The sequence below is a fragment of the Vigna angularis genome, chromosome 7 (genome assembly GCF_016808095.1).
Source record: "Vigna angularis cultivar LongXiaoDou No.4 chromosome 7, ASM1680809v1, whole genome shotgun sequence".
NCBI classification, from domain to species: Eukaryota; Viridiplantae; Streptophyta; class Magnoliopsida; order Fabales; family Fabaceae; genus Vigna; species Vigna angularis.
Window position 1 is genome coordinate 1,548,715 of NC_068976.1, and position 72,089 is coordinate 1,620,803.

Here is a 72,089-nt window from a genome sequence, read left to right on the forward strand (position 1 = left end):
CAAAACCCTCGATAAAAAACCCTTCTAAAATACATAATTTTTGTAATGTTATATGTAATTTTCAATTTTTTTATAGCAGACAAAATAAATTTAATTTTGAAAGTAATTAATATTAATAACCATTACTCAAATTTATCATACATTAAATCCTATTTAAATCATTATTACAAGAACAAATGTTTTCTAAAAATTACATTTAACAGCATTTATTATTAATTTATATTTAAATATTTATGTTAAAATTTATTACAACATTTAAGATTAATGTATTATCGACGATAAATTTATCTCAATTATTTAATTAATATCTTCTAATTTATTTTAATAGTTTCCCTTCAAAGTATACGTATTAGTTTTTTAATTACAAACTTTCAATATACATGCATATATATATATATATATATATATATATATATATATATATATATATATATATATATATATATATATATATATATATATATATATATATATATAATTATTCATCAGAACCCAATTTATAACTGGTGTTTGCAAAGGTCTATATTTTTTGTTACCTGTAATTTAAAAAATGGTACGGGAATAAAATTATATATAATTTTATTTTGAAAAATGATACTTTAACAACTTTTATTTTCCTTTTGTTTTCTATAAAATTTGTATAAAATGAATATAAATATAGTTTATTAATTTTGAAATGTGATGCAAGCTTCGAATTTGAAACCGGTGGGTACACCGTAACACAGCCATCCACGCTAGTCACCATGGGAGTGCGTGAGTCACACCTTTCCGCCAAACTAAATAATCAAACCCGTGCTTGCCAGCTATTCGCCGTCTCTGTCTCAAAGCATTGAAAACAATATTCTTATATTCTTATTAATAAAAATATAGAGGAAGAAAAATTCGCAGAAAAATAAATAAAAAAAATTGATAAAATGAAGAGGTTAAAAATAGAAAAGAGAGAGAGAGAGAGAGGGAGTGAGGGCTATTTTTGTCATGGGAATGAATGAATGGGATCCAAAAGTAAAAATAAGTCCCTCGAAAACGCAATCATGGGTGGCAGAAACGGAAGCACAGCAAGAACCAATCCCAACCTTTCGGTTCTCCCACAAATAAAATAGTTAACAAAACCCACTATTTGTTGCTCCCAATCCCTCTCACGCACTTTCCCTGCCTCTCTTTCTCTCTCCAACATCTCTCTCTTTCTCTCACATCCCTAATCAGATCCCGCAATGGCCAGCGCTCCTTCTCCACGCGAAGAGTTCGTGTACATGGCCAAGCTGGCGGAGCAAGCCGAGCGCTACGAGGAGATGGTGGAGTTCATGGAGAAGGTCTCTGCCGCCGCCGAGAACGAGGAACTCTCTGTCGAGGAGCGCAACCTCCTCTCCGTCGCTTACAAGAACGTCATCGGCGCCAGACGTGCCTCCTGGCGCATCATCTCCTCCATCGAGCAGAAGGAGGAGAGCCGAGGCAACGAGGACCACGTCGCCGTTATCCGCGACTACCGATCCAAGATCGAGAGCGAACTCTCCAACATCTGCGACGGAATCCTCAAGCTCCTTGACTCGCGCCTCGTTCCCTCCGCTGCCTCTGGTGACTCCAAGGTCTTTTACCTCAAAATGAAGGGCGACTACCACAGGTACCTCGCCGAGTTCAAGACCGGTGGCGACCGCAAAGAGGCCGCAGAGAGCACGCTCTCCGCCTACAAATCTGCACAGGTTTTCGATATTTTTTCATATTCTAATTTTCGTGTTATAGATCTGTTTGCTTTACTCGCCAGATTCGTGATTTGATTGATTGTGAGTAAATTATTCGTATGCGCGCGTGGACGCTCACGCGCGCACCATTTGGTCAATTTTTTTGGTTAGAATAGGGGAATCTAATACGGTTAAAGTGACTTTTTGTAGCTAAGCAGGTTTAAATTTGGAAATCACTTGTTTAGAATCTTAAATATTAAATTGTTAAATGATGTTTGGTCTGTGTTTGATCTACGATTCAAAATATGTTATTATGTTTCAAATTTTATCTTGGAATTGTGGAATCGTTACAGAAAGCGATGATGAAATTTGGAATATACTTTTCTGAAATAGAAAGGGCTAAGAGGTTGAGTAGTGTGACAGTGGGTAGAATAATATCGCTGGGACAGATTTTAATATAACTCTGATTTAAGTCAAACTTAATTTTGCAAAACTTTACAAATAGTTTTCTAAAGAGAAGATTTATATGTATTTATATTGATCTTTATTATATAAAAAACTTTCAACAGAAAGTATTAAATCATTGAATCGTTTTTCCTGGCGAATTTGATCTACGGTTCAAAACTTTTGGTTGTCTGTTGCAAATTTTAGGTCTAGAAGACTCTGGGTTCTCTGTGGTAACGGTGGTTTTGGAAACGAAGTAATTGAAATTCAGAAGTTATTTGTCCGCAATTGTTAATCTTAAGTAATTGAACAATTTTTGCGTGCGTGTTTGATTTACAGTGACTTCCATATTGTAACGTGAAATAGATTTATAGCATTGTAAGAAGATTTTCTTTTGTTTGAACGGTTTGTTTGATTATATTTCGAACTGTATATTCCGCTTTTTTGTTTTTTCTGATGTTTTGGTTTAACTGTATTGTGTGTATAGGACATTGCAAACTCTGAGCTGCCTCCAACTCACCCTATTAGGCTTGGTCTTGCTCTGAACTTCTCTGTGTTTTACTATGAGATTCTTAATTCTCCTGATCGGGCTTGCAGCCTTGCAAAACAGGTTAGTGTTAAGAAAAACTTGTCTTTTTATTTTAATAAATGACTATTCGATTACATAAGATATTTTTGCGGTAAAAACAAAACAATGGCTGGACGTGGTGAAATATTCGAAGTTAGCGGTTAATGAATTGGAATAATATATTCATTTCATTGCAACAACAGCATACTATAGTTTCAGTAATGTCTAAGTAACCTTGATGTTCGATTCTGATGACTAATTAAAATCATAAAATGTTAAATGATCGTAACTCGTGATCTTTGGTTGGCCTTCTTATGTAAAAGGTGTATGTAATCGTGAACATTTCTGTTGATTTTGAAATTCACTAGGCTTTTGACGAGGCAATTGCTGAATTGGATACACTGGGCGAGGAGTCATACAAGGATAGCACTTTGATCATGCAACTTCTTCGTGATAACCTTACCCTCTGGACCTCTGACATGCAGGTATGACTTTTGGGATTTCCAACATTTGTAGAGTAATATCACTTTATTCTCTTCAGAGAATCTATACATTGATTTCGCTGTTTATTTTGTTGGGTTTTCAGGATGACGGTGCAGATGAAATTAAAGAAGCCGCGCCTAAAGGTGACGGGGAACAAAATTAAACAAATCATACCGCTAATTAGTCGTTGAACTTCCCTTCTATAATGCTTTCAAAGGGAGAAAGTGCCGATTGCTAATCTCGATGTTACTGAGATTTTAGGCATTCCATGGTCTTTGTTATGAATTGTGGATGCAGTGGGCTATTTTAGTTTGTCCTTCCATTTGTACGCGTTTCTGAATTGCCTACTTTCTTAATGACACTGAAATTTCCATTATATGCTCGTAGAATATCAAGATAATATTCTCTTTGGCAAACATGATGTTGCTCATTAATTTAGGATATGAAATTGTGACACCTTTATTTGTTTTATTCGAAAGCCTCGGAATCATAAATTTGACAGATTTTAACGTGCTTTTGTTTCGTGTGAGGATTGCCAACTTCAGTCTGTTTGGGTCTGTTTTAATTGTTCTTGAGATGAGAGCTATTTTTTCGCAATGCACATGGGTTGATCTCACGGATGTGTTTTTTATATGCAGAATATTTTGTAACTTTCTATTGCCTGTTTGATTCCTTGTTTTTAGTGGCTGAATAAATTAGATGTAGTGAAGATACGTTAATTATAGGAACTTCGGAATTTTCATAAATAATGATCCAGCTGTCAATGGTTAATGCGGAACCAAGGTGAGGGTTTGATTATTTCTCAGCTTTTTATATGGTTATGGAAATGCAATCCGTAGCAATTGATCTGATTATTATTGATGATGGCACTATGATTAAGGTTCATAAAATTGAAAATATGTTAGAATCATTTGAGGCTTACAAAATTATAAATCGTATAATCATAATATATTTATTTGAAATTCTTCATTTTATATTTATTTAGATTTGGATAAAGAGATGAATATCTATGTTACCAAATGCTAACTTATAATTGTCTTAATTGTGTTTTATTTAATTGAATGATGTAATAGAAAGCACTTTTATTTTGTAATTGAGTATAAATTTTGCTTTTTTTTTTTAAAAAAAACATTTATTAGCTAGTTGGATTTTATTTTAATTTAGACGGTTACAAGTAAAGGGTGTACTGACCCTAAAATATAAAACAAGTCTATATATAACATTATCACATATGCAACTCTTGGTCAGACTTAACCAAATATATATATATGAGTTTGTTAACGCCTGTTTTTCAGTTGGTACATTTTAGCAATGTGTACTGGATTTTAATAGACAAAAATATCCTTATATATCATGGATTCTAAGTTTTAAGTAAGGGTATTTTAATAATTTTCATTCTCAAAATTAAAAAAAAAAAAGAAACCCCCAAACCCTTATTCACCTCTCTCATTCCTCTCAACTCTTCCTCTTTCATCTTTCTCACTCCAATCTTTTCTCTGTCATCCTACTGCAGCCCCAATTGAAAAAATCAAAAATTTCTCTCAACCCTTTCTCTTTCATCTTTCTCACTCCAATCTTTTCTCTGTCATCCCTACTGTAGTCCCAATTGAAAAAATCAAAAACACTTGCCGTTAAACAATCTTACAAAAAAATGATTTCATAATGAGTTTTTATCTTATAATTTTTGTCTTATGTAATTTTATCCAATTTTTACAAACATAAAGGAATTGGTAATTGACTTGGAAAAAATCAGAAATACTCGTTGTTAAACAATTTCTTACAAAAAATGATTTTATAATGAGTTTTTATTTTATAATTTTTGTCTTATCTAATTTTATCTAATTTTCACAAGCATAATGACATCAAAGGAATTAGTAATTGGCTTGGAAAAAATCAGAAACACCCATTGCTAAACAATTTCTTACAAAAAATGACTTTATAATGAGTTTTCATTTTATAATTTTTGTCGTATATAATTTTATCTAATTTTCACAAGCATAATGACATCCAAAAGAATTGGTAATTGGCCTGGAGGGTTTTTTTAGAGATGATGATTCAACATATGCAGATGATGAAATTAGAGAGGTTAGTGAAGATGGTGAAATTGAAGAGATCTTGAATGAACCTTTGCCTGAAGGTGAATATGTCAATGACTCAACTCTTTACAAAGGCAAATGTTTCTGATTTTTTCAATTCGAACTACAGTAAGGATGACAGAGAAAAGGTTGAAGTGAGAGAGATGAAAGAGAAAGGATTGAAAGGAATGAGAGAGGTGAGCAAGGGTTTGGGGTTTTATTTATTTTTTTTTATTTTTTTTTTAAGTTTTGAGAATGAAAATTATTAAAATACCCTTAACCTTAAAACTTAGAATCCATGATATATAAGGATATTTTTGTCTACTAAAATCCGGTACACATTGCTAAAATGTACCAACTGAAAAACAGGCGTACGCGCGTTAGCAAACCCCTATATATATATATATATATATATATATATATATATATATATATATATATATATATATATATATATATATATATGTAAAATGTTTATATACATTAGACTAATCTTAGATTTTCCATTAATCACGGTTTTTTCTACTCACGTTAATAACAATCATAACAAAAAAAAACACAATTAAAAAAACAATGAAAGGGTAAGCTAATAATAACTTTGAACATATATATCATAATTTTTTAAATTAAAGGAACTTAAATAGTAAATTATCAATCAACACTAAGAATCAATTTTGCACACATTACAAAAAAATAGACATGTATATACACAAGTTTAATTTAAACTCAATTATTTATATTGGCTCATACTTTAGATAGAAGCCTTGCACTTGTTATGAAAAATGAAATTCTTAAATGTTACAAATCAATAATGGTACTTAGTTCTCCCTCCTTCATAATAAGGTAAATTCACTTATAATTTAGTAGAAAATGTTCTTCATGAGTATGCGAGTTTAATAAAGTTTAAGATGATTTCAAAATGAGTATCCCTAATTAATGCATAACTTTAAATCACTTTGTTATATCATTCATCCTTAAAAATGACATTGTAATACAATAAAAATTACATTATTTAACTTGAGATCATACTGAAAACACCTCATTAAAATCATTTACCTCATTTTACTTGAAATTTCACATTAATTTCCTCTATAATTTCTCATACAATCATTTCTAAATTTTAGCATACTTGCTCAGTAAGATCATTTACGCGCCTAACGAGCTTTTTGTAGAGTTATTTGCTCAGCAACTTGATGTCTCGCTCAAAGAGTCTAGCATTGGGACAAAATGTAAAGAAGTTCACCTAGTGAGAACATACTCGTATAGTGAATCCCCCTCCCGTTACTCTTTGTAAAATTTGAATTTGGCTTTCACTCACCGAGCAGGCCTCCCTTGACTATCTTCCAAGCTCATTTTTAGTATTCGTTCAACGAGATAAGAGCTCATATAGTGAGTCTGCATAACACAAACATCAAAATTCTGCATTTTGACATTACAAACCAATCCAATAGTTCTTCTCATGCTTTAAACAAATCACAAACATACCTAATTCATGATTGAACTTAACATCTCAACCATAATTAATGTTTTTCGATATTCATACCATGGAAACCCTAAATCTAGGACACACATAGACTTGCATAAGAAAACCTTCATCTCATTTCACCAGCTAACCATAATTGAACATACCAATTGGTCATACAATCATAGTTTTAAACGCAAAATCAACAATCAAAACCAAACCAAACATATAATAACTAAAATTAGCTTCCCTCACCTAGCTAAGAACTTACACACAAATATCCCTTGGTCTCTCTACTCACTCCTATTCATAGAGAAAGGAAATATTTGCACAAGAATAAATCATATAAATGATCTGATCATAACCTAACAACTCTAATTGAATAAAGATCCATCAAGAAATTCTAGACTAAACATGTAATTCTACATCATATACATACAATCCTAAAGATCAAAGTTGTTCTAAAAAGGACAAATGAAGAACTTACTCTATTCAACAAAGTTATATGATAGAAAGGTAGACCTCATGACTATGACTCCTAAGGTATACTCCAATCTTTAAACAGATGAGAATTGAGATTAAAATTGAAAAGAGATAATAAAGAGAAAATTTAAATAGAAGGTTTAGAGAAATGATAGTTTATAAAAATGAATTTTTATTTATTAGAAATCTATTTATTGTTTGAATTTTTATTATTAATCACTATTACTCTTAGACTTTATTCTAAGTTCTCACAGAGGTATAATAAAATATATTTTTAATTTAATTGAATGATATTGTGGTTGACTAGATGAAAAAAAATGATTTTTAATTGCACTAATATTAAATTGAGTTGTGATTCGATTGTATTAATCTTTAATTGGGTGATGTTGCATAATATAAATAATAATGTGAACTTTTAATTCTATTAAATTTTAATTAAAGTTTAACTTAAACTGTTTAGGTTTTATTTGAACTTAATTTATTCACATAGAAAGGTGAACATGTAGTGCAATCGAGAACTTATAAAACATATTCATACAATTTTACGATTTTATTTGACTATCCTAATTATTTTACTATGTTACAATCAATGTGTGAGATTTGAATAAAAATATTATATAAAAGTATAGATATTATAATTTTACAATTTAAATTTCGATTTCAACACCAATTCTAAGAATGATCTTATTCTCAATTATTCTTTTAGATTTTTATTACTATAATTTCTTGAAGATATTTAAAATTATCTCTTTCAATATTTAATTATGCGTCATCTTGCATTGAAACATGTCGTGTGGAGTATTTTAAACGGGTCAGTTTGTTAGTTTTTTTTTTCTTTTTTTTTTGGTCAAATGTAAATAAAATATTGAGATGGTTTGACTTAAATTATTGGTTTTATGTATTCTATATTCTATATTATAGTAATGAAAATAGAGATGTCTTTTTTCTTATCGGCTAATTAATTTTTATTTATTTGGTAGTTCTTTTTTATACCAGCTATAAAATTGTTACTATATAATCTTAATTAATTTCTAATAATGTAAAAGTAAAACACTTGACAATATTGTATACAATTATAAAATAAAAAAGTAAACAATGAGAAAAGATAAAAGTGAATACAACAAGTAAGGTTAAACGTCAAAAATGAAAAACAAATATTAGTGTTTTGAATCATTTATTTGAAGTTAGGGGAAAAAAACTAAGTCAAACAATTCACACGTACTTGATTCAAATTTAAAGTGAATCGGCAAAAATTAATCAAATTAAATTAGTTTGGTTAAAATTCAAAGTAAAATGCACTGATTAATCAAATTAACTCGAACCAATTTACTAAATATTCTTTTAGGATACTTTAAAGTTTAAGACTATTAAGTTTTACAAACTAAAACTTAATAATGAAGTAATTAATCAAATTTAGAATGTAAATTACTATCATTGTTTATAAGAAATAGGTGGGTATGTATGTTAGCAAATCATCCATTTATTAAAAAGCTACATCTAAAATAATTTTCTTAAAATAAAACTTGGTAATTTAACCAATCTAGATAGGTAGATAAGTAGAGAATAGGTTAAAAAAAAATGCAGTCATAGAGAAGAGAAAGGAAAATTTGTACAACATGTGAACCTTTGACCAATAATAATTAGGTGTACGGGCAACTAGGCCCCATTAATGCTTTTCTTTTTTGAAAAAAGAATTCAAAATTTCTCAAATAATATTGCACCTTACTTATTTTTAATTTTACTCTTATTTATAACACTCAATTACTTAATTTATCATGATTTAAAAAATGATTTACTTAATTCATAGTAACATGTGTTTTTTTTTTCTTTCTAAATCATCCTAGCCATTTATATTTTCTATTCATCTAATTGTTTTAAATATTTTTTTTGTTCAAATAAATTAATGCACAAAATATGTTGAATTGTTTTAGAACAAATGTATCTTCGTAAAATACAAAATAAGAAAATATTAGAAATCATGGAAGAACGCTTTAGAAATACAAAAAAAAAAAAACACTTTGTTATATATTTTAAATTTGGTAGACTTTTTTAACCAATGTCTTAAGAAATTGCTCTCTCTCTTCCCCATCACACTTTGTCTCACAAAATTTCTCACTCAAGTTAATTTCTTCCGCTAAATTTACTAAAATATAGGGTTCAATAATTTACCAAAGAAATAGGTTAGAAAGTCTAATAATAAGTGAAAGAAAGTTAATGTAATAAATGAAAATAACAAGAGCAACATATATAATTAGAACATGTGTTTATTGACCATAAAAAGTACAGCCATGAGGTTCTCTGGTTGAAGGTTATGGGTCTGAAAGCCAAAAGGATGCATTCTCTTCATGGGTGGAATAATTCCACTTTATTTTCAATGGCTTAGTTTGGGTTAAATATATTTTTTATTTTTAAACTATTTTTAAAAATTGTTATTTTAAATTAAATATACACATATTTTGTTTTTTTAATTAAAGTTGTTTAAAATATTTTCTGATTAAATGACATGTGAAAGCTATATTATAATTTGTGAAATTTTTCTATCAATAGTTAAACATATTGTTATTTAGTAAAGATATTTTACATAATTTTTATAAAATGTAGAAACGAAATAATTATATATTTAGTTTAAAAATTAAACAATTTTTTAAAATAATTAAAAAAAACATTTAATTCTATCTGTTTTTGTCACTTTCTTTTTCTTTTGAAATTTAAGCTAGAATCATCACCTAATTCTTGAATCTATTGCTCTTCATATACTTTTCATTTGTATTTGTTCATACGAATTCCATAGTTATACATTATACTCCTTAGACTTTGGTGCTTTATTCATTGCTTACAATACACATCTTAAAGAATTGTCTTACGATGCTATGTCAAGAAAATAACTCAAGCTAAAGTACAACGGAGAAGGATAATATTAGTCTAAACAACTATATGATCAATCAATTAAAAATTAGGTTTAATACATATTTTTATCACCTAGTTTGTTAATTTTATTTAAAGTGATCATCTTTTTAAGTTGTTCAGAGTGGTCTCATGTTTTGTAAAAATGATTCAATTTGGTTCCTTTTGCTAACGACGTTAAAAACACCAACGACATAATATCCAACTTAGTGAATGACCTGTCCAAGTTTTTCATTACGTGGCAAGGTCAGGTGAATTACGTGGCAATGTGAGGTTTATTGATGTGCAAATGTTAAAGTTTAAAGTTATTGGGTAAAAGGAAAGGAGGGTTAAAGTTCGTAATTGAAGATGATTAGGGTTCGCAGAAGTTCTTTCCTGAATTGAGCAAAGTCCTTGTGACGAGATAAATATGACTTCTTTCTAAAGTTGTTCTTCTTGTTCCAATACACGGGGTAAAAAAGTTTCTCATTCCTCACATGGTAGTTGTTGGAGGGGAGGTGGGATAATCCCTATTTGCAACTGTTGTGATATTGCTGTAACCAAATTGGCCAAAACTGCAAAAAAATGCTGGCAGACAATTTTGGGCATGTCATCATTATAGGGTTTTATGAATACCCTTTTCACTTTATATTTATTGAATTTATGTGTTGATAGTTAATATTGAATTTGAAGTTATTTTAGTGAGTAACAGGGTGAATCTTCAAATGGGATGTCGTGTAACTTTTTCAAGTGGTGTTCTGAAGAAAACCTTGATAAAAGAGATGCTACAATTGCCAAGAAAAGGAGGAGGATATATGATCTGGAAAATTTAGTGAAAGTATTGAATAAAAGGATAAAACTTTTAGTTGAAGTTGTGTGTTAGTATTGCGTTGAACATTTTGATATTGTGGTTGTGTTTATGTTGATGTTTTTAGGTGGGCAATGTGGTTGTATCTTTTATTGATGTAATGCTAAGGTTAGTGTTTAAGTTCAAGTGTTTAGGTTGATGTTTGCAGGTTGATGTAATGGATGATGTATCAATCTCTGTTATAATGATTTCAAATGAAGAATATGATTTCCTTATGAATTGTTCAATTTAGTCCCCCTTTTATTTAAAAAATGTGCAATGTGGTCCCTAATGTATATGAACATGATACATATCAAGGATACCTATCAGAATATAATAATATAAGTGGTAATATAAAACACTTAATAACATAAGATTATCACATAACAACATCATAACATTATAACAAATGCACCATCAAAGTGCTTAATATCAGTACATAATTAAAGTGCTTAATATTAGTACATATACACCATCAAAGTACTTAAAGTTGATAATGAAAGTACAAATTACATCCAAATTTTCCCAATGAAAGTAAATCAAAGTACATCTAAGGAGCTTTCATTCTGATATCTAACTTGTTCCTTTTCATTGGTGGAGCTAACTATGGAATGAATTCTTGAGTTGGCTATGGTGGCTGAGGGGATTGGGGACCTGGTGGCTGTGATGGTAGAGGGGATTAGGGAGGGGATTGAGGACTTGATGGTTGTGATGGTAGAGGGGATTGGGGACTTAATGGTTGTGATGGTAGAGGGGATTGATGAGGAGATTGGGGACTTGGTGGCTATGATCGTAGAGGGGATTGGGTAGTGGTGGCTGTAATGGTTCTATGATGTCAGGACATAAGGGACAATGATTTTGTTGTGCCTAAATTTACAATAGATGCTACATTTCTTTCTGTGGCCACCAACACTCATTTGGATCTCATTCCTAGTTAGCTCACATGCGTCAAACCTTCATTTTTTCTTTGGTCTACTTGACAACTTCCTCTTAAATGGTGGTAGTACATTTGGGAAACTTGTTGTTTCCTATAGTAGGTGCATATTGACAAGATAAATGATGGAGGCATATGCCTCTTCATATGTGGATATTCTGAACCAACTTGGAATATAATTTTCTTGGTCTACATTTGAGTACTTCATTGCTACAATAGCATGACAACAAGGGATGCCACTAATCATCCACTTCCTACAACTACATTGTTCATTGTCCAAGTCCACTGTGAACTTGTTCCCATTGACAGAAACATGCCTAATCTTAAACACCTTTCATGCAGACCAACTGTAAGAAATAACGGACATGAACATCAATCAGAAATGAACATGAACATAAATGAGAATTGGATATGAACATACATGAGAATATTACCTTGGGATCCAATATCTTGATAAATTAGATTCCTTGACAAGTCTCTTTTTAATCTTTGGGCAGATAGAAAAATCCATAGATGCCACCTTGGTTCTGTTGGTGGTCCATCATTTCATGAGATAAAGTTTTATCTCCTCTAGAATGGTGATAATGGGTTTTCCTCTAGCTTGAACAATAACATTGTTGAAAGCTTCACTCATGTTGTTATCAAGGGTATCAAACATTGCTTTACTTGTGAACCAAGATGTTGACTAATACCTGTTACGAAAAAATTATGAAAATTGTTTACGCTACATAAGTTTTGTTAATGTGCATGTAAGAAAAAAAATGTACCTCGGGAGAATAATAATAAGGTATCTATATGCTACTATATTTACTTCTTTAATATTTAGCATTTCTCTTTCCCAAGCTTGGGGGTACGTGCTTGTGGCAACCCTCCACATTAGATTCTTCAATATCTGATCGAAAAACCTTTTCCTAAAGTTTGCATACAAGTGCCTCACACAAAATCTTTATTCTAACCCAAGAAAAAGTTCCTGGATAGTTGGCACCAACCCTTGTCCACATCAATTTACTAATAAGACCTACATCAATTATAAAGCAAGAAGTAAAACTAATCTAACTACTACACATACCTTACTATTAATCATTTTAAAGTTAAATTGTCTACTGTATGTATGAGTATAAACTATTTTCCTTAATTGGCAAAATTTGCATGATGGAAAAAGTCTACAGTAAGCTACTCATGGATACTTACGTTGGCCACCCATGCATCTCACTTTTACTCTATGTTTATCATTTTTCACAAACTTTAGAGCCTTCCCAGCATGAACAACATAACTTCGAGTGACCTCCTTGAACTCATTCTTATCTGTAAATGTAGTCCCAACTTCCCATTTGTAATCTGCCATTGACTTTTGTTTTCCATATGTAGGAAAGGGACCATTACTTGGTCTTTCCTCACTATCATCCTCGTCACTTACACTATTTTCTAGAGTTAATAGGAATTCAAAATCTCATTCATCTAACAAGCCCCTAGCATGTCCTTTTGGTTCAATATCACTCTCTTGAGCTATATATTCTTCATTATTATCTTCTGCATTTCCATCACCTTGTACCTCCAAACTAATACCAACATCTTCTACCTCTTCCACGTCCTCATCAACACTAAGATTATCCATAAGTACTTCATCCTCACTGTTCAGTTCCATTTCTTCCTCATTGTCCACCTCCAATCCACTCCTTGTGTCCACTTTCACTCCACCCTCTGTGTGCAACAACTTAGCCTCAATCACCAACTTACCCTCAGTCACCAACTTAGCCTCAATCACCAACTTACCCTCAGTCACCAACTCAACATCATTCTGCACCTCTACCTCAACCTTTGTGTGCACCCTCACTTCAGCACAGTCACAATAAGCTATCTCCCTATCTATATACTTAATGGACACCTCTTCTATCAAGTTCCCACCGTGGTGGACCACTACCTCAAACTTTTCATCAATCATTCTAATCCCTATCCTGCAAATGGAAACCGGGACCACTAAATTATCTTAAAGTAACACCTATGGGACTAATATAAACCCCAAAAACGCAACAACTTTAACCATATTTAAACCCAAAAAAAGCGACAAATATAACCATATTTAAACCCAAACCAGCAACCAATTACAGATAAACAATTACAAATTCAACCTTTAACAAAACAATAACACATAATTACAAAATTGATACCACAAAAAACATGCCCAATCAAACAAAATAATACATTTAACAAAATTAACATATTCAACAGCAAATTAAACCCTAACACCCCAATCCAACAACAACAACATCAAGTTAAGAACACTTACCTGACCTACGCTCTTCCAATTGGAAGTTCAATGAACCACAAACCCAAGTTAAAGACGAATGTCACCAGATTCTTCAACCCCAATTTGCGAATTTCTTCCAACCTAATTGTAATTTCCTTTAACCTTAACTTTAACTTTTCTACCTCAATAACTTTAACTTTTAACATTTCCACGTCAATTGACCTAACGTTGCCATGCAATGAAAATCTCTGGAAAGGTCATTTACTATTGGTTAAGTTGGATATTAATTACGTCGTTAGCATTTTTAACGACATCATAAAAAAAACCAAATTGAACCATTTTTACAAAAACACGGGTCCTCAAAAATAGGAGGACTACTTTAAACCAATACTAACAAATTAGGAGACCAAAATAAATATTGAACCTTGGTTGCCAAGAAATTGGATTCTAAGCTAGGTTTCTATTTTATTTTTGTTCATTACAGGTTAGAATTTGGTCCCTAGATAACCAAATTCTAAGGTTGTCTTGGTGAACCTTGGTCGAGTTATCAATAAGAAGTCGGTTCAGGGAATCGAATTCTGAGCAAGTTTTTTTTTTAATGATTACAAGTCAGAATTCGGTCTCCAGAAAGCTAAATTGTGATCCTTTTTTCGTTAAGATCGTCAGGCTATTAGTCAAAAGTCGGTTCTCGAGCAACTGATTTCTAAGTTATTTTTTTTTCTATTTCATCAAAATAAAGAGGGAGGAAAAAATGAATGTTTTTTTTCTTTCATATTACATCTAAATATATTTTAATTTGTTTTTATGTTTGTTGAAAAAAGAATGACTTAATTTCTCACACCAAGAGGGTGAATTGGTGAAATGTAAAAACAATATTTTCTTTAAATCTTTTTTCGCAAAGTGGATGTCTTTAAAAGCTTTCTTAAAACGCAAGGAAAAGAGATTTGTTTATGCAGCGAAAATTAAATCGATTTAATACAGTAAGAAGTCGACTGAATAAAAGAGTGTAGGGATAGAAAGATCAAAACTGGTTCGGCCACGTCTACATCCAATGTCCTTCCAACCACAGGAAGCCAATGCACTATAATGATCAAGGTTTTTACAATAAGGTTTTTACAGCGACCTCACATCAAAAATATAAAACACCTCTCTAACCCTGTAATCAAAATATAGGCATATACAAAACAGACTAGCAGCAAGAATCCCCTCTTCTACAGTCCAAACCCTTTGAGCCACCCTCAAAGTCAAGAACACAACACGCTCTTCTTCCTGTAATAGGAACAGGGAAACCTCAATGCAATCTTTACAAGATTGTAGCCTCTGATCTCTCAGTTACACCCAATGTGCAGATATGATCAACCTTTGTAAGTGCAAATTGCTCTTCAAGAATCCATAAGTAGATGATCACCATAGTCACTTCTTGTTTCTTGGAGCTCTTTCTCTTTCTCTGTAAGAATGCACTTTTTGTAAAATATATCACAAACTATTATATTCACAAAATTTCTTACAAAAATAATATTTGCGTCAATTTATAGATGTTCACAATTAAGACGCATTTTAATTGACTAAGCTACTAATGCAGTCGAATACAACAATTCTGTTCTTGCAGTTAGCAGCAATTAATGTCGTTAATTAAATGTACAATTAATGCAGTCGAATCTCATTTAATGTTTGGTCAACATATTTAAAAATATAGTCGTTGTAACATTTAACTCAAGCATTAACAAAATTTCAAAACTGTAACAGACATAGTCGAATGCAGGTTGCATGTAATCGATTATTCAACACAATTAAAAAATGTTTTGAAAAACTTTCTCTTTGGAAATACTCACAGCACACTTTGAAAAAGTTTGTGGAAAGCCACGAGTTTTAATCAACTCACCCCATAATGAAGTCGACTTAAAACTGTTGTTTTGCCACACAATTAAAAGTTCAAACATAAGTGCTTGTGGTTTTCCTTCTATAAAACATCAGACATGCATTCACCAGTAAAATCAATTATATAGCACAATGAAATGCAATGTATCAACACAATCATTTTCTGAATGCTTTTAAACATATTTACACATTGATTAAAACATATAACATGTAAGCAATAGAACATGTAACACATAAACAACACATGTGTTATTAATTATGTTGTCATCATCAAAAACCAGAAGCTTTGAGATTGTAGGTTCAGCGAAAGCAGTGCTCTTCCTATCAACAATCTCAACAATATTATTAAACAATAAGATATAGGTAAAATATTATTGTCATATTTTTTAATTCTTTTAATTCTTTTAACAATAAAAGTGGAAAATATAAAACTACACAGTCTAATAATTAAATTGTTCATAACTATATTTTTTTAATTCTCCCCCTTTATGCATTAGCAAAAAAGGTATGCCTTATGATAATGATATGCTGACAAACAATTATTCAGAGATGCATAAGTAAATCATATTAATCAAACAATGATGCTCCCCCTGACACAGATAATCACATGATAAAGATATAATCTCCCCCTAAAGTATAGGCATGTGAAATTATCTAAGATTCTATGCAATGCTCCCCTGCCATTATGCATGTTTTGTAATCAAAATTCAAATGCACAATGCAGTTTTCACAGAACATTTCATAGCATGTATAAGCATGTTACAGTATTGTATCAAATCAGAAATTGTGCAGACACATCAATGAAGCATAAATACAATATCAATCAACAATCTCAATATTATCTCAAGTAATTTCAATCAAATATAAGAACAGAGATATATTGAAAATACAACTATCAACAGTATATGATTAATAAGTAGAATAACCGAATTTCAAATCATGGAATTATAACCCCTGTTAAACAGTAATCTATTGATCCACTATTGTAATCGACTTCATTGCTTTCCATTTGAGTTTTATCTCTAGTAGTTAATCCAGAAGCAATGTTCCTGCAAAACCTTTCAAGATCTTTCCAGATCAAGCATTTTAGAATTATTGTAATGCAAGAATTATTACAGGTATAATCTGTGTGTGTAAATGTATGAGTGCAATGATAAACAATAAATCAATCAACTTCAAGCACCACATAATCGATTTTAATAACTCCTGATTTCATTAATATGAAATATGAGATACAATCAGGTAATACCAAAACAAAATGGCATAAAAAGCCATTTACAAAACAAGTACTAAAAAACAAATAAAACATCAAACAAGCAAACTAAGATCAAACAACAAAAACACATGACACTAGACTGTAAACACAAGAGCCCTATTCTGTTTCAGAGGACTCCACAAAATTTTCTTCACTGGTCTCATCATCTTTGTCTATTGATCCTTCTGTCGATGTAGAACTTTCCACATAATTCTCTATAATTTCATTCATCTTCTCATTCATTTTCATAATAGATTTCTTCATCAAGTTAGCTCTTTTGGATACCTTCTCAAATCTATTCGCCACAAACTTTTCAAATTCAGACATAGGAGATGGTAATATCTGTTCACTGTCTGAGTCATGTAACTCATCTTGATTTTTGGTTGAGTCCTGTTCATTATTGAAAATCCATCCTAGAGCAGTTTTCTTCAAACCAATACATGTCAGAGCTGCCTTTCCAATTTGATTGGCTTTGTTGCATGTGACCTTGGTTTCACCAGTGAGATTAATTTCACTAAGAGACAATATTTTGCTTATGAACACACCATAAGGTAAATCACACCAGTCATTGATACCAACATCGATAATATGCCACTTGAAAACAACTACCCAATTTGTTGGTATTCTGAACATTACAACATTTAGAAGATATAGATCCTCTTAAGTCAATTTTTCATAATTAGATCTTTTGGGTATCAAAACACGACCAATAATGAAAGCAATTATTTTCTCTTCTTTGTCCAGCCATCTATGTAGAAATCCTTTTTCTTTGTTGTATCTTCCTGGATTTCTCATACAATCTTTGAACATTTGTGACTTCCTACTCCATCTGTTTTGTAAGAAATCAGATAGATGTGACATGTGTCTTTCATTTTTGAGATTAGCAATTTATAACCAGGTATCATTGTTGATAACAATGTCTACTCCTTTTACTCTTGAGTGGATATCTTTGTTGACAACCTTCAGATTGTTATAAAACATATTTACCATATTCGGGTAGCAGTCACCTTTCATTTGAACAAAGGTGCGTAAACCTTGAAGATCAAGTTTTTCTGGAAAAGTGAAGCCTTCAGTTCTGAAAAGAGATAGCTCAATTGATTTGTGTGGAACAACTTTCTTGATATTCTTCCAACATATATATCTTTCTCTAGCATCAGTGTCACTGATCCACCCAGAAGGACTTGCATTTCTTTCGGATGGAGAAATGTTCTTGATATGCCTAGAGGAAGAAGATGATGTCATTTTCACAGAATTCACGAATCACCTTCACACAAAATCTTCTAGGGTTTTGTGTGTTACAACTATAGTCATGGTATGCATATATAAAGCGCGAAAGACACAACTACCTCAAGCCCACATTTGAAATTTCAAATACAGAAAGCCCAATAATAGAGATATTGTTAACACTTCGGCAAGTGTACCAAATCGTATGAAGTAATAATAATTGGTAAAACCAAGTATCGTTTCCCTAGAGACTCACGGCCCAAACATTCATATGGTTTCTTGATTAATTAGGACTTGTAAACCAAATCATTGTGTTTATATTGCGTAAAATAAATATGAATGCAAGTGTTGATCAATTGGATTGAAAAATGCAAAGGCGATTGATATAAAATATGGAATGATTATGTTGTTGGGGTTTTCGACTTATCCTATCCACTCTCATGTATTTATGAATTCATCTTCTTCACTAATGTTAATGTCACTTTCTAATTTACCTTAAACCCGATGTCTCGGTGAAGAAAGCCTACTCCTAATTACTAGTTCACAATGTCTTGTATCCCTAGCAATTATTCATGCATTACATTCACACAGAAGCTTAAAGGCAACCAACCCTCCTATCCCTATGTCTAGGTAATATTGCTTTTGGGAGAATTTCCCCAGTTCTAGATTTTCTCATATGTGTCCATAGTGACAAAATCACTGATCATGTAATTGAATGAGTTAAACAAAGCATGCATAGAGGAAAGAGGAAAAACCCTAACAATTAATGAAGTAAAACATTTTATAATAAGAATCAATTCAATACATGACAGTTTCAAAGGATTACATCGTTTTCCCAACAACAACAGAGGTTTAGTTCACCATAGACATGGTAAGACTAGATGAAAATAATGAAAGATAGAACCCTAAAAGTTGAAGATCGGAGCTTCCGCATCCAAAATCCGCCTCCAAGGGGTGAAAGGAGTGTATTTTCACCTCTTTTTATCCAAAGATATGAACCCTAAGTCGTCCAAAACCTTAAATAGAGTGCAAAAAAGTCCAAGTCCATGAGACTTACGTTGCGGAACTCAAATGATGCTCAGCGGTGGCGCCTAAGCGTGAAACATTGTTGCACTTCCAGACTGGCACTCAGCGGTGACGCCCAAGCGTGAAACAATGGTTCTTCTATGTGCCACTTTTCCAGCCTTTCATGACTCCAACTCCTTGCTACTTCAACTTGTTCAACCATTTCATCTTAATTCCTGTCAAAACAAGGAAAAACAAGCATAAAACTCATCCAACTTTCTTATTCTCGCAACTTAATCAAAAACATGAGTTCAAGCTAGTTTCTAAGTCATAAAGGGTATTTTTAATGTCAAAATTAAGTATAAAAATAATGGTTTTTCAATCGTTATCACAACCCCAAACTTAGCACTTTGCTTGTCCTCAAGCAAACAAGATATAACTCAGTCTTCCTCCAATTAATGCAATGGTTCAACACTTTTAAAAACTCTTTCTTCCAAAACAAGTCATTACTCAAATCAGCTTATGAAACAGAATTCAGTCAAGATGTACACATGCCTTGTTTAAAATCACTCATCATGGTGTTCACATAATCACATAATATCCAACAGATACTATTCTCATGAATGATCAATTAACTAAGCATAGATGTAATCATGTATTCATGTAACTCTTCCTCACCAGACAGTGTTTCACTCAATCACACAGGTGTATATAAAGGTCACTTCTACGCTCTAATATCCTAATGTCACATAGAACAAAATTGCCTTTCATTTCACACAATCAATCCTACTCACAGACAAGTATCATCACAAGGACTTTCTATGGCTTGTAACGTGGTTGGGCTAACAAGAAAAATTGGTTTCTCAAGATCACAAAATCCTTGAGTTAAGAGAGTCATTCATAAATTTATTGTTCAAGTACAATCTCTCTTTACACATACCAATCTCACTCATTCCCAACTTTCCCCTTTTTGCATTGAGCCTTTCTTTCTTTGCATTTTATTTTGTTTTCTCTTTTTCATTTTTGCTCAACACTTAGCTCAATGCTTTTCATTACTTTCTTTCTCAATCCCAATCAACCCCAAACTTGAACCTTTAGCAATACCACACAATGATTCTAAACTTAACTCAAGATAAAGATTTTCACAAAAGATCTGTTTAAGGCTTGAGGTTCAAAAAGGGTAGAGCACTTCATGCTCTCTTTCATTTGGGTCAAAATCATGCATTGGCTAAGAAAAAGGGTAATAAAAAATGGCCTTGTTCATGTGACATAAGTAAGCAAGTAGTTCAATCATGGAAACCTGGGCAATATCATTCATGCTTTCAAAAGAATAACATCCATTCAAACAAATACTCTGAAGTTCAAAACCTCACATAAGTTAATTCATGTTCCACATACACCCAACACACCTTGCTTAGCATCATAACCAGAATCATAACATCATGCATATGTGCACAAGTTTGTGAACAATCACCTGTATATCAAACATCCTGTGCAACATCTCAACATCAATCAATATCAAAGCATCATCAGGCAATACTCATCACATGCAAATTAATATCAAATCATCACATCAAATATAGGTCTCAAACTGAGTACATCACACCTATTCTAAAAACCGAATCAAAATAGAGTTCATAAAACAAAGATAAGAAACACCCTGTTCTAATGCAAATAACATTCATCAGTAAATGCTATTATCCTCAATCCTCCTCCTCCTCCTCGTCATCATCTTCCTCCTCTTCATCACCATCTTCATAATCCTCATCTTCATCATCATCTTCCATAGTTGAAGGTTCATCTGCTACAGCTCCGCTAGCCTGTGCCTGATCCTCTGGCCATCCCACCACAGTGTTGAATTCATCCATCATCCACTGCCGGCTAGGGGATGTATCATACAACCCTATAATCATCTCCGTAGTGGCCACCTGCCCTATATGCAATGCCTGCATCTTGTTCTCCATCAGGGACATATACATATCCCTCATTTGAAAAAGCTGTGCATCATGAGGTGGATCCTGTGTTGGTGGTGGTGCTCTCCTATGAACTCTAGGAGGATGTGGTGGTGGCATCTGCTAGGTTGCCTCATCCACCATGCAATACTGGCTGTAGTTGGAATCATCAATTTCCTTCCTTGGTCGCTCCAGTGGCGGTGTGGAAATATTCACCCCAACTAATTCACAAAGATGTGTGATCAGAGATGGATACCCTAGAGGTGCCTTGTTATTCACAGAAGTGGCACAAGTCTGAATCTCATTTGCAATGACCTGTCCAATATTAATATCCAGCCCTTTCAGCACACAATACAGGAAGATAGCCCTATGAACAGTAATATCAAACACATGAGAGCACGGTTGAATATTGGCATGAGTGAATGCCATCCAGTATTTTGCAAAAGGAGTCAATTGAGATCTCCTAATATGAATAGACGCATCATTTCTATTCCCCTGGAAGCGTCCTCCAAGTACACACAAAATGCTCTCCACATCATCAAAATCCACTCCTTCATCCATGCTCAGTGCAAACTGACACTGTTCACTGTCCCATTCAGTACGCAAAAACCTGTTAATGGTATCCGGATCATATCGAATAATATTCCCTCTCACATAGCTGATGTATCTCTCTGTGTGAGTGTCATCAAATGGCCTTGCATTGGTATAGAACTCCTTAACCATTGCTATATTTGCTGGTTTAGGGTAAGCAGCCAGTTTCTCCCATTCTCTTCTTTCTACCTCCTCTCCAAATTATGGGGCCAAGGATGGTATCCACCCCACTTTTCTCTCCATCAAGAGCCTTCGATCTTGAACTATCACAAAATGCCGCTCATGCTTGTGAGAGAGGAACTTGTTTGAATAAAACCTTTCTGGATCCTTCCTCTTATTTCTCATGGTCTTTACTCTCTTTCCTGATGATGAAGCCATCCCTGCATCAACAATAATTCACAAAACCACAAGAGGAACTATCAAGCATTAGTATGAACCATCAAAACTATCCAAAACCACTCATATCATCACTGCTTAGGGCAAAACAGGGGCCCTCAACGTCACTTGCATCAAGAAACATCCAACCAGACAACCACAAAAGCCCAGAAACCAGAAAAAACCAATTCTGTAGAATCGCGCTGAGTGTGGGCCCTCAGCGCTACTCAGTGCAATTTTCAAAAATGGCCTTGGTTGGCCTTCAACACAACCCTCATGCATTTTTTTCACAGTTCCAATCATCAATCAAGAATTTTAATCGATCCAAACAATGATTATGTCAACAATTCATGCATAGATATCAAAATTCCTCAAGAATCATGCTTGGACCAAAACATCAATTCAAAATCATGCTTTCAAATGCCCTAGAATGTAAAATGCATGCACTTACTTGGTTGGAGATGCTCAATGTGTGAAGAATATCAAGTGAAATTGAAGAAACCAAGCCCTAACCGCAGTGCTCTCAAGCAAACCCCAAACTTGTCTAGGAGAATGATGCAAAGTGGGTGGAGAAAGGGTTTTGTGAAGGAGGATGAAGGAGAAAGTGGAGAGAAACCCTTTGGAGAGTGCTTTGAAGTGGCTAGAAAGAATGACGAGTGAAAGGGGCGGCTAGGGCGAGACCTAGGGTAAGGAAAGTGTCTAATGGGCCTACTTGCGCGGAACCCAACTTTTAAACTTAAAAAAGCCAATCTGTAGAAGTCCCGCTCAGCGCGGGCGTTGAGCGGTAAACGCGACTTCTTTTCTCCCCTTTTCTTGCTTGTCCTAAGCATGCTTAACCAGCATTCACTCAACTTCAACTTTAATTTTTTCGAATTCAAGTATTTTCCACTCACTTCACATACTCTCTCTCAATCAATGCATTTAATCTCTCACACCACTCAAACATTCACCAATTAAAACCTATAATGCAACTAGAATAGGAATACAAACAAATTAATTCAAAAAACTGTGTTGCCTCCCAGGTAGCGCTTGTTTAACGTCACGAGCCTGACCCAAAATCCTCCAGCATCCTTCAGTAGACGCATATCTTTCTCACCAACACCCATCAGTAGGTGTGTACAAACATAGTATCCTTCAGTAGATACTCAATCACCTAGCATCCATTAGTAGATGCTATACCCAAATAAAACAATGTTCCAAAGTTTCAAATTACATAACCAAAATTAAACTCAAAGAACTTAATGTTCTCAAATCATTGGGGTGCCTCCTAGTAAGCGCTCTTTTAACGTCATTAGCTTGACCCAATAAAGCTCAAGTTCCAGCTTTAATGCAGGTGTTCTCCTTGCTTTCATCGCACCAACTCATCAATTGCTTTCGGTCCACCTTCTTGACTCGTCTTGAATATGGAGCTTCAATTTCTATCACTCCATTCTCTTTGAAGTCTTTCACAACCCATAACTTGTTCTTGAATCTTACCGGTGTGCCAAGTTTGAATTGTGCATTCATCAAGTCATCATGAATCATCCTTCCTTTGTCATCTTTTTCCTCTTCCCTAACTTGTGACAAGAAACAATTTTTACCTTTGATGACCGGCTTGAAAGCTTTAGGGCTAATCACTGGTGCATCCTTACATGCAACTTTGTGACTAGTCTTCTTCTCTTGAATCTACTGCTCAGCATTGAAGACATTAAAGATCACCTTTTTCTCTCGGTCTTGAAGCTCTATCATCCTATCATCCACATTGATGATGACCTTTGTCGTTTTCATAAATGGTCTCCCAAGAATAATTGGGATCTTCTCGTCTTCATCAATCTCCATCACCACAAAGTCCACCAGGAATTTAAGTTTCTCTATACAAACCACAACATCTTCCGCTACAACATAAGGTTTCTTGGAAGATCCATCCGCCATGAGCAAAGTCACCTTTGTTGGCTTGACTTCAAGATCACCAATCTTTTCAAGCATAGATAAGGGCATTAAATTAATGCTTGACCCTAAATCAATTAAAACTTTCCTTATCTTCACCTTCCCAATGACGCAAGGAATAATAAAACTTCCTGGATCTTTCACTTTTGGAGGGAGTGGTTTCTCCAAAATAACACTGCAATCTCCCTGTTCATCAATAATCTCCTCATCTAAAGATCTCTTTTCTGTGAGAAATCGCTTCATGTGCTTAGCATAAGCAGGAATTTGCTGCAGTGCTTCATTCAAAGGTATTTTAATCTCCAATTTCCTGAAGATCTCTTTAAAATGTTCATATTGTCTCTCTTTATCAAAATTTTCTCTCTCCTTAGGATAAGGAAGATCTTTTTCACCTTTTTCACAATTTTTCTCTCCCCTCTTCTTTTCTTTTTCTCTCGTCTCACCCTCACATATTCTCTCTTCTCTTTCTTCTTTCTTTTCTAATTCAACTTTTTCTTTTCTCTCTTCCACCCTCTCATCGTCTATACTCACAATAGCTTTACACTCTTCCTTAGGGTTAACCTTAGTGTTAACACCAAATTGTTTTTCCGATTTATCTTCCATCTTCTTGGCCAGTTGGCCAACCTACATCTCCAAATTTCTTATTGCAGCTTCATTGCTCTTGTGGTTGGAGATAGTCACCTGCATAAATTGTTGAAGACTGTCTTCTAGCTTTGTTGATCTCTCATTTAATGCAGAAAGTTATTGCCATAGTGATTGTTGGTGTTGTGGTCTATTAAATTGTCCTACTTGTCCAACTTGTCCATTTTGACCTTGACCCATACTTGGGTGAGGTTTCAACCCTTGGTTGAAGTTCCCTTGACGATATTGGAATTGATTGCCCATAAAATTTACATCTTCTAAAGCCTCCACTAGAAAAACACATTGACCATTGATATGGTCACCACCACATAATTCATAGAGTTGTTGTTGAACCTGTGAAATGTTCTTTCTTTAGCTCCTTTGGCAACTGAGCGAGTGTCTTTGTCAAATTTTCCCACTGTTGAGTTATAATTTTATTTTGTGCAAGCAAGGCATCTTGAGATTGCAATTGTAGGACTCCCTTCTGTTGAGGTGGAGCTCCTCTTTCGCTATGCATCTCGTTGAATTAGTAGCCATGTTGTCAATCAGTTCAAATGCTTCCTCTGGAGTTTTACACTTGATATTACCTCTAGTTGAGGCATCTAGCATCAATTTGGTTTGTGAACCAAGACCTCCAAGGAAAAGAATGACTATTGTTGGTTCGTCAATGCCATGAGTGGGCGTCTTTCTCAACAAGCTTTTGTATCTATCCCATGCTTGACCTAACGTCTCCTTCATACCTTGCCTGAAAAAGGAAATTTCTTGCTTCCCTTTGTTGATTTTGGACTGTGGGAAGTACTTGTTCAGAAACTTTGAAACCACAGCTTCCCATTCAGTAAAGTTATCCTCCAGGAAAGAATTCAACCATAGCTTTGCATTGCCTCCCAATGAGAAAGGAAACAAACTAAGCTTTATAGCTTCATCCGGCACACCATTGATCTTTACAGTGTTGCAAATCTCGTTGAATGTTGACAGATGTTCATATGGACTTTCATGAGACAGTCCATTAAATTGGTTGCTCTTCACTAATTGTATCAACGCCGGTTTCACCTCCATGTTTGTAGCATTGACCCTCGGTCTTGCAATGCTATTAAAGTGATGAGGGCCAACAACAGTGGTGTAATCTGCTAGAGTGCGTCTGCCATTATTTTCTCCGGCCATCTCTTCAGTACTCTCGTTAGATCTTTGTGGTGAGGGTTGTAGAAGTGTCTCCGGAGAAGGAAAGAATTCTCTAGATGTTTGGATTATCCTTCTCCGTCTACTCTCGTCCAATCCTTCAAGAAGAGGTTCCATTGTTTTCTTGCTTCTCGTTCGAATTATACCCTAAATACACAAGAAAACAAAACCCTAGAAAGCACTTTTAAACAAAACAAAACAAAAAATAAAAAATTTAAGTCAAAATTAATTAATAATCACATGAATAAAATAGTTAAACCACGAGTCCCCAGCAACGACGCCAAAAACTTGTTAAGACTTCGGCAAGTGTACCGAATCGTATCAAGTAATAATAATTGGTAAGACCAAGTATCGTTTCCCTAGAGACTCATGACCCAAACATTCATATGGTTTCTTGATTAATTAGGACTTGTAAACGACATCATCGTGTTTATATTGCGTAAAATAAATTTGAATGCAAGTGTTGATCAATTGGATTGAATGATGCAAAGGCGATTGATATAAAATATGGAATGATTATGTTGTTGGGGTTTTCGACTTATCCTATCCACTCTCATGTATTTATGAATTCATCTTCTTCATTAATGTTAATGCCACTTTCTAATTTACCTTAAACCCGATGTCTGGGTGACGAAAGCCTACTCCTAATTACTAGTTCACAATATCTTGTATCCCTAGCAACTAATTATGCATTACATTCGCACAGAAGGTTAGAGGCAACCAACCCTCCTATCCCTATGTCTAGGTAATATTGCTTTTGGGAGAATTTCCCCAGTTCTAGATTTTCTCATATGTGTCCATAGTGACAAAATCACTGATCATGTAATTGAATGAATTACACAAAGCATGCATATAGTAAAGAGGAAAAACGCTAACAATTAATGAAGTAAAGCATTTTATAATAAGAATCAATCCAATACATGAGAGTTTCAAAGGATTACATCGTTTCCCCAACAACAATAGAGGTTTAGTTCACCATAGACATGGTGAGACTAGATGAAAATAATGAAAGATAGAACCCTAAAAGTTGAAGATCGGAGCTTCCGCATCCAAATTCCGCCTCCAAGGGGTGAAAGAAGTGTATTTTAGCCTCTTTTTGTCTAAAGATATGAAGCCTAAGTCGTCTAAAACCTTAAATAGAGTGCAGAAAAAGTCCAAGCGCACGAGACTTGCACTCAGCGTCCCACTTACAACGCTCAGTGGTAGTTGCAATACTCAAATGATGCTTATCGGTGGCGCCCAAGCGTGAAACAGTGGTTCTTCTATGTGCTACTTTTCCAGCCTTTCATGACTCTAGCTCCTTGCTACTTCAACTTCTTTATCCAATTCATCTTAATTCATGTCAAAACAAGGGAAAACAAGCATAAAACCCATCCAACTCTCTTATTGTCACAACTTAATCAAAAGCATGAGTTCAAGCTAGTTTTTAAGTCATAAAAAGGGTGTTTTTAATGTCAAAATTAAGTATAAAAATAACGGTTTTTCAACCGTTATCAGATATCTAATCGATTTTATTATTTGCAAAGTTGACTACTGTATGACAAAGGGTTTTCATAAAACAGAAACATTCATACAACAACATGTAATCGATTAAGTACTTAATCCATTTGATTAAAAGTCGTAAAATTGATTTTCACGGAAAACAATTTCGAACAATCAATCAATGATCATATATTCATCAAACAATCATTCAAACAAATATCATGCATGATGTAATGTGAAAATGATTGTTACCGCTTATAGGTACTCAAGAAATTGTATATCATCAAGTAAGCTCATCCTTGAATTCTTCACTGCTACAACAACTACTACTTCTTTCCTGTACAACAGTTAAAAGGTTTTGACGCTGGTACCCATTTGAATTTGGGTCTTGTCTTTTTAGTAGCAGGAAGTTGTTCCTTGGGAACCCATTTGTACTTTTCCTTTGGAACACCAACATTTCTAAAATAGCAGTTTCTAACTCTATGACCAAGTGTATTGCAGTAAAAGCATGCATTAGTAGTAGGTTTACTCAGATCCATAAATTTCTTTGAGTTAATCCTATTACTTTTAGCCTTGTAACCAATACCTTGTACTGAAGTCGCATGGCCTCTGCATGAACTTCCTGAAATGCATCCAGTAGCATGTGATACTTGACTTCTATTGGTTCATTTTCAAAGCCATCATCACTGTCATCATCAGATTGTGCCGAGCCAGCCATGAAGCATAGATTTGACTCTTCTTGCGATCACAATCTTCATCACTTGAAGAATCTGTATCACTGTTTTCCCATGCAATATAAGCTTTCCTCTGTTTCCTGTTCTTATCCTGAGGATACTTCGAGAAGTCTTTCTGCTTGTTCTTCAAGTCTGGATAGTCAAGCTTGATATGACCATCCTTTGCACATTCATAAAATTGAACAGCGTTGCTTCCTGAATTCTTCTTTCCTCCTCTTGAGAAATCTGCATTGTTAGTTGCAGAATTTTTATTTTTCATGAATCTGCAAAATTTTCTTGCGATCATATTCATCATTTCTTTTTCTAGTATATCTGCATCTGAATCAGTTTCAGATTCATGAATTTTTGTAGCTTTCTTGCTTGTGGCTTTTAGAGCAATCGATTTCTTCTCTTCAATTTCTTCTTCCTCCTTTAGCCTTCCAAGCTCTAATTCATGTTCTCTCAGCTTGTCGAACAAGGTTGCCATATTCATGCTTGTAAGATCTCTTGATTCAGATATAGCAGTGACTTTCGGTTGCCAGCTTCTATTGAGGCTTTTCATGATCTTTATGTTGATTTCTTCTTTATCAAACACTTTCCCGAGAGCCATGAGGTGATTGACTATGTGTGTGAATCATTTATGTACCTCATAGATCGTCTCACCAGACTTCATTCTAAATAACTCATTCTTGTATAAGAGAATTCTTTTTGGCCCTTTTTACTTCATCCGTTCCTTCATGTGTCACCTCAAGTACCTCCCACATTTCTTTGGCAATCTTGCATTGTGATGTCCTGAAAAATTCATCCATGGTTAGTGCAGAAGCAATAACATTTCTAGCCTTAACATCATATTGAGCTCTTCGGTTCTCATCTTGAGTCCACTTAGAAAAGTTTTTCAAAATAGTTTTTCCATTTACAACATGAGTTGGCTCAAATGGACCGTTTAGAGTTGCATCCCAAACTCTTTTATCCACGAATTCAAGAAATATTTGCATCCTAATTTTCCAGAAAGCATAGTTTTCTCCAGCAAATAGTGGTGGGCTATTTGTGGATGCACCTTCACCAAAGGTTTGAAAATTTAAAGCCATTTTCAGGATCAATCGATTTAAAGAAAAAGATAATCGACTTGTTTTTTAAATATCTTATGAAAACCAGCTCTGGTGCCAATTGTTGAAAAAAGAATGGTTAATTTCTCACACCAAGAGGGGGTGAATTGCTGAAATGTAAAAACAATGTTTTCTTTAAATCTTTTTTGCAAAGTGGATGCCTTTAAAAGCTTTCTTGAAACGCAAGAAAAAAGATTTGTTTATGCAGCGGAAATTAAATCGATTTAATACAGTAAGAAGTCGACTGAATAAAAGAGTGTAGGGATAGAAAGATCAAACGTTGAGTTTTTATACTGGTTCGGCCAAGCCTACATCCAGTGTCCTTCAAACCACAGGAAGCCAATGCATTATAATGATCAAGGTTTTTACAATAAGGGTTTTATAGCGACCTGAAGTCAAAAATATAAAACACCTCTCTAACCCTCTAATCAAAATATAGGCATATACAAAATAGACTAGCAGCAAGAATCCCCTCTCCTGCAGTCCAAACCCTTTGAGCCACCCTCAAAGTCAAGAACGCAACACACTCTTCTTCCTGTAATCACAACAGGGAAACCTCAATCCAATTTTTACAAGATTGTAGCCTCTAATCTTTCAGTTACACCCAATGTGCAGATATGATCAGCCTTTGTAAGTGCAGTTAACTTACTCTTCAAGAATCCACAAGTAGATGATCACCACGGTCACTTCTTGTTTCTTGGAGCTCTTTCTCTTTCTCTGTAAGAATGCACTTTCTACAAAATATATCACAAACTATTAGATTCACAAAAGTTCTTACAGAAATCAAATTTGCGTCAATTTATAGATTTTCACAATTCAGACGCATTTTAATCGGCTTAGGTACTAATGCAATCAAATATAGCAATTCTGTTATAGTAGTTAGCAGCAATCAATGTAGTTAATTGAATGGACAATTAATGCAGTCGAATCACAATAAATGCTTGGTCAACATATTTAAAAATATAGTCGTTGTAACATTTAACTCAAGCATTAACAAAATTTCAAAACTGTAACAGACTTAGTCGAATGCAAGTTGCATGTAATCGACTATTCAACACAATTAAACAATGTTTTGAAAAACTTTCTCTTTGAAAATACTCACAGCACACTTTGAAAAAGTTTGTGGAAAGCCACGAGTTTTAATCAACTCACCCCATAATGAAGTCGACTTAAAACTGTTGTTTTTCCACACAATTAAAAGTTCAAACATAAGTGCTTGTGGTTTTCCTTCTATAAAACATCAGACATGCATTCACCAATAAAATCAATTATATAGCACAGTGAAATGCAATGTATCAACACAATCATGTTCTCAATGCTTTTAAACAGATTTACACATTGATTAAAATATATAGCATGTAAGCAATAGAACATGTAACACATAAACAACACATGTGTTATTAATTATGTTGTCATCATAAAAAACCAGAAGCTCTGAGATTGTAGGTTCAGCGAAAGCAGTGCTCTTCCTATCAACAATCTCAACAATATTATTAAACAATAAGATATAGGTAAAATATTATTGTCATATTTTTTAATTCTTTTAATAATAAAAGTGGAAAATGTAAAACTACACAGTCTAATAATTAAATTGTTCATAATTATATTTATTAGTTTGGTATGAATTATATGGAATATTGCTCTGTACAAAAGATGAATTATGTTGTTAAAGTTTGTTGAAGTATAATGTCTTTATTATTATTAATATTTATGTTAGGGTTGTGTTAGGGGCTTTCAACCCTTTTATTTTTCAGAACTATTGTCTCCTATAAATACAGTAGTAAGTTGTATCAGGTTTTTTAAGTGAAATATAAGACTTTTCATCTTCTCTCAACTCTTCAAGTTGGTATCAAGAGCTAGACCTTTGTGTCTTCCTCGTCTATCATCGGCGGCATCGTCTCTTTGTCATTTTCGTTGTCCGCCGTTGTCCGCCGTCGCCGTCGCTGCCAAACGTCACTTTCTCCGACGAAGTCAAGGGTTTGGTGCTCCTTGAGAAGCGCAACCCAACCCTTGTGGTCCCATCCTCCGAAGCCTCTGCACGAGCCGCCACGCGCCGCTTCTTTCTGGTCAGTCTTGGCAGCGTGTTCCGCACGCGCCGCCTTCCATGTGTCGGAGTTACACCGCGTCACTACAGATCGTCTTGCTAGGGCTTCTTGAGTGTGTTTTGGTTCTTGTTTCTCCGTTTCGTTGGCTTGGGCTTATACCTAGGGTTACCTCCCTCACGGTTTTTGAAACCCTAAGTCTCATTTCTTCTTACAGTTTTAAAATTGGCTCTTCTACTGGAATTAATTCCTCTTTATCTGCTACCCTATCATTACATTTGCAAAACTGAATTGGAAAAATTATTTATCATGGTCCTCTGCTGTGGAATTGTGGTTTCTTGGTCAAGGACACCATAATCACCTTGAACAAGATATTTCTATGGTTCTAGATGAAGAAAAATCTCAATGGCAGAAATTAGACTTTCAGTTTGTGTTGTTTTGTGGCAATCAGTTGAGCAAGAGGTTCTAGATATCTTGAGACCCTACAAGAAATGTTCCTCTTTTTGGAAAAGGGCCCAATATATTTTTACTAATGATATACAATGTCCTTTCGATGCAACCCAAAGAGTAGTTTCTCTCAAACAAGTCAACCATGATATATTTTCCTATATAGCAAAAGCTTGGGCTGTTGTAGAAGAGTTAAAGAACTTCTTTGTAGCTGATTCATTAGAAAATATCAACAAAAAGCCTGACAAGTTTTACATGGTCCTAATTTTGAAAATTTTACACTCTAATTTTGATCATGTACGTGATCAAGTTTTAGCTGATGATCAAATCCCATCCATGGATGACTTAGTTACTCGACTCCTTCGGGTACCTACATTGGTTAAAGATGAGAATTTAAGTGATGCTATTGAAACATCAGCAATGGTGACACCACGAGGAAGAGGAGGAGGTAGGAGCAACCGAGGAGGACGTGGTGGTCGAAGTAGACGTCGTCAATGCTCATATTGTAAGAGAATGGGTCATACCCAAGATAAATGTTATTCATTGCATGGATTTCCAAACAAAGCTGCTCATGTGTCTAAATCTGATAATTTAGAATCTAGAATTTTTGATGAAGACTTTTTGATAATTTAGAATCTAGATAATTGAGGTACAAGTCTGAAAAATCTTCTAATCTTGGACAATCCTCCTCAATGTCAAATGTGTCAACTTTCTGCATTTCTCAATTCTTGGAAGGTCATATTCCATGGATTCTTGACTCTGGTGCCTCAAATCATATCTCTGGTAACATCCCTTCATTTTCTTCCATGTCATCTTCGAAAACTCCTCATTTCATTACTGTTGCCAATGGACCCAAAGTTGCATCTCAGGGGATTGGCAAAGTTTCCTATCTCCTTCACTAAAATTTAATTCTGTTTTGTATATTCCTCATTGTCCTTACAATTTAATCTCTTTGAGTCCATTGAATCGTTCCTTAAATTGTTATGTAACCTTATATGATAATTCCTTTGTTATACAGGAACATGGTACGGGTCGTCTGATTGGAGAAGGACATGAGTCACAAGGACTTTATTTCTTAAAACCTAACTCCTTAGTTTCCTATTTCGCAACTTCATCCCCAAAACTTTTGCATGATCAGTTTTGGCAATATTTGTGTCTTTTTTTTAATGAAATTAAGAACCAATTTAGGAAGACAATTAAAATCCTCAAAAGTGATAATGCTAAGGAATACTTTTCTGCAGCATTTTCTTCATTCTTATCTTCCCAAGGAATTTTACACTAGTGAACATGTCCCCCACTCCAAAACAAAATAATATTGCAGAGAGGAAGAATAAACATCTCATTGAAACTGCACGCTCCCTGATGTTGAATACTAATGTTCCTGTTCATCATTGGGGGTGATGCAGTCCTTACTGCCAGTTTTCTGATCAATAGGATGCCTTCTTCCTCTCTTGAGAATAAATTTCCTCACTCTATCATTTTTCCAAATGACCCTCATTACCATGTCTCTCCTCGTATATTTGGGTGTACTTGTTTTGTTCATAATGTTTCTCCAAGTCTTGATAAACTCTCTGCAAAAGCTATTAAGTGTGTCTTTGTGGGATACTCTCGCCTTCAGAAATGGTATAAATGTTATTCTCCCTCAGCCAAGAGATATTATATGTCTGCTGATGTCACATTCTTTGAGGATACACCTTTTTTTTTTGTCCCCCATGGAGGACCATTTATCTGTTCAACAAATGTGTCGTTTACCATCATGTGATCCCTTGGTTACTCTTGCTTCTTTACCTCAAAGTCAAAATACAAATGACATTGTTCCTCCACCTCTTCTCACATATCAACGTCAGACACAATCTCAAACTCAGAACACTGAAGATCCTCGAGACTCAGATCCTCCTTCATCAAATTCCCAAACCATGGATGCTTCATCCTCCTCACTCTCTTGACTCAGATAATAATTTGCCTATTGCCCTTCGGAAAGGTATTCACTCTACTCGTAATCCTTATCCTGTTTATAATTTTTTGAGTTATCATTATTTGTCTCCTCCATATTTCTCTTTTGTTTCTTCCTTATCTTCCATTACGGTTCCTAATAATGTTCATGAGGCACTTGGTCATCCTGGATGACGACAAGCCATGATTGATGAAATGCAAGCACTTGAACACAATGACACTTGAGACTTTGTTCCTCTTCCTCCTAGTGATAAGCATGTTGATTGTAGATGAGTCTATGCTATTAGGTTGGTCCTACTGGTGCAATCGATCGTCTCAAAGCTCGTCTGGTAGCTAAGGGATATACTCAAGTCTGTGGCCTCGACTATTGTGATACCTTTTCTCCTGTGGTTAAAACCAGTACTATTTGTATTACGCTTGCTATGGTTGTCATTCGTCAATGGCCCCTTTACCAGTTGGACATTAAAAATGCCTTTCTTCATGGTGATCTAGAAGAAGAGATATACATGGAGCAACCTCCTCGAGTTGTTGCTCAGGGGGAGTCTTGGTTAGTTTGTAAATTACATCGTTCCCTTTATGGCTTGAAGCAATCACCTCACGCTTGGTTTGGTAAATTTAGCCGGGTTCTGCAAAATTTTGGATTGAAACGATGTGAGGTGAATCATTCAATATTTTATAGTTCTCCTAATAAATGTGTTTATCTAATGGTCTATGTTGATGATATTGTCATTACAGGAAATGACGTCACTAGAATTGCTCAATTAAAGAATCATTTGTTTAACCACTTTTAGACCAAAGATCTAGGTCGGCTAAAATATTTCCTTGGTATTGAAGTGGCACAATCAAAGGAAGGTGATGGACGCTACTCCAGGATGTGCAGAAGAAGCTCCACAACTCAGAGAATTGGCAGCGGATGAAAGGAAACAGTGGAGGTTCGGAGCACACTCAAGGTGTTTGTGAAATTGTCTGGTGGTGTTTGAATGGATGTTTTGGTAGATCTCTAACTCAGTAGGCTTTCCAAAGGGGAAAGAAGCTAGAGGAGGTGCTAGATAACAAAGAACAGAGGTGAACTTGAGAGTAATAGCTGGAAATTGGCAGCATTTCTTTACTTCAATTCAAGTTACCATTACAAAGGATTTGGCTTCTCTTTTATAGATGAAGAGAAACGTGCCTAGCAAGCTATTGGACATATTAGAAATGTACATGAAGCTCTATAAGAAGTGTGCAAGAGAAGCTATACAGCTGGCCATATGTTCCATACGGTAAACATTGAAAACATGCTTTAAAAGAAAGTGGAAACGTTGGTTTGCTTGGTTGGCCGTATGTTGTATATGAGCTTTGCTTTTCCAATTCAAAAAGCTCTTCCTTTCTTCCTTTCTTTACCTCCTTTGCTTCCCTTAGCTCACCAAGCTTCTTTGGTTAATTGGCTATGGTTTTCCACTCTTATTAGTGACCTATAAAACAAGGTAAATGTATTTAGTTAAAGAGAACATTCTAAGACTTAGAAAGAAAAGATCAAGTCCTTATTCAACTTCCCTTTCTTAGTCTTAGTGTTAAATTGATACTTCTTTGGATGGGAAGTCCCTAAAGGGATTGCCATCATTCCCTCCCTCTTAAAAATGATTTGTCCTCAAATCGGGAAAAAAGAAGAAGCACAACTTTGGTGTTTATTGTCCACCTGGGTCAAAGATATATCTACAAAAAATAGCAAAAATTTTAATGATGAATGAGATATATGCAAAGATAAGAAGATAAAGTGAAGGCCTTTTGACAAAAAAATTATTAGAAGAAGTATTGACCTTTAATATTTTTTTGAATTCACTTTGTTTTGAACATTCCCCATGATAAAATGAAGAAACAAAGTGATGTTTTTGAGAAGAAGATTCAAGGTAATTTACCTTTTAATGAAGAAGTTAACAATATGCATACCTTTGTGTCCTTCTTCTTTTCTTGAGAAGGTTTCTTGGCCAACCTATTTTCTTGTTTTCTTTCTTTTTCAATTTTTTCTTTGATTATTATCTCATCCTCTTTCACTTGTTCAGGTGTAAGAGGAATCAATGTGATTTTATTGCCTTTATGGAAGAAAGTTATTTTGTTGGTATAGCCATCATGAGTGGAATTATGATCAAATTGCCATGGCCTACCAAGTAATACATGCCCAGCATCCATTGGAACAACATCACATAAAACGTTTTCTTCATAGTTGCCAATGGATATTGGTATGGTTACCTGTGTGTTGACTACTATTTCTTCATGCTCTGTTATCCACTGAAGAGCTTATAAGGCTTGGGATGAGAAATAGTAGGTAAGGCTAATTTGTTCACCACTCGAGAACTACAACAATTACAAGAGGAACCACTATCCACAATCAATGAACAAGTGTTTTCGAAGATTTTGCATCTTGTTCTAAATAGATTTTCTCTTTGTGATTGTTCTAGTTCTTGGGATTGACTTCCAAGAAGTCTTCTTACCAATAATAACTCACCTTCACAAGGTAAGGCTTCTTCCTCAGATACAGAAGTATCTGAGTCACTAGAAGAATCTTCACTTTCACTCTGATGGTCTAAGAGATAAGTAGACCTTTTGTGAGGACACTCAGAAGAATAATGTTCTCTCTCTCCACACTTAAAGCATTTGGTCTCTCTACCCGTTGTGTCTCTTGAAGATTATTTGTGAGAGGTATTTCTTTCTCGCTCTCTCTCTTTTTCTTTACCTCTCACTTTTTCTTTTTCTTTTTCTTTTTCTTTTTCTTGAGGTTTTTCATACCTCCTTGGACTACCCTCCCTCTTAATATATTTCCTATACTCGGAGGTGGTAGGGTAATTCCTTTTAGTGGAAGCTTTTCTTCTAATTTGTTCTTCCACTCTCACACATAGCTGCACAAAATCATTGAGAGCTAAATAAGGTAAAAGTTCTACCTTTTCTCTTATCTCATAGTTAAGACCGCTTTGGAACCTAGCTATGGTGAATCTCTCTTCCTCTTTTATCCCAGCTCTTAACATGAGTAATTCTAACTTTTGCCGGTATTCCTCAACACTCATGTTTCTTTGTTGAAGCCGATGGAGCTTGTCCATGACTTCTCTAGCATAATAGGCTGGGACATGCCTTCTGTGTAAGGCTGCTTTCAATTCATTCCAGTATTGGATGGTGTAGTCGCCATGCATCTTTTGATCTCTTATGATGGATGTCCACCAATAGAGGGCTGCTCCGTGAAAGGTCAAAGTAGCTAAGGTCACTCGCCTCCTATCATCTATGTGGTAGCACTCAAAAATCTGTTCGACCTTCATCTCCCACTCAAAGTATTCTTCTACATTGTCTCGTCCAAAGAAGGGTGGAAGGTCAAGTTTAGGTTCCACAGGATGGTCTCGATGGTTATGATGACGCCTAGGAGGGCGTTGATAGTGATCATAAGGGTGATAACTATGGTGATCACTATGTTGGGAATGATCATCATGATCATGGTTTTGCCTATGAGAGTGATCCCCTTGTGAATGCCCTCTTTGAATGAGAATAAGATTGGTGACCATTTGCCTTAGTTCATGTAACTCAGCCTTGGTTCTATTGAGCTCTTCTCTCAACTCTATGTTGTCATGATCATGATTGGTGTTACCTTGAACACTAGAGTGACTCATGCTTGTGAAGTAGAGAAAGTGTTTTCATAAAATTTGAAAGCCTTGCACAAGTATGAATCAAAACTTTTGGAAAAGAGGATTTGTTTGTATATGGTTAATGACTTCTATAGAGATGCTAAAGGTAAAGAAACCGAATAGCTCCCAAGAAGGAGAGGTGGGTCACAATGGACAAGCTTAGAAACCTTGTCCTTCCTTAGCCAGAGTGTCTCCTGACATTTCTTACCAAAATATCTAGATAGAAGTCTTTCAAAATCTTTTTGGAATGCAACAATGTGATGCTCCTAATAAACCAAACGAAGGTTTGTCTATATGGTAGCGCACCTAACTATCACGGAGACTTAGAACACAAATATCAACAAGCAAAAAGTAAAGAAAGATGATAAAGAAATGAAAGAGTGAGACACGACCCTAAGTGAAAGTGCAAATGACACTTGAAGCCACTTGACACACTTTCACACTAAGAAGTGGAAACTAAACTATTACAATGTTGTATGGTGCACTTGGAATTGCTTGAAAAGCATTTTTCCAAGTCACTTTAAGTTTCAAAAACCAAGAGGAAATTACCACAAAGGTTCCGTGATAGAATGCCACTTATACAATGAAGTGTAAGACAATGTAAACAAAGCCAAGTGTGGCAGCATCAGCTAAATAAATGAGCTGAAATGTAACTTTAAAGTGGTGTTTTTCTGCTGCAAGGAAGTGCTGGACAGCCAATGGAAATTGCTCTTGAAGTCCACTTGAAGCAATGTTAGCAAGACCTCCACTCCTTAAGATGCTACCCCTTTGATAAGGCCATGTTGTATGTTAAAACTCCACCAAAATATGATGTTCCATCAAACAAGAATCACAAAAACCCGTGAGTGATCAAAAGAATGGTACATCCAATTGAAATGCAAAATTAATATGACAACAGATATGGAAGTCAAGAAAAGGTGATTTCTAAACACTTTGGGCTGGAATAAAGGCTAGCACACAACAAGTACCTAAGATAGGGTCTAGAACAGATTAGAAAAGTAAGAAAAACTCAAAACAAAGAGAAAATTCAAGTGCAGTGAAAGTGTTTGATGAAAATGCCAAACTATTTGACAGAATGCCACAAAGAACATCAGATTTTGTGTTTCTGGTTTTTGACCTTTCAAATCTGGATTGCAGGGTTTAAATTGCTTTTTATGATTGCTATACACTTGGATAAGCATATAAATGTATTTGGAAACTTAAACCCAGCTTTTGCCAATCCAATAATGAAAATTAGAAGTATTTCAAATGTCAAATAGCAAGAAAAATGGCCTACTGCACCTGAAAAGTGGCTGATAATGGTGGTTTCAGGGTCAAAATTGTTTGGTAGTGGTGCAAAGGCTTAAGTGAGACATCAAACAAGTGTATATCATCATTGTGAACATGTTTAAATTCTGAAATAGCAAAGAAACATTCTGCATCCGAAAATGAATGGTCCACTTCTAATTTTAAGAAAAATTGATGGTTTAAATGGTGATTTGGCACATTGGCTGGAAAATGACCAAATGAGCAGTATGCACAAGTTTTAAATGGTCAAATAAATTGTTCCTAATGTTCACAATGCACAGAAACAAGGGGAGGCAGCAATTGGCAGTGGCAGTTGTTACTTATGCAGAATAAAAGCACCAAAACTGCACCAAAATGAGAAATGTGGGAAAAAAAATTGGAAACTGCAGTGGTGAAAATGAACAGCAATGATTCAAATGTTCAAATGCCACTTCAAACAAGTTTGTATCATCAAATGGAATATGTTGAAACACTTAAACAGCCACAGCAAAGTCCATATCAGTTTTGACTGGTTTAGTTCCAAATTTAACCAAATTTGATGACTAAAACTATAATTTGATACAAAGGCTAGAAAATTACCATTTGAACAGTAACAACAGGTTTCAAATGGCCAATTATACTTGCACAAACAGTCAATCAGCACAGAAACACATTGCAGCAACAATTGATAGTGGAAGTTCCCAAAAATGCAGAAAAATATACTAAAAATTGTTGCAGCATGAAGAAAACAGCAAGTTCAAAGCTGGATGGATCAACAAATATGCAAGAAAGGTCCTAAGCAACTAGATCTAGCTTCAGAAATTGAGCTAGGGAAATAGCACATGGCCTAAGACACACAATGATAGCAACACGGTGCAAAGCTGGATTAAAACAGTGACATATGTAAAACAGATTTTGGAATCAACTCAACTATACTTTTTGGAATTCAATGGTTAATACAGATTGCCAGCACTTGAAACATGTATAAAATCATCAAATACACTTGCCTTAAGCTTTAGAATCAATAAATCTGGACAGAAACAGATTATAGCATATGAAAACCGAAAATGCAGTTTTCTGCAGATTTAAATTGGAAAAATCAGTGTGCAATGGTGTAAACTCAAATGATCAAAGCTGGACATGGTGCCATTGCTTTTCATGATCAACATATAGCTAGCAACACACTGGACTCAAACAAAACAGAACGAAATCATGGCTGAACAGAATTAAACATTTGACAGAATGAAAAACTGCACTAAAATTGCACATGACCGAGACACAACTGGAACTGATTAATAAAACTTGATTTGAACTCAAACAAACAAAGTGCACCGATTAAAATGAAGAAAAAACACTAAGGAACAGTGAATGAACACAAACATCCACAACAAACACGAAATCAAACCACAGAAGTGAGGAAAAAAAATCAAATAGTGGCAAAACTGGAACAACACATGACGGAAGTGAAAAATGAATGAAAACGTGACTTATCTCTTGGAGACTTGCGTGGACGACCTGGCTCTTGATGCCAAATGATGGACGCTACTCCAGGATGTGCAGAAGAAGCTCCACAACTCAGAGAATTGGCAGCGGATGAAAGGAAACAATAGAGGTTCGGAGCGCACTCAAGGTGTTTGTGAAATTGTCTGGTGGTGTTTGAATGGATGTTTTGGTAGATCTCTAACTCAGTAGGCTTTCCAAAGGGGAAAGAAGCTAGAGGATGTGCTAGATAACAAAGCACAGAGGTTAACTTGAGAGTAATAGTTGGAAATTGGCAGCATTTCTTTACTTCAATTCAAGTTACCATTACAAAAGATTTGACTTCTCTTTTATAGATGAAGAGAAACGTGCCTAGCAAGCTATTGGACATATTAGAAATGTACATGAAGCTCTATAAGAAGTGTGCAGGAGAAGCTATACAGATGGCCATATGTTCCATACGGTAAACATTGAAAACATGCTTTAAAAGAAAGTGGAAACGTTGGTTTGCTTGGTTGGCCGTATGTTGTATATGAGCTTTGCTTTTCCAATTCAAAAAGCACTTCCTTTCTTCCTTTCTTTACCTCCTTTGCTTCCCTTAGCTCACCAAGCTTCTTTGGTTGATTGGCTATGGTTTTCCACTCTTATTAGTGACCTATAAAACAAGGTAAATGTATTTAGTTAAAGAGAACATTCTAAGACTTAGAAAGAAAAGATCAAGTCCTTATTCAACTTCCCTTTCTTAGTCTTAGTGTTAAATTGATACTTCTTTGGATGGAAAGTCCCTAAAGGGATTGCCATCAGAAGGTGTCATCATTTCACAAAGAAAATATGCTCCTGATATTTTGGAGGAAACCGGCGTGACAAATTGCAAGCCCATTGATAGTCCTATGGACTCAAATCAAAAGTTAATGAAAGACCAAGGTGAACTTTTCTCAAACCTAGAGATATAGAAGGCTTGTTGGAAAACTCATCTATCTTACCATAACAAGACCTGATCTTTCTTATCCGGTAGGAATTGTGAGTCAATTTATGCAAAATCCACACGTTGATCATTAGAATGCAGTGATTCGCATTCTTAGAAATGTAAAAGGGAACCCAGGACAGGGATTGTTGTATGAGGACAAGGGAAACACTCGAGTTGAGGGATATTGTGATGCAGAATGGGCTGGTTGTCCAATTGACAGAAGATCTACCACAGGATATTGTGTTTTACTTGGAGGGAACCTTGTATCTTGGAAAAGTAAGAAACAAAGTGTTATTGCTCGATCTAGTGCTGAAGCTGAGTATCGATCTATGGCTCTAACTATATGTGGACCTGTGTGGATTAGAAAACTCCTTCAAGAGTTGAAATTTTGTAAAATAAGCAGATGAAGTTGTACTGTGACAATCAAGTCGTCCTTCACATTGCCTCCAATCCAGTGTTTCATAAAAGAACAAAACACGTAGAGATTTATTATCATTCTATTAGAGAGAAGTTATTGTCAAAGGATCTTGTTACTGATTTTGTCAACTCTAATGAACAACTCGCAAACATTCTGACTAAATCTCTAAGGGGCCTAAAAATCAATTTATATGTTCCAAGCTTGGTGCATATGATCTATATGCTCCAGCTTGAGGGGGAGTGTTGAAGTATAATGTCTTTATTATTATTAATATTTATGTTAGGGTTGTGTTAGGGGGTTTTTACTTTTCAAAACTATTGTCTCCTATAAATACAATAGTAAGTTGTATTAGGTTTTTTAAGTGAAATATAAGACTTTTCATCTTCTCTCAACTCTTCAAGTAAGTGAACATAACATTTGTATATTATGAAATTTTGTTATTAAGGTATTTATAAAAGCCTAATTAAATTGAGAAGGTAAAAGCGAATAAAATTTTTATTGATTGAATGAAAGTTTAAATGAAGGTTGAATCCAGTTAGTGAGGGGATGTGGACCTACTAATGCCAAAGTTGTGAGGACAACGATTTTTTATGTGGCTTAGGGTTTGACAATTTGAATATTTTTGTTAGTGTGCTCGTTCCTTGATGTCTATCTCACTCCTAATTCTAGATTATTTGGACCGACCCTTTGTGTTCCTTCTTATGGCTGGATGAGGCAAAATTTGTGGGCCTTGATATGGTGGCTAATATTCTTCATGTCTTAGTTCCCCAAACATATGATCATACACTTTGATAACGACATCCAACTTATTATAGGGATTGATGTACATGTTGAAGTTGTGATGAACATGTTTGCAAGCTGCTAAGACATGTGAACATGGTAGATGAATTTTTTTAAAACTTTAGTCACACCACCGTTCATCCAACCTAACGACAACTTTTCCCGGAGGATGTATTTCTCATGGGTTTTACCATCTCCTCCACTCTGAATCTTCTTGTATTTATATAAAATCCAATCACCCTGTGAGTGTTTGATTTTGAATCAACATCCTGTAGCACCTTGGTGGCATTTTCAGAATACACATAACCAACACTTATCATTAAACATATTTGCCTCCCTCTTTTTGTGAAAAAGGTGTTGCATCTGGTGTATGTCGCCAATACTATGGAGGAGATTAGTAAATTTCTTATTTTATTTAGTACTGAGTTGATTGCTTTGGCCAAATTCGTTGATAGGCAACGCCATTATTTGCCTTCATCATACACAATATGAACTCCTGTCTTGGAATTTGGTCAATCCAAGCTGGTACTTCTGGATTGGCTTTCTTAATGATATTGTAGTAATAATTATATCGTGGCTTAGTCATTGTGTATGCTGCAAATATAATTTAAAAATATTATTGATTAAGTTTGACAAAGAATGATAAACACAATATACACTTGATTAAAAATTGAGAAATTTAAGTACTCACCTATGTTGATTAGGTCCTTCTTCAAAGTTGTATCCCTAAATATTTGGGTGAAATTTTGTGGAATGTGTCAAATGCAATACACATGCACACAGTTTCCTTGAGTTCATCCACTCATCAGTCTATTGAATGTTGCACGGATAGAGTTGTGGCGATCCAAAATTAAGCACAAGTATTGTTGAGGTGTAATATGCCTCCTAAGGTTTTTCAAAAAAAAAAATAAGTGTCTTTTGTTTCACCCTCAACTATAGCAAAAGCAATGTGAAGTATTTTGTTTCTTCCATCTTATGCTATAGCTACTAAAAGAGTGCCCTTATATTTTCCATACAGGAATGTTCCGTCCAGTTGCACCAATAGTTTTCAATAGGAAAATCCATCAACACACAATTTGAAGGTCTAGAATAATCTTTTGAAATATTGTTGGTTTTGCCAAACCTTCTCGTCATCAATAATTGACTATGTTTTGAGTTTGTACACGAATCCAAGAGCAAAAATGTGTATTTCTTGTAGTAGCCATGACAATTTATTGAATGATTCTTTCCAATTCTCGTACACATGTTCGATTGCATGTTTTTTCGCCAACCATGCCTTTATGTAAGAATAACTAAAGGCTACAAAATAATTCAAACTAAGTTAAATGTATATGCGTTAAAAAAGTAAAAAAAAATAAAGATAAAAATAAAAATAAAAATAAGAATCAAAATATTCAAAATACTGACCGTATTCTCCGGCAACGGCGTCAAATTTGATACGATGTTGTTGAAGCTATCAAATTAATACTACTTTTAAAGGCAACTTCAGTATTCCCAAGTCAGTAGTCAAGAAAGTAGATAGGGTTAAAGTAACCCTAAGTCGTCTCCCAATGAATACGGAATTGTTTTTCAATATTTGAATCTTATGAATGAATGCAATGCTCAAGAATAAAAGTGAGAAGCTATGCTAATGGAATTAATGTTTGAAGATCAAAGAGGAAACTTAAGAAAAAATTATGATGAAATAGGCTAATTCCACTGCTTTTCCAAGATAGATTCATCATTGGTTATCCATAGATCATTGTTCAATTGATTATTGTTCAAGTTTCAAACTAATTAAAGTGCATTCTTAATTAATTTGAGGGCGATCATGCAATTAACCAAAATAAATTCTCAATCAAATGCAAGACGTTTCTAGATTATTCACAATGAATTCAACCAAAGTACATTCTCAATCAAATCCTATTGTGGTTAATCATGTCTATTCTTAAATCTCCTAACCAAATTAAAAGCTAATTAATCAAAGTAAATTCTCAATTAGTTATAGTTGAAATTATTACCACCAATCAAAGTACATTCTCAATTGATATCAAAAACCCGTTTAATCATATGAAAGTTCCTAAATTTAATCGAAGTAGATTTTATATCAAACTTAGAAACCCTTGAACTCATATGATTAATATGCATGTAGATTCAAACACCTTATGATGCAAAAGTCATTAGTTTTAATATGATTGAGAGATGAAAGACATAGAAGAAGGATAACTCAAATCAATAATCAAAAGAAACAATTGCATTAATTCAACTTAACCTCAGAATCCATAATGAAATTATAGTGGAATAGCCCTAAGAGCTTAGCCCCCCATGAATGGAATAGAATACAAGATGAAATAAAAGTGAGAGGAGTGGTGAATGATGACTTCTAGTGGAGCAGTCTGAGAATGAATGAGTTGTGCCTCTCCTGGGTCTCTTTATATAGGCTTGATTGGACTTGGACTCTGAATCTTCTGTTGATAAGATATTTTATCTTATATCTAATATCTTTCAAATATTCAACAGATTTAATCAGTTTTTGAGATTATTTGATAATATCTTTTTTAGATTCAAAAAGATTTGGAAAATATTATCTTTTGATTTTTATTGATATAATTAAATAAGGTAATTATTTAACAATATCGAATAAAATATCTTAGGATATATTTTCTCCAAATTATCTTTTAAAATAAACTTGTCCAAAATTACCTTTCAACCATTTTTATTTTATTCAAAATTGCACAGAAGTCCATAAATTTCCTCTAATTACACTTTAGCCTTTTCCTTCTTTTCAGAATTGCAATTCAAACTTTAATTTCAGCTACGTCAACAAACATTAGACTATCCAAAATAATTTATGCATTTAAAATCACATTTTAAGCACTTTAATTCATAAACCCGATAAAGCCAATCATCACAAATCTTATTTTAAATCAATCATTTAAACACAAGAATCTCATCAAAAATTTGAATTTTAAACCATAAATGTGGGCATAAATATGCACTCATCAGTAGCCCATTGAGGTCTTGATGGAAGCAATGATTGTTACAATTGGTATGGATGAGTCAGATTTGACCATCTCACGTATATGTTAGGAAATGATTCGTGATATCAACCTGTTGTGATCTCGTGTGATGAGTTGTGTGGCACATGTGTGGGCACCTTCAATTTTTCTTATTTCCCATACTTGATCTTTTTTTATGCAGGATGGCCTGACACTTCCACGGACATTACCGGTGGACACATTACACCCTCAACCTTATTGTGTTGGAGTGTGTGGTTTTGTATGTGTAATAGTTAATGATGTGAAATGTGTTTAGAGCATCAATGAATTGCTCCTTTGTTTGGAACATCATGTAAAACTAAATGGTGGTCGTATACATGAGGATATTCTTGGTGTAGATGGTGGTTATGTAGAAAAGATATATGTGGTTGTTGTTGTATTGGGGGAGGGGGGAGGGGGGGGTCTAAGTTTTCTTTTTCATCATTTGTGTGATGGATTAGGATTTCATCCTCATCCTTACTAAATGGATCTAATGACGATGAACGTAAGCCTAATGTTTCATTTTCTGGTACAGTAAGAGAGGACAAGGGTTATGTGTTATCATGTGCAGGAGATTGGAAAAGTTGTGAGGTCAACGAACCAGTTAAGATTTGGGTGTATGGCTCTATGTCATTTTCCCATTCCCCTAAATATGTCGTATTGTTGAAAGGCTTTTGGTCGTACGAAAGTCAATAAACCTAAATTCTCCACTAATGTAGTATAAGAGCAACATAGGGTCTAATCCAAGGACTTCGTTCTTATTTTATTAAGTTTAGAAATGTAGAATTATACCTAATTACTATTTATTAAAACTATCTAAAACTAGGTGGGGAAATACCGTGAAATTAAAAATAAAAGAAACTAAATGCAAATGCATGATTAAACCTATCTAAATGATGTATGAATAAAGGAAACTAATACCTACTATTATGAACCAGATGCAATGAAGAAAGAATATGTAAAGCAAAATCTAATAAGCTAAAAACTAAAATAAGAAAGTGAACTATTTATGAAAGAACCGAAACATGCCAATGATAAATCCTAATTCTACTAATGAGAAGCTAATATGCCAAGTCTGAAAATCAATCTCAAATGAAAACAGCAATATTAAAACAAAATTGAAACAACTGTCCTAAAACTATCCTCTATCAAACCAACTAAGTAAAGAAACCTACCAAGAATTCAGATAAATACACTTTTCCAAATTTAACAAACATTTAACTAATAAAATGGGTCTTAGTCACTCTCAGGAAGACATATCCTGTAAAGTAAAGCCCATTATGGGGTCTTTGAGTCCTTATTTCAGAACATAGAATGGTGACTCTCACTCAATTTACCAACCCAGTGTTTGTACAATTCATAAGCATGTCATAACACTCATCAAAAGCATCATAAACTATTCTAAAATCAATAAGAAACAAAATCAGAACATCAACTCTAAAACATTATCAAACTCAGAAATGAATATGAAAGAATAACATCAATACAAGAGAGAAATAGAATCAATAACAATGTTGGAAAAGTAAATTCAAATGCAAGAAATGTAAACTGGAACAAATCGAAACATAAACTTTGCACTGAAAACTAAAATTGAAAATGACAACATACCAGAGTTTCTCAGAATCCCACTGCGTGTCACCCAATGGAAATTATCCAAGAACCCCAGCAGAGAACAAGTCCTACTTCCGATCGGACCGATCATCCTCCTGACCGATTATTTCTGGGCCTGCTTCCGTTTTGGGCCTTGGAGCTTGCTTCTCCACTCTGGTTCTCCTCCTTGCTGGACCATGAACCTAGGTTGAGGGTTGAAGGAATTGGGGAAGAAGTCCTCTTCGCGAGCCCTAACTCGAGTGTTGAGAAAATTGGGATAAATTCCGTAAATCTGATCCTATGCACGAATGAAGGGTAAAACAAGAGACCCCATTCAGCTTTGGCCTTCTACGCACCGTTTCACTAATGTCAAAAAGGGATTCAACCTAACTACAACGCGACCCAATCTTTCAATGTATTCCAATGGCTTACTTAAACTCCTTTCAACACTAAATGCTTCTTCAAATCAGTGCAGGCCCAACTTGGTTGGCCCAATTTCAACATTTCAGCAATCTTCAACCACTGCCAACCAGCGCAACAGAGTTCCTTTCCAAAACGAGTGTTTCATCCTGCACCTCCTACTATTTCATCCTGCACCTCCAAATTTTTTTAAAATATCTACATTACCCATAATTAATACCTATAATTAAGAGATTTAATATTTTAAAAGAAAAATTTAAAAATGGTCAAAGATTCTGGCAGAGATATTATTCTCACTTTCTCTCTCATCTTCATTTTTCTAGACTGCCACAGCCACACAGCAACACACAGCTGCAGCAGGACCCGCATCAGACCCTCTTCTCTGCATTTCCTCTTTCCAGTAGCACCCAACACACTGCTTTTCCTTCAAATCGGAAGCTTTCCAGTAGCACCCACCACACTACTTTTCCTTCAAATCGGAAGTTTTTCGGTAGCACCCAGCAGTTTCCTCTTCCATTGTCGCACACACACAGGTTGTCCACTATCGCAAACAGAGGTGGTCGTCCATTCTCGCACAGAGGTTGTCCGTTGGTCGTCACGCAAAGGCCAGAGAGATAGAGGAGCTCATCCAGCGCCGGCCAATGTAGAGAAATACCCACCCACAGTCCCTTTGAGCACCCAACAAAGGTTGGTTCGTGTTGTTTTTTATGTTGATAGAAATCGGTTATGGAGATCCGATGAATGCTAAATCGGTTATGGAGATCCGACCGTGCCATGTTGTTTTTTTTTTTTATATTATGTTTTAATTTAATATTCAGTATTTATTTTGTTGCTGGTTGAATTATTTGAAATGTTATTATTTTAGATGTTCTTTTATAATAATTATTAACTTTGTTTTAATTTTTTTAAATGTTATGTTATAATTCTTTTAAATTTTCTGTTTTAAATTTTAAATTTATTGTTATATTTGAAATAATTATTTATTGATATAAAGAAATAATTTTATTCCTTTTAATAAAATAATTTAAATTATTTAAATTTTCCGTTTTAATTTTTAATTTTTTTTTTGTAATTATTTTATATTTTGTGTTATAATTATTTTAAAAATTTTGTTATAATAATTTTCAAAATTCTGTTTTTTTCTTTAATTTTTTAATTTATAGTTATTTGATTTTTATTTGAATAAAATTTTTTAATTGAATGAATTATTTATTTATATAAAGATTCGAATAAAATGTTTTTATTTTTAATTAAATAAATTTAAATATTTTAATTTATCTGTTTTATTTATTTTATATTATTTGTTTGAATTATTTTATACTTTCTGTTTTAATTACTTTAAATATTCTGTGATAATAACTTAAAAATTCGTGTTTTAATTTTTTTAAATGTTCTGTTCTAATTATTTTAAACAGAAAATAATTTTTGAATTTATAGTTATTTGATTTTTATTTTAATAAATTTGTTTTAATTGAATTAATTTTTTATTTATATCAAGATTTGAATTAATTTTTTTATAGTTAAAGATTTGTTATTTTTTTTTGTGAAATATTAGATTTTTACAGTTAGTTAAAAATGTTTTAATTACTTTTTGTAATTATTTGCAATATTTATAATTTTGTTAGAGATTTAAGTTATTTTGTTTGTAATAATATATTATTTAATTTTATAATGAATTAGTTAAATTGATTTTATTTGAAATAAATTGTTTTGAATAATTTAATATTATTTAGTAGTGAATTTTTTGTAATTATTATAATATTATTGTTAATAAAGAAATTTATAATAGACATGGCTTGTACTTGAGGAGGTTCCTCTTCACATCGCGGAAAGAGTTCGTCATAGGGTGAGAGGCGGAGACCTACAGCTTCTGCTCGTAGAAGACGTGGAGCAGTTGAGTCTGATATTCATGTTGAGGACTAAGGAGATGTGAGGTTTCACGAGGATGCAGTTAAGGATCATGAGGATGTTGTTGAAGGTGGATTTCCTGGAGGTCCATTAAACGCTTCAGTATTGACACATTACATTCACCATGTTGCTTATGCGATATGGCAGGGTCGGGTAAGTTGAAAAATTTAATTTTAATGAATATTGTTTAGTTGAAATAATTTTATCGCTAAATATTATTGTTTAGGAATGGGAGGAGATCAAGTTGATCTCCCATGGGAAGAAGTTAAACAGATTAGGATCCTGCCATGAGGGCATTAGAGACATCGTTAATGGTTCTGGTCTGATGTCTTTGGTGGGCATGTCATATGACTATGTCGATAGGGGTCTACTGCTGGCATTTGTAGAGAGATTTCATTTCGAGACTAGCAGTTTCCATCTCCCCGTGGGTGAGATGACTTTGACTTTAGATGATGTGTCATCGTTGTTGCACCTCCCAGTTTTAGGGCAGTTATGTCATCTAGAGGAAGTAGATTTTGAAGACAGTAGATGCGCCATTGTGGAGCTTTTAGGCGTGGATGGCGGGAGAGCTGGTGCTGAGTTAACTGCAGCTCACGGTGTGAAAGTCAGATTGAGCTGGCTTCGAGACATCTATGCTGAGCACTGTGAACAGCAGTAGTGGGAGTACGCTGCCTGGGCATACTTGTTGCATCTAGTTGGATGCAGTATATTTGCTGATAAGACTGCAACATCCATTCGTGTGTCTTATCTTTTGCTCTTTAGAGACGTACACACATGTGGCCGATATGCCTGGGGCGTTGCTGCACTAGCATACATGTATGACCAGCTAGGAGATGCCAGCTTGGCTTCGACCAGACAGATGGCAGGTTATTTAACTCTGTTACAGGTAGAAATTTAGTTTACAATTTGATTTGATTGAAATTTTTCGATGTCGATTATGTAATAATGTATAATATTTTCTTTTGTAGAGTTGGATATATGAGCACTTCCCTACATTGGGAAGAAGGCGTATGGTGTCTTCGTACATGGAAGACAGACCTCGTGCTGCAAAGTGGGAGTCACCAAGGCAGGGTTCCACCCTCTTAGAGGTCAGGGTACACTTGGATGCGCTTACATATGATTCAGTCATATGGTACCCTTATGAGTCACATCGGGAGATTCGTCCTTTTTACGACGTTTGTATGTTCTCGGGATGGATCAGGATTGGTGAGACATTGTGTCGACATTTGCCTGAGCGTGTTTTGAGGTAGTTTGGATTTCAGCAGGCCATCCCTCGAGACCCACCCGTTGTTGCAGATGCGGACATACTGGCGACCGATGATGTGTGGTTGCACTATCGTGATCACGTTGTTAGGGGTGTGTCCGTAAGCAGATTCCCATCTGATTGTGTTGATGGTTACCTTCATTGGTTTAGGATCATATCTCATCCTTACATTATTCCTGCTGCTGATGACGACAGACCGAGTCTTGCTCCCAGACTCCGACGTGACATTCCTGATGAAGTGCCGCAGCGTCGTAGATCGGCTTCACAGTCTGGTTTACTGGTATGTTTACCTACATTATTTATATTATATAATTTTGTTGTGATTGTTTATATAATTCTGTGTCATCATTATAATGCAGGGTGTAGTGAGGACATTTGGTAAAAGGTTACAACAAATGCTCTCTTGTAAGGAAATTCCCGAGGGGACGATAGGATACACTCATGCACGGGAACTACTGGATTTAGCTGACGCAGCCGTTGAAGAGTACTCACCGACCAGGATAGCTGCCAGGAATGTTCGTGACAAGCATGTTCGTGGAAGACGATCTACTTCAAATTGAATTAGCTTTTATACTTTTATTGTATCCCATTATATAATTATTTTGGACTCATTTTCTATGTTATTTTTTCCTGTAAAATAACATTAAACATTATATATGCATGATATTTAATGTTTCTATTCTATGTTGTTTTTAACTAAAACAACATTACATAAAAATACATTACATCATGAATCCATTAAGTCAACATAGGAGGTAGTAACACCCATCAATTCTGAAAATGCTTGCATCCTATTTGTATACGAATATGACCACATTCGCGCCTCTGGATAACAATTAGTTGAGCATATCACATCTGTCATAGGCAAAGGACAACCATCTTGTAGTTGAACTTGTAAATTCCCTATTAGTAAATAAATCTTATTGTGTTGCAATTAAACATAATAATAATAATGTTACCTGTACGAAATGATTGCCGTTAACATGTCCTATACATACTAAGTGATGTTGTCTTACATCAGAAGGCGGTCTGGTACGTAGTGGGAATATCGTATAGTTCTGAGTATGTGAAAGACAAACTAGGATGACGTTATAGCGATTAACAATTGCATACCCAATGTCTGGTATAGTCATCCACTTGGTTGCATTAGCCTATAAGGAATAAAACAAATTGTTATGATAAAACTAATAAAACAAATAATAAATACATTGTGAAGTATATGAATGCGTACCGCTGACTGTGGGTCCACTATCAAAGACCTCCTCAGTTGTTCTAATCTATCATAGCCTCCCACTAGTGTCGCATATTCATCACGCCACTGACTCAGTTCTTTATAAAGATAATTTCGTATAATGGGCCAAGAATCTTCCCCTAGCCCTAATGACGAAGCAATGCATCTATAACCACAGTGACCATCAGCAACGACATCAACAATATTGAGAATGTATGGTTGACAAATAGGATGAAATTGATTTATCATAGATACTCTCCTTCGTTGCCTAGGTTTATCCTTTAGTTGAAATTTGTTTTTTGCAGACGAAGATTCAATTGTTGACTGAAATGTGTCTACATGCTCAAAATATGAGGGATCACGCTTTGTAGACCTCTCTGTTCTCTGGAGTTTTTTCTTTTGTGCACCCTTCGTCTTAACTTTATGCAATGGAGGTATCATAGATGTCATTGCAGGACAAACAATGTCAAGTAACTTTTGTTTAATTATCACTTTACCTCCAATCTCAACCTCCTTAAATTTTTCTTCAACCATAGTCAGCTCATGTTGTATGGATAACTCTGGCTGTGATTCATTCGATACAATATCTGAAATAGACAATCTTGTCCACATCACATGAAATTCACGCAAAGGAATCATACCAGGGCCATAACGTGCTAATTCACAGGCACAGGGGACACCGTACGTCCGTCTAAGTATGCATCCACATCTTCCCGTATCGAGACCTACAAGATTCACTCGTTCTAATTCTTTAGCTATTAGTCCTAAAGCATATCTGGATACTCGTCCAACAAGTTTTTTGTATTTTATGCCTTTATAAGCTTCACTCATAAGATTCAGACTAATTTCGAACGACGCTTTGATCTTATTATGTTGCAACACAATTACATTATGAATGGCATCCCAACAAGAACAAAGATCTCCCATACTGTTTCCCAATACTTTCTTTAAGTTCCAATGAGTAGACTAATACAGTGTAAACTAATATATCATTAAAACATACCTGTTCGTTGTTGTATTCCCTAAATGCATAACTTTGTTTGTTCATGCCTTCACAAAGTAAGTATTGTATGGAATAATCCAAGTATTATTCACATATTCAAATAATAAAGGGCATGAACGACATGTGTATTCAAAGTGATTCACACAGTCCCCAAACATAGATTCATCTTCACAATTCATGACGTTCTCCCATTCTTCCATTATGGCATCCCATGCTTCCTTACAATCAAGTAACATTTTGCACTTCGCTAGTACATTTTTTGAAATATGGAAGCGACATAACAACTGATATGACTGAGGAAAGACATTGCCGATGGAATTCATCAAAGACAAGTCTCTATCGCTGACAATGACTTATGGACCGGTATCAGATGTCAAAAATAAACCTCTAAGCTTTTGAAGAGCCCAAGTGAAATTATTTTGACGCTCACTTGATAAGAATGCAAATGCGATTGAGTAGGTTAACCCAGTAGATGTCATACCAACAATCTCTAACAATGGCAACCGATATTTATTTGTTTTGTAAGTTGAATCCATTAACAAAACAACATTAAATGCATTCAATAACTTTATTGCATCGGGATGTGTCCAAAAGAGGTCACTAACAACTTCAGAATCCTCTGCACATCTACTCCAACGTATGTAATTATCCCGATCCAACATCATCATCAATTGTTGCAGCTCAGTTCTCGACCCTCTCAATGAGCGTTTATATGTATACCTTGCTGTGTAAACTTGTTTTATTGTAGTTACATTATGCTCATTATTTTGTTTCAGAGTCAACAAAATATTTGCTAGTGTTACTTGGGTTTTAGTCATATCAACAAGTACTGCTTGTTCAGTAGGATTTAACCTATCAGCATAAGGATGCCCCACTAAAGTTTTTGCTAAATCGTGGTTATGGTATCCACATATCACTTGTAATACCCACCCATCGCCATTACTAGATGGTTTGCCCCTTAACTGGAAAGGACACTCACATTTTCGGGTGCCATATGCACTACGTTGGTCGGGTTTGTATTTTCTATATTTTCCGCCTCTTTCACATCCTAGCAATACAAACGTCTTCCTCCCAGGTTGACCGGTAGCTTTATCGGATCTTGTAGTCACCACAACAAATCCTAGATCATTTACAATCCCTTTTACCCATTCAATTAAGTTTTCACGAAAAGAAAATATTTCATTTGTTGTGAAATTATTCGTCAGATCTTCCTCCCCAACCTCATTTATAAATGATGAAAATTCTGATTGCATGGTACAATTTATTTCAGAATCCATCCCATAATGATATTCGTCCATTTAAATTATAATCACCTATAAAAATAAAAAAATAATACAATAAATTTAAAATTTATAATTATATTATAAAATCAAAAACTAATACAATAATTATACAATTATAAATTTATGAACAATATAATCTAACTTAAATCAAACACCAAGTTAAATAAACATAAAACTATATAAAAAATTATTAAAAATTATATATTTAAAATGCATTTTTTATATTAACAACAAATAATAATTATAAAAATAAAGTTACCTAGTTTTATTCAATTTTTATATAAAAAAAAAAAACTACTTAAATAATATTCATAAAACAACATGGAAAATTATGAAAAAAATTACATATTATCTAATTATATTATAAATTCATAAAAATTATACATATACTTAAATATAATTATAAAATAATAAAATAATATATAAAATAGGTACAAATTATATAAATGAATGAATGGCTGCCAAATATCTTAGGAATTTTTTAAATAAATGCTAATCCTTGCTTGTAATAATTGAGTATTGAAATAGGTAACTGAGTTTTTTTCCATCAAAAATGTATGTTCAGCTTAATACCAAGCACTGGTACTAAATAAGATAGGCGAAAAATTTTCTTTCTCGGATATGGAAATCAGATATATATATATATAAATTACTTTTATTAATTTTAATAAATTCAGAAAACAAAATTATATCAATTAAAAAATATATAATTTCATTACAGACTAATACAAAATCATAAATAATTTTAAAATTAATAAAATAAGTAAAACAATAAAATAATTAAAATGTTATGTATGACATTAAACATGTATCGGATATCAATATCCAAATTTTCACTATCGGATCTCCAGGTCCGATTCGAATGCATTTCGTTATTTCCAATTTGTTTCAAAATCATATGTAAAGATAAAAATTAATTTAAATATTAAAAATAAATAAACTAAGGTAACCAACATACATAATAATCTAAGTTGAGGGTTGAGTATCGGATATGTATATCCGAAATTTCATATAATCGGATTTCCATATCCGATGCGCAGCAATCGGATCTCCACATCCGATTACCATTATCGGCTATCCGCAGTTGATCGACATCATCGGCTACCCGTAGTGCATGAGTTTATATCGTTTCATTTTCGGTAGCATGCATTAACGAACCTAAATTACATCTCCATCAATAACAATATCTATCTATGCACACACAGATTAAAAATAATTACTAACCTCTACAGCAAAAACACAAAGAAGAAAGAAGAATGAGGTAATCCGAAACTCCACCAACACAAAGAGTCAAGCTGCCAATACACCACTCCAAACTGCACACTCGGAACAATACTTCTCTTTAGATAATACTCAATGACTCTCAAGAAAAAAAATATTATCAAAGTCCAGTGAAGAGTTGTGAAAGAGCCGTATGGTTTCTTTATAAAAAAAAATGGGATGCAAGAGGTGTAGGGGTGAGGGGGTGCAGGAATGAAGGGTCCAAGGAGTGCAGGGGTGAAGGGGTACAGAGGAGCATAGTGCATGTTTCTTAATTGGTGGAAAATAGTGGTGGAGTCAATGATGGTATGAAAATTTTCAATAATCAAAAGATTAAACTTTTAAACCATTTATTAATTAAGGGTATTTTAGGAAATTGGAGGTGCAGGATGAAATCCTTGAAGGTGCAGGATGAAACACTCTTCCAAAACGCACAACTTTATTACTCTTCAGCCCACCAAGAACCAGCCCAATAACAACTTTTATTCACTTAATTTTGACCTATTTTCCAAAGGCTATATGCAAAAAGAAAGAAACAAAAAATTAAACAGCAAAAAGAAAGATTAATAGCCTATAAAAGCAAAAAGATGTTTTATTTATTTTTCTGAATATTTTTAATAAAAGGAAAAATACCTATTTATTTAAAAACCTATTTTATTTAACTAAAAAGGGAAAATTAACATTATTTCAATTTACAACCTATTTTTATCCTTTTTATATTAATATGTCTTAATTCTAGAAAATTAAAAGCTAAACTACCCTAAAAGAAGAGTATTAACATAGAAAAATGGGGAAAAATAGAGAGTTATAAGGTATCAAGGTCAAAGGATTGATGCGTGTATTGGGTTTATGAGGGTGATTGATCTTGGCTAATTTGAGTAAAATAATTAGGTTGGGAAGATATAATAGTTATGGTGTTGGTCGAGCAATTTTCTACACATCTCAAAATTGGGTTGGCTTCTATGATGTCGATGGTTCCTTTCAAATCATCTTCATCTTGAATCTAAGGCGTTTTGAAAGTCGCATGTCTGCCTAAATTTGTGAAATCTGAAGTGGAGGATTAAAGGTGCATGGGTTGGATCTCTTTTGGCCTTTTGCGGTAATATGTCTATTAACTATGATAATGGAAAACATCTATGAATGTGTATCATGATTTTGTTGTCGGACCTAAACGAAATATCGCTTTCAAGGTCATCAATGATGTCATCATTGTTATAGATGCATGCATACATGGAAGCAACCATTTGAAGTTGAGGTACAAGATGATTGGCAAAGGGTTGAAATTTTTGCAAAGTGATAGAAAAATAGAAGTTTCAATATGTGTGTTTTCTAGCGAAAATTGGAGTCATCATTTCAATTACACATTAGCTTAGGTGATGATGTCACCTGAAATATTAGATGAAATTAAATATGTGTTGCACATGATGATGTGAATCCAACAAGGTTGTTATGCCAAACTCTATCCTACTGAACTCTATGTTGTCGAGCTAATGTTGCCAGACTAATAGGATGTCGAGCTTCTGTGCTGTCAGGCTACTGTAATGTCTACCAGGCTCCTATGCTTTTTTGAGTTACTAGGAAGCTAAGCTTCTATGCTGCTAGGCTTCTATGATGGTGAGCTTTCATCTTCTTATCTATTTTCATTTTTTGGTTTTAAACAATTTCCCAAAATTTGTGCCTCTTAGCATTCTAGCCTAGATAGATTCGTAAAAGGAATCAATTCATATTATATGACAACCACAATCATAACCTAAAGTAGATGGAATTTTTGGAAATAAAGGGACATCATCCTCAATATAATTTTAGTCACAAATTGAAGTTATTAGGCAAATCGTAACAAAATTCACAAGGGGTTGCGTTTGGGTGAATTGTTGTAATAAATGTCATTATCTTTACATGAACTTCTACCGCTTTCTCTGTTGCCATAAAAAATAACGCCTTAATATCGTCATTTGCAAAGATCGTACATGACCAATAATGTGCAATGTGGCCATAAATGAAGATTGATAACATGTATCGTAAGTTAACTTCATATTAATTTAGTGCTAACATGTTGAAGTGGTTAAGGATTGTTTGCTTCACTTCGAGCATGGTCATTGTATTCGTTATCGTGACCTACGCAATTTGAGAACTAATGTATGTTTAAGAGTAGTTTTCTTATGTAAAGATGGTGTCGTCAAAGTATATTAGATGTAGATGTCAGGGTTGGTTGCGGTAGTGTGTCACTGAGTAAATTAGATTGATCGAACAACCTATCAATTGCTTTATTTATAGGGTCAGATGTTCATTAGGCCAAGAACAATGATAGTTTCATGGTGTCTACAAAATTTCATGTAACAACTCGCATTGATTCTTTGGAGTTCAAATATCATTATTGACATCCACACTACACAAGGTTTGATAATCATTTATTATGCATGCAGGCTTTAGTCATTATCATGGTGTCTACTAAATTTAATCTAACAATTTGTGAAGACAGAGATTGCCTATATATATGTTCAAGTTGTTGAACTTTTGTAATTGTTGAATGACACTAGACCGAAAGGGTCAGGTTACAATTTCGCCTATCAAAAGATGTTCTTGAATTACCAAAAATTCTTGATGATCTCCGTAAAGTAGACCTGAGGATGAAACGACATGAGAATTAGGTTACTAGACAGCTTAACGGATACACATATGGAACAATAGGAGTGACATAACATTGAATGGATTACTAGTTCTAGGGCATTTGCCCATACTAGGGAGTACATGTTGTGGTATGTAGCTAAATTTTGTTTTTATCTACTCCACAAATATTGCATGATCCTAGGATGCATCGTGCCTCGACTTCAACACATATCCCTTCTCCTGAATATGATGACACTAGGCATCAATACAACACTCTAAAAGCAAAGCGAAGTATGGATGCAAAAAGACATTCCATTTCTTCATTCTCTAATCTAGGCATGCCAACCATGTTTGTAGCTTATGCCCCAACTCCACTTTTAGCTCAAGGTATTGGGGTACCTTATCATGAGTCCTTTTATTATGTCCAAAGTCAAAATCAAACAGTGTCCTCCTCTAGTGCATATCAAGGAGATGAAGATCAACAACATCATGAAGCACAACCTTTACAAGAAGAACCACTTAGACCTCGCTAGGGAAGGAGAACCCAAATAGGAATAAGTAATGATTGCGATGTGGAACTAGACATTATGGGGAATGAATAAAAAATTATTACTTTTAATGCTTGATGTAATAATATTTAGATATTATATTGTTCCTTTGTAATATAAGGCATTGATGTTATAATGAACAAAGATGTTTCATCGATGTTGACTGATTTCCATGACTTAGTCGTGTCTTAAATGTAATTGTTGTGCAATAATTCTCACCCTTCGATTATGATGTTGATGTTATTTTTTTACTAAATTTTACAACACCTAACTTACTTTTTAGGCATTCTGAACTCATTCCATTCTGTTTAGTGGAAAAAATATTTTAGAGTTATCATATTTTAATAGCATACACAACACCAACATTAAGAGTGCAAAAACACATTTTTAATTTTAGTACACTTAAATCTAACATGTATTGTGAGAGGTATTGATAAATAAATGCTATCACATGGAGTCTGCTACAAAGACAAGACTTAACACCTTTATTAGGTAAGCGTGCTAAAACACATATTTGTTTTTAGTCCATTTAAATCTAACATGTATTGGGAGATGCATTAATGAATAAATGCTCTCACATCCAATCTGTTACAAAGACAAGACTAAACAACTTTATTGGGTAACCATGCCAAAACATATATTTGCTTTTAGTAAACTTAAATCTCACATGTAATGAGAGATAACTTCATGAATCAATACTTTTATATGCATGTCAAAACATACTTTTGCTTTTAGTACACTTGAATTTGACATGTAGTAAAAGATGCATGAATTAGTGCTCACTTTGTTTTAAAAACAATATTAACACATTCATGCGATAAGTGTTATTATTTTTAATAATGTTTTGAGTAAAAATATTATTATAATCTTTTATCTAATTGATTATTTACAATTTTTTTCAAAAACAAATAAATAAATAAATAATACTTATCAATGAGAGATAAAAATATAAAATATATATAAAAGAGATGAATTAAAAAATTAAAATTTATTGAATATCTAATAAATTATAAAAAGTTATTAAAGACTTAATTAAATTTTTTTAATAACTTGAAACTTAATTAAGTATTTCAAATCTTACATAAAAAAATACAAAAGTTGTATAAAATAGTCTTTTTCATTAAAAATTGCGGTCAACAAATTAACGTACAGTCAAACGTATATTGATAAACCGAATCTCTTATGAGGTAGACCACTCATCTACATTATACATCCATTAACACACAACAAAGACACCCATCACCCTTTTTCTTTTCTCACCATCTTATTAATAACTTCATCACTCTCTTTACTCATTAATTATTATACTCACAACCAACAAACACTTTCCTCAATAATTTCCCACCAAACTCACCTCTATCTCTATTTTCTTTTATTATAATTATTACCAAAAATATCAACTAATTAAAAATTCTCTTAAAAAATATTATTAAACTTTTTATGATAAATCCACTCTCAATTTCACAATAATTAAGTTGATTTTAATCATGTATCATATGTTGCTCTCTCTGTCACACTCTGTATCTATATTTATACCTCAGTATTGGGTTTAACAAGAGAAAGTGTTTGTAGTGAGCAAGCAAAGAAAAGAAAATGGAACACAAAAACTATGAATCATCATCAATTTCTTCAACCTCTATGAGAGATCAGTATCTGAAACAACTCAACAAGCTTTCACATAACATTTCCAAACCCAACGTTAAGAAACCCACCTTCGATTCTCTCCCCGACTCTCAGCCACAGGTGTACAACATCAGCAAGAACGATTTCAGGGACATGGTCCAAAAGCTCACTGGTTCGCCCGGTCACAGCCACCAACCCAAACCGCTTGCAACCTCTCGCCTCCACCGCCTCCGCCCGCCGCCGCTTCCGCAGGTTCTCAGCCACCGTCCGCCGCCTCACCCCGTCGCCGCCGCGCCTCCCTCACCTCTACCGCCGTTTCCCAGTGTCCACGCGGAGTCCCCTGTCTCGGCGTACATGCAGTTTCTGCGGAACTCGATGCCGTCGTCTTCTTCGCAGTCGGAGTTTCAGATACCGGCTTCGCCGGTCAGTTTCGGATACTTGAATTCGGTTTCCTTTGTTCCCCTGTCACCGACTATGCCGGTTTCCACCAGAGATCCTTGAGACTTGTGTTTGTTGTGGTAAGTTACTGTAGTTTAATAAAATTTGTAGTTTCAGCTAGATTTCTGAGAAGGAACCGTTGGACTTAAAAGTTGTAATTTACTGGGGAAAGAGATAAATTGAGGATTCATTTTTATATTAAAGCATGATTTAGCTTAGATTAATGAGCTAATCTTGCTTAAAAAGTTATGAAGATGACAATTTATAAATAAAATTTAGTCTTTTTAACAATCAAAATTAGGATTATTTTACCTATCCATCAATACATATTAATATGAAATGAAATGATTGCTGTATTACTTGATTAAGAAACACAATACATTACCATTTTTGTCAAGTGATATTCGTTAAAGATGATTATTTGTATTAAGACATAAGGTATTTACAGTTTTTAGATTTTTTCTTGCCGCTTATAAAATTATTATTTTTTACGTAAACTTTAGTTACAAAGTGTTTTTTTTTTCATATATATATGTTAAACTCAAGCTATCTTTTATCTCCTTCATTTTTCTAAGGATTTTTCTTTTCAGTTTAGGATTGTTCGGATGAGAGGAATTGTGAAGAATGAAAGAATATCTTCGTTAATTTTAAATTATTGTACAATCATTTTAATATGTTTATAAATACTATATTTGAGGACAAGATTTGGAATATAGAATAATGTTTGAGTCCTAATTATGAGGGTTTGAAAAGTAAGCGTACACTTACTTTAATATAATGTCATATTTATTGTTTTTTTTTGTTTATGAATAAAGTTTCCATCATAAACATGTGGTTAACACAAGAAACAATGTCTAGTTTGAAAGGTATTCAATGGAAGCGAAACGGATACATTGGGAATGACCACAATTTATGGGAAGTTTATCCCCATAGTCATCTCGTTGAATCTCACCTCAACTTAAAATATCACTCTTTTTTTTTCTTTAATTTTTCTTATCGATTTCTCATATCTATGTATGTATTATTTCTCAAATTAAATACTTTTCCGTAATATATAATTTCATTATATTTTAACTTATTTTAATTCTGTTTATTTATAGCATCTTATTTAATCCTTAAGAGTTCATTAAATATGGTTTTAGTGTTCAGATTATTTTAACAGATTTTGTTTCATCTCTCAATTATATACTTATTAAATATATAATTATTTTTTCCATATGTTTTGTAAAAGTTCTATAAAATATTTTCTTTTATTAGTTGTGGATGTTATATTATAATCTATCATAATTGCCACATGATAAATGTTATATTATAATCTGTCATAAAATTCCGTTTGTTACATGATAAGGTATAGGAATGAAATATGTATATAATAGTACATGTGTATTGAAATATAAAACATCAATCAAATATAACTTATTAAGGTTTAAGTATTTTATGTGTTTTCAATTCTAATACTTTTTTTTATTTATTGAATATTAAAAAAATATATTTTTTAATTGAGTATTTATCACTTAATTTTTTCGTTAGTTGTATGTTGTGAGTGTTATTTTTTTGCATGGTGATATTCTTTACTTTTATTTCAGTGTTATAAAAATGTAAGGTTTTACGATCAAATGAAAGTAATTAAGGTAAAACAATAAATTATTTTTATAATTTAATTAAGGGTTAAATATGTTTTTCGTCTCTTAAGTATCACACGATTTTGGTTTTAATCCCTACTCGAAACTTTGATGGTTTTTAGTCCTTTTAGTTTTGAAACTATTATAATTAGTCCTTAAAATTAAGCAGCGTTAAATTTTTGTATGAGGTGGCTAACAGTGAGCCAGGTGTGTGTCACGTTTGGGGTTTCTCATCTCTTTCACACCCACCACTGTTCCCTCTCTGAGTCTCCATTTTCATTCAAGCCAACAGCTGCATCGGCAACTGCAGAAGCAGTGGTTTCACCAAGACCAAACCTAACAGTGGCTGTCACCAAAACCACAATCAGAGACCCTTTTTTATATCCATATTCTCCACCATCCAACAAAAACCCAGATTCAAAATCTGCTCTTTCCTTCAAAGACACCCCCAACCCTAACTGTACAACCTTTGCAAACCCGACAATGAAAATTAAAAGGAAGTATAAAAATAAATTTAAAAAAATAAAAAAAGAAAATAAAATCCTAACATTAAGGGAGATGATTAAGCATTCAATAGCGAAATTCCTAACCATCTTGAATAAGGGAGATGATTAAGCGTTGAATAGCGAAAATCCTAACATTTTGGCTCACCAGACACGAAATGTTTTATGAAGACTCCACCTAGTAAGAAGATTCTGTTTTCTGATTTGACAGTTAATAAAGATCAATCTAGGAGAAATCAAACCAGTGTAGTGAAGAGTTGTGAACTGGAAACGGCCAGGAGGAGAAGAGACTCACTTGACCGGGTATATTGATGTGTTAGTTGCTTATGGATTACTTCAGTTTTGGTCATATCAATATGCCACAATTAAGCAAACTGATTTGTTTGTGCTCTTTAGTTGGTTGTTTGAATAAAGATTGTGACAATATATTTCTATTTTTTGTCTGCTTCTGTTGATTATAATAACCATGTTCTAAATATTTCTGCTAGTACATTTGTATTTTCGTGCGTACATTTTTATCTGAAAAGTCCATCTGTCTAGTAATTTGAAGGAGAACACTATTCATTTGTATAAGTAAAATGGAGGTGAGTTAACTGGAGTGTTTGAGTGGTGAAATAAAAATACTGCTTCGGGAAAATAGTGGTGGGAAATGTAACATGTCCCTAGAAATTATCTTAAGTATGATTAGGATCTTTATTGTCCTTATGTAGTTGTTCTGGTATATTGCTTTGATTAATGATTGTGACTTGTGACTTCTACTGATTTTGGTGTAGAGTTGGACCTGTTTTGAACCTCCTAAGACCTTGAGCAGGTAATCATCTCCCTTATTCAAGATGGTTAGGAATTTCGCTATTCAATGCTTAATCATCTTCCTTAATGTTAGGATTTTCTTTCCTTTTTTTATTTTTTTAAATTTATTTTTATACTTCCTTTCAATTTTCATTGTCGGGTTTGCAAAGGTTGTACAGTTAGGGTTGGGGTGTGTTTGAAGGAAATAGCAGATTTTGAATCTAGGTTTTTGTTGGATGGTGGAGAATATGGATATAAAAAAGGGTCTCTGATTGCACTTTTGCTGATGGTCACTGTTAGGTTTGGTCTTGGTGAAACCACTGCTTCTGCAGTTGCCAATGTAGTTGCTGACTTGGATGAAAATGGAGACTCAGAGAGGGAACAATGGTGGGTGTGAAAGAGATGAGAAACCCCAAACGTGGCACACACCTGGCTCATTGTTAGCCACCTCATACAAAAATTTAACGCCGTTTAATTTTAAGGACTAATTATAATAGTTTCAAAACTAAAAGGACTAAAAACCATCAAAGTTTCGAGTAGGGACTAAAACCAAAATCGTGTGATACTTAAGGGACGAAAAACATATTTAACCTTTTAATTAAAAACATGTTGAATAACGATATTATCATGTTTCTGAAGGACTTTCATATATCATAATATAGAATAATTAAGGAAATATTACTCAATGGTGTGTGTGTGTGCCACTCACTTCTCTTCACATTGCCACATATTCATCAAACTACACAGCTCACTCAGGTTTGGCCACGGTGGCATCTGCACCGTTATGTTTTTAACGGCGTCAGCAAAAAGGACTCTATTGAATATTTTTAAATGAAATATGACGCCTTACTGAACTTTTTCAGAAAACTGAACATAATTGGAAGCCTCATGGACGTGGCTCTCGATCTTGCAACCAAGGAAGAGGGAGAGGAAGAAATCCCAACTGTGGGAAACAATTCTCCTACTATCATAAAATGAACCACATTGTGGATGAATGCTACTCTAAGCATTGTTACACACCATGGTACAAGAAGAGTGACAACAACAATCCAGAAAGAGGGGGGCAAAATGAATGAAACTCTACCAATGCTTGCTTTGCCTTTGTAGAGACACATTTCACCCAACTAACAAACACTAACTTTGCCCTCAATTCTTTCACTTCAGAGCAGATGTAGGAATTGGTACAGATGATAGAAAAGTTGATAATTTTTCCCAAAGAATTAGTCAAATGCAAAGAGACACAGCAGAGGACAAATAAGGTATGTTTTCTTGGATTATAGACATAGGGGCCACTGATCATGTGACCCATGACAAAAAACACTTCTTCACCTTCCATAAGATCAAACCTATATCTGTTAGATTACCAAATAATTTCATTATCACTGCCTATTATGCAGGAACCATACAAGTTTTGAAAGATTTCATTATCTTTAATGTTTTATACATTCGTGATTTTTCTTTCAACCTAATATCTGTCCAAAGTTTAGCAAGGGATATAAACTACACCCTAACTTTTTCTACTAAGATGTGTCAAATACAGGACAACTCTACATTGAGGATGATTGGATGTATTAATTTCTACAAGGGCCTTTATTACCTGCAATCTTTTCCTGTTTATGAGCAAGATTTTATACCTAAGTATGTTTTCTCTTATGAATGTGTAAATATAAACTTATGGCATTATAGACTAGGCCATCCTGGACACAGAATTGTAGAAAAGATATGCAATGATTTTCCTTATGTACAAACAATTTCTAATAATGCTTGTGATATATGTCATTATGCCAAACAACACAGACTACCCTTTCCTAAGAGTAATTCCCTATCTACTAACTATTTTGAGATTATAAACTGTGATATTAGGGGACCTATCTTCATCCCCTTTGTTCATAGGCATAAATACTTTCTCACTGTTGTTGATGATTATAGATTATAGTACACACACTTGGGCCTTTCTTATGCATAATAAAGGTCAGGCTAGAGATTTACTGCAAAATTTTATTATAAAGATTAAAACTTAGTTTGAAAAAATCATTACGATCATTAGAATTGACAATGGGCCTGAGTTTAATTGTCCTAATTTGTATAACTTTTATGGTATTGAACATCAAAGAAGTTGTGTTGAAACTCCCCAACAAAACTCTATTGTGGAGCGTAAACACCAACACATATTAAACATAAGTCATAGCTTACTCTTTCAATCTAACATTCCCTAGGCCTATTGGTCTTATGTTGTCTCCCATGCCATATATTTGATAAATAGGCTTCCTTCTACTATCATTAATGAAAGAATTCCTTATGATGTGTTATATGATTGTCCTCCGACTTATCTCAACTTAAAAGTTTTTGGTTGCTTATGCTTTGTTTCTACGTTAGAAAGTAAGAGAAGTAAACTAGATTCTAGGGCTAGAAAAGATATTTTTCTTGGCTATAAAAATGGTGTGAAGGGTTACATTATACTTGCCATTAACACTAGGGAGATCTTTATAAGTAGAAATGTCATCTTTTATGAAGATATTTTCCCATACAAAAACCAACAAAACAATAAAGAAACTCACAGTAATAAAGATGATAGAATGCGTTTTCTTAATGACCTGTCATGCATCTATGATTTTATCAATGAGCAGAACTTGGTTGGGAGTCACAGAGATGGCCAAAACTCCATTGAGAATACTAGTATTGACAACATTGATCCTACGGAGAATGAAGAAGTTCACAATCATAGAAATTCCATTAGAGTTAAAAAGACCTCTGAATACTTGAAGGATTACACACATCAAGCTAACCAATCCTCATCTAAATCCCTATGTGTCAAAAACGGTTTGAAGACTCCTTATCCTATCTCTAACATTCTGTCTTATCACACTTTGTCTGAAAAACACTTGAAATACACCTTGGCTTCCATCTTTGATTAGTCCCTTGACATAACTATGTCTCACACCAATATGTCTTGATTTACCATTGTATACTTGACTATAATCCTTTGCCAATGTTGCAGCATTGTCACAATGTATTGCTATTGGTGATATTGGTTTTGGTTACAATGGTATTTCGAACATGAGATTCCTCAACCATCCGGCTTCCTTTTCTGCCAAGGCTAGAGCTATAAACTCTGAAGCCATAGTGGAATCTGTAATGCAAGTTTGTTTCTTGGATGACCAAGAAATTACACCTCCCCCAAGGAGGAAATCCAGCCACTAGTTGAAGAGTGATCTTCTGCATTTGTAATCCACTATATGTTAATCCATAATTAATAGTTTTCTTTAAATACTTAAGTACTTGACATCCTGCTTGCCAATGTGATAAACTAGGGTTACTAGTATATCTACTCAATTTGCTTACCACAAAAGCAATATCTGGTCTTGAACTTGTCATTGCATACATTAAACATCTTATTACCCTTGCAACCCAATTCCTATGATGAAGCTAGAATTAATCTTGAATGGGCAGATGCTATGCAAAAGGAAATCAAAGCGTTACAAGACAATGGTACCTGGTTTTTAACCAAACTTCCTCCTAGAAAGACCCCCATTGATTGTAGATGGGTATACAAAATCAAACATAAGGAGCATGGGACTATGGAAAGGTATAAGGCCCGTTTAGTGGCAAAAGGTTATACCCAAGAAGGAATAAACTTTCTAGACATTTTTTCTCCTGTTGCTAAGCTTACCTCTGTCAGATTACTGCTTGTTCTTGTTGCCTAAAAGAACTGGTTCTTACACCAGCTTGATGTGGATAATGCCATCTTACATGGGTGTTGAGATTGTTGATAGGGGAAGCACTGGTTTAGCTGAACCCACAATCTTAGTAATATTTGATTTTTTGATGATGACAACGCATAATTAATAACACATGTGTATTATGTGTTAGATGTTCTATGCTTACATGTTATATGCGTATATGAGAACATGATTGTGTTGTTGCTGCGTTGTTCGTTTCATTTCACTGTATTATATATGTGATTTTATACATGAATGCATGACACATGTTTTTGCATGAGAAAAACCACAAGCACTAATGTTTAATTTTAATTGTGTGGCAAAATAACAGTTTTAAGTCGATTACATTATGGGGTGAATCGATTAAAACTCGTGTCTTCGCACAAACCTTTTTCAAAGTGTGTTGAGATTTTTCAAAGAGAAAATTTTTCAAAACTATGCTTAACATTGTTGCATAATCGATTGCATGCGATATGTATTCGATTAAATTTCTTACTGTTTTGAAATCTGTTAATGCTTGATATAACTGTCACAACGACTATATTTTTATATGTGTTGACCAAGCATCAAATGTTATTCGACTGCATTAATTGTGAATTCAATAAATTGCTTTGACCGCTACTAACTGTTATAATTGAATTGGTGTATTCGACTACATTAGTAGCAAAGTCGATTAAAATGCGTCAGAGATGTGTTATACTATAAATTGACGTGAATTTGATTTCTGTAAAGAAATTTTGTGATTCTAACATTTTCATATTCTTTTGCAAAAAGTTTGATTCTTAGAGAAAGAGGAAAAACTGTTAGCAAAATGATGAAGATGAAGTTTTGATGATGTCCAAATCAAGTCAAGAGAAATCAAGATTCAAGAAGATGTTATGAAGACTTGTATTCCAATGGAAAGCTTTTGTAATAATTGTAGTTCAGTGTCTAGGACTTAGATTTTCAGTGGTTTTGATTTCATGTACTTTCATATTATATAATTGATATCTAGAGTCAAAATCGCACTATTTTAATCGATTAAACATAGTGTTAATCGATTAAAACAAGTAAAAGCTGAAAACTCAACTTTTTCCGATTTAATAGATTAAAATAAATTTTAATCTATTAGCTAATCGATTAAAAGTCCTTTTAATAGATTAAAAGTGATCGTTGGAGTTTTATAGCCGTTATAACTAGCCGTTATACTCATTTTAATCGATTAAAAGCGTTAAAAGGATGGAAACGAAGAACGGAAGAGTATTTGCTTGAGTCTATAAATAGGCTCTCATTTTCGATCAACAACAACTTTTTCCTTGTGCTTTAGTACTCAGAAATCATTGAGATTTGTGTGTTCTTGTTCGGCTTGTGAAACTCTTGTCTGTGGAGCTGGTGAAGTGCTACTTCGGTGACAGAGGAAATAGTCGGTTCATCCTTGTGTGTCTGAGGAGGTGTTCGGAAGAGGAAGTTCATCCTTCGTGAAGTATTCGGAGGAAGTGTTTCATCCTTTGTGAAGACTCAAATGAGGTGCAGGTTCATCTCTTGTGGTATCAAGAGAGGTGCTTTCTAAACTTTTACAAATTTTTTCTTTGTGATTGTAATTTGTAATTGTTTTGTGAGTAGTGAACTGTTTATCTTGTTTTGAGATAAGTGACTGGACATAGGATTGGTAAGATCTGAACCAGAATAAAATCATCTGTGCAAATTTCTCTCAACCTTACTCTCTTTATTTGTTATTATCATTTGTTTGGTAAGTTTAATTGAGTAGAAATTAAAAGACACACATTCGTATTAAAAACCCTCTTGGTTTGTTATCTCACGCTAACCATTTCGCTATAGCCGCTCTGACAAAAACTCTAAGAAACTAGTTTGACCGTGGTGATCAACTACTTGGAATTTCTTGAAGAGCAAGATTGTTTAGTTTTAAAGTCTGATCTATCTGCATATTTGGGTGTCTATTACAAGATCAAGTTCTACAATCTACTGAAGATTGGGTCGAGTTCCTTGTTATGATTACAAAAGAAGGGTGTGTTGTGTTCTTGACTTTGAGGGTGCCTCAAAGGGGTTGGACTGGAAGAGAGGCGATTCTTGCTGCTAGTCTATTTATGTACTGCCTATATTTTGATTAGAGGGTTAGAGAGGTGTTTTATATTTTTGACGTGAAGTCTCTATAAAAACCTTGTTGTAAAAACCTTGATCATTATAGTGCATTGGCTTCCTATGGTTGGAAGGACACTGGATGTAGGCTTGGTCGAACCAGTATAAAAACTCAGTGTTTGATCTTTCTTATGCCTACTCTTTTACCTTCAATTGATTATACTTTATACGCATTCGATTAAATTTCCACTGCATTGAAAATCTTTTAACTTACGTTTCAAGAAAAGGTTAAAGGCATCTCTTTTGGTGAAAAAGTTTTTGAAAATTTTATTTTTTATACTTCACCAATTCACCCCCATCTTGGTGTTAGAAATTGAGTCATTCTATTTTAACAATTAGTACTGGAGCTGGTTTTCATAAAATATTTTAAAAACTAGTCGATTACTTTTTTCGTTAAATCGAGTGATCCTGGAAAATGACTTTTTTTTCTCAAACAGGAAGGACAAGTGAATCTGTTTTTGAATGTGTATATGTTACTTGCAACACCAAGAAAAATTCTATTACTAACGACTTCTATGAATCTTTTGAAATAGGGTTCTTACAAAATAAAACAAATTGTGCTGATAAGTCGGAATCCAGATCAGAAAGAGTCAATCTGCTTGCTGAAAGATTTATGAAATTTCTCAATAAGAAGAAAAGTCACGAGCATCAAAGTGATAACAAAAAGAAAGTGTCTGAAAGTGATCTCATCATGATGGCAAAATCTGAGACGGTAAAGGAGTGTTTGAAACAAGGAGCAAAAGGCTTTGTGTGGTATCTGGACAGTGGATGTTCAAGACATATGAAAGGAGATCCAAAGAAATTCACAAGCATCTCTTACAAGACTACTGGCTACGGTGATAACAATAATGGAAAGATCATCAATATTGGTAAAATCCAAACTCCCTCTACTTACGAAATTGAGAATGTGCTTCTTGTTGAAGGATTAAAACACAATTTGCTCAGCATTAGTCAGTTGTGTGACAGAGGACTGAAGATAACGTTTGAACCTAAGTACTATTTGATTAGCAATGGTTCAATTGATGAGTTATTACTAATGGGGAAGAGATATAACAACATCTACAAAATCGACTTTAGAAAAACCTCTTTCAAATCTGTTGTTTGCCTGATGACTAAAGAAGATGATGCATGACTTTGGCACAAGAGACTAGCTCATATTAACATGGGTCAACTGAACAAGCTAATGTGTAAAGATCTTGTCGTTGGACTTCCTAACATTCGCTATTCCTCTGAGAGGCTATGTGATGCATGTCAAAAGGGAAAACAAACAAGACAATCATTCAAGAATAAAAGAGAAATGTCAACCACCAGACCTCTGCAACACTTACACATGGATTTATTTGGTCCTTCAAGAGTAAAAAGTCTAGGAGGAAATTCATATGGCCTGGTAATTGTTGATGACTATTCTTGCTTCACTTGCACTTTCTTCATCTCTACCAAGATTGATACATTCAAAGTGTTCAAGAAGTTCGCTGTTGTCATTCAAAATGAAAAGGAACTCAGGATTAAATCGATTATAAGTGACCACGGCAAGGAGTTCCAAAATGAAGCATTTGATGAATATTGTGCGGAAATGGGGATCTCTCACAACTTTTCTGCACCAACAACACCTCAACAAAATGGAGTGGTTGAGAGAAAGAACAGGGCACTAGAAGAATTAGCAAGAACGATGCTTAACGAGAGAGATTTACCAAAGTACTTCTGGGCAGACGCAATAAGTACAACCTGTTATGTGCTAAACAGAATAGTGATAAGATCAATGTTGAATTTAACTCCATATGAGCTATTCAAAGGAAGAAAGCCTAACATCTCACCTCTAAGAATCTTCAGATGCAATTGTTTTGTGCTAAACAATGTTAAGGAAAGCCTTGGTAAGTTTGATTCCAAGGCTGATGAAGCTATTTTCATTGGCTACTCTCTTACAAGCAAAGCTTATCGGGTATATAACAAGAGAACGATGTGTGTTGAAGAATCAGTTCATGTAGCTTTTGATGAGTATATTGAAACTACCATCAATCCTAAACAAACTAGAAAATCTACAGAAGCTGATGATTCCACTGGAGAGGAAGAAGAAAATGAACAGAACCCACAAGAAGGAAACTCTGAAAATGTAATCGATTCTCCCAGAGCTGAATCAATTAAGGAATGGAAAACACCAAGGAATGTCTCGACAAGCAACACTATTGGTGATATCTTGAGAGGAGTTTTCCACTAGACGTCAACTTAATCAATTCTGTATGAATGTGGCTTATGTTTCCAAAATTGAGCCTAAAAATATTGAAGATGCTATTACGGATGAAAATTGGATGATGGCCATGCAAGAGGCATTGAATCAGTTTAAAAGCAACAATGTATGGGAGCTGGTTCCAAGAATGGAAAATTTTCTAGTCATAGGCACTAAATGGGCTTTTAGAAATAAGATGGATTATTCAGGGGACATCACAAAGAACAAGGCAAGGCTGGTTGCTAAAGGTTATAGTCAGGAGGAAGGAATCGATTATGATGAGACTTATGCACTAGTAGCCAGACTGGAAGCAATAAGAATTCTACTCGTTGTTGCATCTATGATGAAGTTTAAGCTGTACCAAATGGATGTCAAGAGTGTGTTTTTGAACGGGTATATTAAGGAAGAAGTCTATGTGAAATAATAACAACCAGGATTCCAAGATTATGAGCATCCATATTATGTTTTCAAACTCAAAAAGGCTCCGTATGGATTGAAACA

At 34.1% G+C, this 72,089-nt stretch overlaps 4 protein-coding genes and 2 long non-coding RNA genes across 7 annotated transcripts; 3 read left to right on the forward strand and 3 right to left on the reverse strand.

The window, feature by feature from the left end:
* The first annotated feature begins 964 nt into the window (after positions 1-964).
* LOC108338314 (14-3-3-like protein) lies at positions 965-3,642 on the forward strand. The gene is made up of 4 exons (XM_017575113.2): positions 965-1,697; positions 2,608-2,730; positions 3,057-3,173; positions 3,275-3,642. The coding sequence occupies exons 1-4, from the start codon at positions 1,212-1,214 to the stop codon at positions 3,332-3,334; spliced, it is 786 nt and encodes a 261-aa protein (XP_017430602.1). The 5' UTR covers positions 965-1,211; the 3' UTR covers positions 3,335-3,642.
* A 25,975-nt stretch (positions 3,643-29,617) lies between these two features.
* Positions 29,618-47,031, reverse strand: LOC108338287 (uncharacterized). The gene is made up of 3 exons (XR_008250382.1): positions 43,095-47,031; positions 30,054-30,138; positions 29,618-29,939 (listed from the first exon to the last, which is right to left on the reverse strand). It is a non-coding gene; the product is annotated as an uncharacterized LOC108338287 (long non-coding RNA).
* Positions 34,656-47,148, reverse strand: LOC108338288 (uncharacterized). 2 transcript variants are annotated; one of them, XR_008250381.1, is made up of 3 exons: positions 47,029-47,148; positions 35,776-38,259; positions 34,656-35,541 (listed from the first exon to the last, which is right to left on the reverse strand). XR_008250381.1 is itself a non-coding variant. In XM_052880060.1 (2 exons), the coding sequence occupies exon 2, from the start codon at positions 37,476-37,478 to the stop codon at positions 36,513-36,515; it is 966 nt and encodes a 321-aa protein (XP_052736020.1). In that variant the 5' UTR covers positions 37,479-38,259; positions 47,029-47,148; the 3' UTR covers positions 35,569-36,512. The 2 variants fall into 2 exon arrangements, 1 of the variants encoding a protein (XP_052736020.1); XM_052880060.1 differs by lacking the exon at positions 34,656-35,541 and having other exon boundaries at positions 35,569-38,259.
* A 2,329-nt stretch (positions 47,149-49,477) lies between these two features.
* On the forward strand, positions 49,478-51,185 carry LOC108336868 (uncharacterized). The gene is made up of 3 exons (XR_008250662.1): positions 49,478-50,204; positions 50,307-50,882; positions 50,962-51,185. It is a non-coding gene; the product is annotated as an uncharacterized LOC108336868 (long non-coding RNA).
* Positions 51,186-53,189: 2,004 nt separating this feature from the next.
* Positions 53,190-54,134, reverse strand: LOC128197713 (protein FAR-RED ELONGATED HYPOCOTYL 3-like). Its single transcript, XM_052880101.1, has one exon. The coding sequence runs from the start codon at positions 54,132-54,134 to the stop codon at positions 53,190-53,192; it is 945 nt and encodes a 314-aa protein (XP_052736061.1).
* A 5,911-nt stretch (positions 54,135-60,045) lies between these two features.
* Positions 60,046-63,526, forward strand: LOC108337839 (VQ motif-containing protein 9). The gene is made up of 2 exons (XM_017574441.2): positions 60,046-60,675; positions 63,494-63,526. Exon 1 carries the CDS (start codon positions 60,128-60,130, stop codon positions 60,656-60,658), a length of 531 nt encoding a protein of 176 aa, XP_017429930.1. The 5' UTR covers positions 60,046-60,127; the 3' UTR covers positions 60,659-60,675; positions 63,494-63,526.
* Positions 63,527-72,089: the final 8,563 nt, after the last annotated feature.

Bases quoted from the DNA above. Each gene is read 5' to 3' on its own strand.
- LOC108338314 (XM_017575113.2), top strand. From the start codon at position 1,212: ATGGCCAGCGCTCCTTCTCCACGCGAAGAGTTCGTGTACATGGCCAAG. The intron at 2,731-3,056 runs GTTAGTGTTAAG...GAAATTCACTAG, and splicing joins CTTGCAGCCTTGCAAAACAG to GCTTTTGACGAGGCAATTGC. The intron at 3,174-3,274 runs GTATGACTTTTG...TTGGGTTTTCAG, and splicing joins TCTGGACCTCTGACATGCAG to GATGACGGTGCAGATGAAAT.
- LOC108338288 (XM_052880060.1), bottom strand. From the start codon at position 37,478: ATGAGTCACTCTAGTGTTCAAGGTAACACCAATCATGATCATGACAAC.
- LOC128197713 (XM_052880101.1), bottom strand. From the start codon at position 54,134: ATGGACGAATATCATTATGGGATGGATTCTGAAATAAATTGTACCATG.
- LOC108337839 (XM_017574441.2), top strand. From the start codon at position 60,128: ATGGAACACAAAAACTATGAATCATCATCAATTTCTTCAACCTCTATG.